Raw genomic sequence first — 54363 nt, 5'->3', positions numbered from 1 at the left:
TGTCTAATTGATGTTTTACCAATATATTCATTTATATATGATAAACAGATACTATTCCAATGCTGCTGTGTAAATGACGTTTTACCAATATATTCATTTGAATATGATAAACAGATACTATTCCAATGCTGCTGCAGACTCAGTATATCCATTGGTTTTCATAGCATGATGTTGTGTTTCATCTCCAACAATAACTCTCTGTAATCTCGAATTATAATCTTTAGTTAATTACAGCCAATTCAGTCGTGTGCAGTCTATGTTTAGATTGTTCAGTAGTTAATATCTACTCGTCTCAAAACAACAGCATAATTATGGCTGGAAAAGTAAACGAACAGCTGGCAGGGAAAATATCGAATTATCACTGCATTTAAAAAGGGAAATGTATTACTTTTTCCAGGTTTAGAATGTTCGGTTGATTGATTTTCAAATCAAAATGTTTAAAGACAAAAAACGTACTTCCTAGAGATTTTGCTGGCATTGTTATATTGTGTGGCTTCTGTTTCTTATATTTTTAGCGAATCAGTTTTACGTTATCAGTTTTAACAATTTATGTCATACTTTTGTTTTTTAATGAGTATTACAAAACGCCAAAATTATTGCTGATTTCTTTGTTTCGATAGCCATTTCATATAAATAAAAATTGAACTTTCACTATAAAAAGCATTTGATAGTTCATAAAAAATAATTAAGAAATAAAAAATGGTAAAGTTTATTTCAGTAAGTATATATTTTACACATTATGCCTTTCCTTAAAAAGCTTATATGCTACACCAGTGAACAAATTTCAAAAACTATAATTGTATGTGAACTTTTCCATTCTCAATTTTATTTTGTAAATTAAAATTTGGAGTCTTTCATAAAATGGTTCTTAGTGTAGTTTAATCATCATTTTAGTAGATTTGAGTGAATATCGAACTCCTCGCCATGTAGCCCAATTGATACCATCGGCAGTGGACAAGTGTTTCCCACCCAAATATTGTCCATTCAAATTAGAACGATGACACCAACTGTACCACCATGCCCCTTTATATTGAAGTTCGCAGCTTTTAGGACTTCTGTCATTATCCTTGTCGTAAGAAGAAAACATCATGCCGTTTTGAGTACGCTCGTCGTTGCTGACTAGGCTATCTCCTGTGCAAGTGAAATAAGAATGAATAAAATCTACTTAAAGAATACAACCTTTCTGGTAAATATCTTCTATAAATTCTGTACATATAGAAATTAATCTGCTGTTTGATTGCATAGCAATATAATATTTCCCACAAAATGTAACCAAAAGTTAGCGTGCAATAAATTCCAATATTGCAGTAGTGCAATAAATCTTCAAAATTCATGAAATCATCAAAGACAAAATCTTAGTTTTAACCAATTTTTACTTGCAAATAGTAAAACATAGGGTGAACGATGTTTGCACATAAGATAAACGCGGTTTGCACAAAACGTATTAGTTGTTTTGCACATAGTGTAAAAGGCATTTGCACATGACGTAATTAATGCTCACAGAGAGTATCAACTGTACGGCAGAACGCATATGAATTATACCATAATGTATTATGTTTTTCACTGGAGATACATATGTACAAACACAACATAACGCAAAAAGACTTAAATATCATGAGATTTACATAGAACAAAGGTGTATCAAAACAAAACGTTTATAACATTTGACGTAACAATAATACTTGAGACAGGACACATTTATTAACTGACTTACGTAAAAGAAAAATAGACACAACATAGATAAAATATGAGATAATGTAAAGGTGAAGTATTCACAGAATATATAGTAGTTACAGCATAATGTAATGCATATTTTACACAACAAAGTTTAGCAATGACATATTATACAATTGTTTGACCAAACCAATTTCTTATTTGACATAACACAAAGATGCCATGTCAGGATATAAAGACATATGCACATAACATAAAAAAGAAATGACAGGACGTAAAGGCAAAGCGACAAAACACATTACATATTTACACTATAAGACAGTCCCGGCGTTCCATATCTAGGGGATTGTATGTAACTATAATGTACAAACGAGAGCAAATAACGATGTTGATAAAAAAATATATATATATATGGTCAGAAATTAATAATATAACACTTATAGCCTATGAATGAGGTCAACACACTCAGGATACATCGACCCAAAGAAGTATATCGATCTCGGACTTCGTCCTAAGTCAATAATTTGGAAACAAAAGCCTTGCCTGAATAATTTACCAGTAGTATATATATTAGGTCTATTGAAATCCAAAACGTAACTACAAACACGTGTAAAGCGCACGAGTTGGGATATATAAACACTGTAAGATGGTGCCAAAGGTTCATTCCTGTCCAAAAAAGAAAAATAGCATCAGAGAACGAAAACCCGTCCTTTTTGTTGTTAATTTTTGTAAGATTTTACCGTTAAAATCTTAGAAATGTAAATATAGGAAAGGGCATGTAATGGTTTTATTTACGTCATTTACTGAGAGTAAGTTCCTTTCGGCAGTACATTTAGAGAATTCTTGATTTTTTGGCGAAAAAAATTAGTAAGTGTTGCTGATTTTATCAATAACAAGGAATTAAGACAGGTTTGCCAATACACTGTGGTATGTTACAGTGCAAGAACAAATCTGCTGGTATAGGGGCACTGTTGATATCTATTTGAATATCTAGAACCTGTCGATAAACTTTATTGCCGAAACGTTCAATCATATCACTGGTATTAAAGAGATAATAGTAACTGCAATTACGATTATCCCAATATGGCGACGGTAGATATAGGTAAAATCTTTACACTCATTTTTCTTAAATGTAGCATGCTTTTGTCAATAGTTACTCAGCTGCAAGGTTTATCTATACCATTACATCATATTTGAATCGTAACGGTGCACTGGAATCGTCTGAGCGCTTTGAAAATTGACGTTGAAAAATTCGGTATGATAATCGTAACTCTATGGTATTTTTCTTCTTTGATAATCGTAATTTTCTTTATCGGATAATAGTAACTGAAACATAATAAATGTGTCTTTCAGCATTTCAATGGTATTTTGTGTGTTAAAAATGCAAATGTCAAGTTTAACGATGACATAAACGCATATAAAATTAAATGAAGAAACTTACAAGTTAATATCTAGGACAAATTTACATATATATAATATATATATATATATATAGTCGTGGGACAAAAGTGAGTTCCCAGTAAAAAAAAGTCCTATCATTTCAACTTGTATATCTATTTATAACTGACAACAATATGCATAACCTTTTAGTTTAAACATATTTTATTTGCAAAAGTAGCAAAAGGGATTGGACACAAGTTAATATAACAACATTAGAGACGTCCTCTCCCAATATAAATATAAACACAAAGTACATTAGATAATGGCGAGAAAAAAACCACAACACTGTAGTACTGCATGTAATACATACTTCAAACAAAAGTTAGAAATAAAAAGAAAAAAAAATACAATATAATAAGGAATAATAATGAAAAACTAGACTGAAGTGAAAGGTTGTAAAGTAGAAATTTAGAATGTTAATTGATTGTTTTAAATCTTTGTGTTATTCTGATATAAGATTGTACGGACTCAAAAATGTCTTTGTTTTGCTGAAAAGAAAGGTCACCATCACCAGCTAATAGAAGCTCAATGGATATAGCATAACTTTCTAATTTTGAAAACAGTATTTCTCTGGCTTCGTTGCGAAGAGCGCAACCTAAAAAATAGTGTATACTATCCTCAACAGGGTGGCCACAGCTGCATGCAGGACTGGGTTTAATATTAACACGATGTAAATATGAATTTAAAGAACTGCACATATTTCTCAAACGTGTATGAATGATATTAAGTTTTCTATCCCCACAACTAAAATAGGAAGGTGGCTGTATCAATTTGGACTTCATCTTTCGTTTAAAAATATTTATGTTTTGGACGTACGTATGTCGGGGGAAGGCTATTCCATTCAATAGTAGTGGATGGGAAAAAGGATTTTCTAGTTATGTCTAGTCGATAACCGGGTACTACATAATTATTACTGTTTTGCAAATCGTAGTTAAATACTTGACCAACAAGCGGGGGCATTACATTACAGAGATAATCAGGGGCAGTCCCATTATGTAAAGAATATAACATATTGAGCTTTCTGGATTTTCTTCAGTCCACAAGCAATTGCCAGCCAGTTTCAAAATATATAGCTTCCTGACTAGCAAACACGGGCAACCCAGTTACTAACCTCCCTGCTTCTAACTGAACATGTTCTAAATTGTCGGCTTCTTGTTGAGTACAACCATCCCATAACTCACATGCATATTCCATAACGGGTCTTATAAAAGTGAAATATATACGAGCAAGATAATTTCTATTCAATACATATTTCATTTTTTTAAGAACATTTAATCTCGTGCTTGCACACTTTAAAATATTTTCTATATGTGCATGGAATTTACCATTGGAATCAAAAGTAATCCCTAAGTGTTTATGACAGGAGACAAATTCTACTAATTGGTTTTGAAATTCTATTTCAATATCATCTGGGGAAGTATGGCAGGAGAATATCATAGCCTTTGTCTTATTAGGGTTAAAGTTTATAAGCCAATCTTTAGATTATACTGAAATTTGTCCTAAATCGCTGTTTAAGACATCCTCTATAGTGTAAGGGTTATTGCTGGAATAAGAAAGAGATGTATCATCAGCAAACAATCGAGTTAGACTTGTCAAATTATCAGCTATGTCATTTACATAAATAAGAAATAGTAGGGGACCTAATACAGAGCCTTGCGGAACTCCTGCATTAGTATTATCAAAAGGCGAATAAGCATTTGAAACAAAAACGCTTTGTTTTCTATTTGAAATATAACTTTCAAACCATTTATACAGATTTCCATCAATACCATACGCTTTTAGTTTTATTAAGAGGCCACTATGCCATACCCTATCAAAAGCTTTCCAGGTATCACATAATATAAGAGATGTTATACAGCGATCATCAAGTGACATGCATATCCTATAATAAATTTCTATTAGCTGGTGAACCTTTTGATATATACATGTACCTGTTAAAGATACGGAAAATGAAGCAGCTGTCGAGTCAGCTATTGTGGTAAGTAGATATTTTGATTTTTTTCAAAGTTTCAATGTTGTGTGCGCGTTTAAGTCCGTTTTTGTTTGGGTTTTTTACGGGGAGGGGGAGGATGGATTAGCTATATCCCATATCCCAAAAGTGCAATCCTTTCAATTCATTGCTCAAAATGAAAGTCACGTATACCACATTTTCATATGTCATATATATGTTTTGCCTCCAATATCACGTTAATATTAAAATTCTGCGCGCAATGAACAAAAGTTTCCGTCAATAACTTTATAACTGCGTTATCGGATTTAACAGTTGATACTTTTATCGGTAGATATGAGTGTTCATATTTCCCCTTTCCTTATAATTCAATAAATATAGCCGTCCATTTTTTTCCCCTTTGATTCCCTTTTTTCTATTTTATACTGATATAATATATGATTTTAAAAATTTAATTCAAATGTTTTGATCAAATACCCATGTATTTTAGGACGTTTCTTTAAACAGTGTGGATGGTAAAGGATCTAAAATAGTTTTAGTTTATTGTTACTATTGTTTATTGTTACTTTTGTTTATTGTTACTTTTGTTTATATTTTTTTTTTTTTTTTTTTTTTTAGCCTTACCTATAGTCTTAATACGAAACACTTGACGGACTGAAAAAACCACACACAAATATGTATATTGATAAATTACATCAGAAGGCATAACATGTACATCATCACCGTCGGAACTTGTTTAATTACAAAGATTTATATAGATTTTACAACAAATATTTTGTGCTTTGAACAGAAAAATGCATGACAATTAGGTTAGGCTAATTTTTGTGTTCATTTAATATAAAATAACTTATTATATGGCAAGTATGCAAATACAGAAATGTTCCTGGTTTAGTACCTTCAATATTTGTCTCTACAATATCTTCCATGCATATGTATGCATCATACTTTTTTATAAACCGAGTATTTATGAATTTTTGAATTAGTTTGGTTCTAATATTGCGGAATATACGTTATTTTATTCTTCACTTTGCAGTCATTCTTTGAATAAGTATTTCTTGTAAGACAATTTAAAGCCACATCAACTTCATTTCTTCATTTTCGGGCTTTTGGCCAAACTATAAGAGAACACAAATCCATGCCGTTTGTCAAAGAACTCCGCGTTACTTAATTTCATAATACACAAAAAATCCCAACCTTTCTATATTCTTATATAGCATTAAATGTTTAAATGATGTCATATTGTTATAATTCAAAATTAAATTTGTGTTGTTTATAGTTATTTTCTGAGATATCGAAATTTCAGTGACAGTCATGAAGTAGCTAAAATGCCAAAAAAAATGTGGTATGATGAACAACGAGACAACTTTCCACAAGAGACCAACATGACTTAGATATTAACAAAAATAGGTCACCGTACGGCCTTCAACAATGAGCAAAGTCCATACCGCATAGACAGCTATAAAAGGCTCCGAATGACAATGTAAAACACTTTAGACGAGAAAACTAACGGCATTATTTATTAAAAAAACTAAATTTTATGATATACTAGTATATAGATATAGGAAGATGTGGTGTGAGTGCCATTGAGACATGCAACTCTCCATCCAAATAACAATTTATAAAAAGGTAAACCATTATAGGTCAATGTACGGCCTTCAACACGGAGCCTTGGCTCACACCGAACAACAAGCTATAAAGGGCCCCAAAATTACTAGTGTAAAAAACAATAGCATAAAATCACAACAAAGAAAAACACACGTTACAATATCAATTGGCAGACTTAACTCAATCAAAAAACATAAATTAATACACATATGTAGCTGTTTTCCTAAGAACTGTTAATAATATATGCATAAAAAGAAATGTCATAAGATGTTGGAACGTTTCGTATATAATTCATCGACATAACTTCATTATATGCTATCAGATATATGTTTTTAGTGTCAATATCAATAAAACACTTTCCAGTTACGATTATCTTTCCATTTTTAAATACCATAATTACGATTATCTTTTTTTCCGAGTTACGATTATCATCCCGAATTTTTCGACGGCAATTTTCAAAGCGCTTAGACAAATCCAGTGCACCTTTACGATTCAAATATGATGTAATGGTATAGATAAACCTTGCAGCTGAGTAACTATTGACAAAAGCATGCTATATTTAAGAAAAATGAGTGTAAAGATTTTACCTATATCTACCGTCGCCATATTGGAATAATCGTAATTGCAGTTACTATTATCTCTTTAATACCAGTGCATATACAACATGTTTATTAACATAAATAAATCAGGTTGTTAGTTTTCTCGTTTGCATTGTTTGACAATTGTCATTTCGGGGTTTTGATACTATTAACTGGTTATGCGGTATTTGTTTCGCTAATTGTTGAATGCCGTACAGTAAACAATTGTTGTTAATTTTTACATCATTTGGTCTTTGGTGGAGAGTTGTCTCATCGGCAAACTGTTTTCAAGGAGAAGATTTACAGCTTTCATCATTTCATCACACTTTCAGTGAGTATAACTAGCATATATGCTTTCTTATGAGAGCAGAAGACTATATTTATGATACTGTGAATTCAGTTGTTTTCGTGGGTACACATTTTCGTTGTTTGAGGAAAATTCTAATTTTAGTTGATATTTTATTTCGTGGCTTTGCCAAAGTCTGCATACTTTCAACATAAAAATTGGAATTCGTTAGATATTGAAACTCGTAGTTCCTAGGCAACCACGAAAATTGGTATCCAATGAATAATAATGAATCCACAGTACATCATATACATTTGCAATCATTTTTTTAAACAACCATTTTATGAAATAAGACAACCTTAATTTGATAATATTGTGTAAAAGTGTAGTATAAAGATTAATAATACAATTAAAAGGACAATCACTAGCACCAAGTTTATGTAAAAAAAAAAGCAAAATTGTAGTGGAATGTTGTGTCTACATTTATCGCGATTCATTACTTGCGTCCCGGAACTCCGAAAATATCCTACACATCTACTTTTGCATAGGTACTATATCTGTACCAAAAATCTGTAGTACTGGAAATCTACTTCTAATATTCAGTACTTTTTTTTTACTCTAAAATTATTGGTATTTTTAGTACCTGTATTTAACAGTACTTGATTTGTACTTGAAAATTTAAGTATTACACATTTTCTGCAATTTGATAGTATGTCTATTTCAACTCTCTTAAAATAATGATTTTCAAACATGTAATATTGTGATCGCTTTAGGTATTATTTCTGTACCAACATTTTAAGTACAAATCAAGTACTGTAAAGTACAGGTACGTAAATAGTACAATAATTTTAAAGTAAAGAAATACTACTTATTATCAAAAGTAAATTTTCAGTACTAATTATTTTAAGTACAAAAATAGTACCTATGCAAAATTGGCTCTGTAGCTGTGTTTGGGTGTTGAAATAACCACATTACTAATGAATTACAATTCTAGTGAGTCATTAAATCCGAAAACCTCGTATTAAATGAAAACCTTATTTCATACGAGAACTCTTGAATAAAATAATGAAGTTATGTCACGATAAAAAACCATTAAGTTTATCCCATACAATATTTTGTATATAAACATATTTAAATGTTGTACCTGCAGTCCCACAGTATCCTCCGACATTCAATGTATGATCAGTTGCAGTACCTCCAAGACTAAATCCGGAATATTCTGCATAAGCTGATTTCCCTTCAAAATCTTCAAGGTGGACATATAGCTTGTAATCTCCAGTAGAAGTAAGCAGATGTATGAATTTATTTCCTGTTTTAAGGTAAAGAATGACATTTGATAATCAAAAGAAGGTTAATAGCCTGAACATTTCTTACTTAATGATATGAATTATAACATAAAAGAGAAGTGAAATATACTATAAGGACATTCAAACTAATAAGTCAAGAAGAAATGGACAACGTCATGGCCAAAAAAGAAAAGACAAAAATGAAAAACAACCGTACACCAAAAAAACACATAATTGAGCAACACGAACCCCACCAAAAAGTGAAGGTAGTTTCAGGTGCTCGAGAAGAGTGGGCAGATTCTGTTACATATATTCTTTACATTGTGAAAAATGTTTAAGCATACGGTAGGAGTCTTTAAGAAAAATATGCTGTATGTTTGTTGTTTTTTTGTTTTTCTGGTTTAATTTATAACATTAGTATAATAAAAGCGGATGTGGTAAGTTTAATTAAAACTGAAAATCAATAAACACATTGTACATTTTAATTTTATCATGTTACATATCAAAATTTCTTATCTGACAAAACGGCTTCTGGTGTATTTTTGTAAAACTGCATAATCCTCTAGTTTTTTCAATGTAGTGGGAACAAAAATCAATACCCGCTTACCCTTACATTTTTAGATAGAATAACGATGCCAATGTTAAATGAATGAAAAATCTAGAGAAAATCATTACCCGATTGCCCTTACATTTTTAGATAGAATAACGATTCTAATGTTAAATATCTGAAAAATCTAGAGAAAACCATTTTCTTCCACATTTTCAACGTATTATTTATCAGACACAAGAACACGGACCTTTATATTTTTCTGTTTTTTTAGTTCTGTAATTCATAAACTATCAATTTATAACAGTTTGTTTGAAAGCTTGTTATTCTAAAAAGGATTATACTGCAATCAGCTATTTTACTATACAGATAAAGCTATACGTATAAACGTAAGCTTTATACGTCAATGACCCCAACTAACCTATAAGCCCCGTCTCTTTATTGTATTTCATCAACAACGTCACGTCACGACCATGACAACGTAAAGTAACAATGGTCAAACTTTTATGAATTTAAACTTTTATGTCTTCAAATTAGGAGATAACTGTATTGTATTTTAAGCTCCGACGGCATCAATTGGGGATTTGATGGTCGCAAATAAAGTTTACTGACGACGCGTTAGCGGAGACAGTAAACGGGTATTTGCGACCATCAAATCCCAAATTGATGCCGTCGGAGCTTAAAATACAATATTGTTATCTCCATTCTAATGAAACTGACAGAAAACAACGTTAAAAAATGTATTTAATATCTGTCATATGCTGTCTGCGCTTGCGCGTACGTCCCATAGCATCAATTGTCAATTGATGCCATGTAAGAAAGTGACGTTATCCAATCAAAATGACATTACAAACGTTGTTGCATTAGAATTGGTTATTTATATACCATGTTTATCAAATGTTATCAATTAAGTTCATTTTCCCTTTCTAATTCCTTAATATGTTAATGTTTTACCGCCTGGACTACGCTCTTAGGGAAATACCCCAAATTAAAATGGTACCCCAAGAGGGAAATTCCAAACATTTTTTTAAAAATATTTGTTACATAGTTTTTTCATTTTTAAATTTTTTTTTTTTATTTCAGTATAAAAACAATAAACGTATAGTGTCTTGAAATATGAAATTTATTTGTATTCGGCACGAAACGGGAAAATGCTCGGTAGAACCTCGCATTTTCCCGTTTCTAAGCCTCATACAGATAAATTTCATATTTCAAGACACTATACGTATATTGTCTAAATAGTTAATATCATTAAGAGACATCGGAAATATAGTATTAATGTCTACGTTACAGCGTTAAAGTGGTATAATGACGTTTTTTTTGACAATGTGTGAAAATATATATATTACTAAATTTAGGTATGATAGACTGTAGAGAGTAAACAATTTCAGAAATAAACAGAGAATTATCCAAAACTCGTATATAAAATTAGGCATAGTAAAAAGACAAAACTTACTCTGCAAAATTGAATAAAAAGTATAAACTGAAATAAATTGTACCCAACCAAAACTCAGATGTCAAACTTCCAAACCCATTTTCATAATCAATCCATCCTCTGTAAAAATCCGTAGATCCATTCATTCTGCTCTGGAAAACCTTTGAAAATATCAGATTCATAGCATCAGACAGTATCAAATACTGAGTGAATAGAATATAGTATTAATTCAACATGTCCAATGCAGTTTGAATGCCTCTTTCTACGTGCGATCCGTCTGTCTATAACTCATCATACAAAACAAGACAACAATGAGCAAACTTTTCATTTGCTTTTCATCTAATACAACAATAATGCTTTGTATTTGATAAATTTATCGTGAATTTTTATCAGTTTTTCAAAAGTGAACAAGAAGACACGTTCATGTCTTTATCAATTTTATTCAACAGTAAAAAAGTAGACACAAGTATGTAATGACTATATCGACGCAAAAATTTATACCTTTACAATATTAACTGTTCATTCAAATTCTGCTGTAATCATATCAACAATCCTCAAAAGAATAGGATAAAACAGTGAGACTAGCAAAAAATAAATGAAAAAGAAACTTTTCATTTTTACTCGCATTTAGCAAAACAATCATACTTTTGATTTGATCAAAGTGTGTAAAAAAGAGGAACGAAAGCTTCTAGAGAAGCAGTCAAACTTATAAATCGAAAAATAAACTGACAACGCCATGGCTTAAAATGCTCCGGTAGGGTAAAAAGATCCTGTTCAACATGTGGCACCCGTCGTCTTGCTCATGTTATAACAATTCCTGTAAATAGTCTTATTCGGTAGGTCAAATTCATGAAAGGTAAGGGGATTATAATTACAACGTAAGGACCATATTCGATATCATCTGTGAAACGGTTATTCCAAAACAGTCAACAAACTTGTGATGGCCTCCGTAGAAATTACGAAGGGATGATTTTAACTGCACCATTTTGAACTCTGGGTTTAAAAGCTTCCTTGTGCAGCAACCATTTATCAAGCAAATCATGATAGGAAATACAAGCACGGGAATTTCGTATTTATTGGGAGATATTCAACCCGTATGCAGGTGCTGCTGGAAGTTTGCTACTTAGAAATTGAAAGTTCACAATTGAAAAGTTGAAATCAACCGACCTTCATTGTCAATTTCTAGATGTAAGTAAAGATATGAGACCGACTGTATCTGTTGTATCCTTTTTCTCTAGTTCGATTGGATAGATACTTCGTAGCTTTCTTCCTAAGAAGTTCCTGTATGAAGTCAGCTTCATAATAATAAGAAACAAGTCTGAAAGAAGAGGGGTGGCACACTTGGTTCCCATTGGAATGCCGACAGTCTGTTGAAAACATGTCCCTTGAACGTAACAAACATGTTGTCAATCAAGAAATCAAGAATCCTGAAAATGTCAGATTCAGAGATTTTTTGGTTTGAATCAGAGTGATCTTTTACAAAGTAGAATTTGTCACTCCCTAAGACAAGATACTTTTATCTACGTTTGTGTCAATTTTTTTTTACACAAAGCAATACCAACTCCTTCAATTTGTCTTTTAGCTTAGAATGTGCCATATTTGTGTTAGTTGTAGAAAAGTCAACAAATGTTTAAATGTTAAATGTTTGCAAGATGAAAGAGAGTTAGATTATATAAACTCTAAAAGATCTTTGGAATGTTTAAGGATCAATATCTGAATCACGCCACCTCTAGAATAAGAAATTTCAAAAAACCTTAAAGCCCTGCTTTAATTGCTGATAAAATAGAGTTTAAGAATTAAGAAAGGGGTTTCGTGAAGCACTTGAAAGACCCAGCAATTTACCGTTGTTTGTTAGGATACTTATGCATCCGATACAGCGATGGAAGATCCAGTTATTCATCTTTGGTTGAAATTCCAAAGGAACATAGAACAGACCTATGATTATTCAGAATTTCCACTTTGGTTAGTGTCGTACGGGTGTATGTTGAGATTCCAAGTGAATTGGCAATACCTTATTCGTTTATCAAGCAACTAATATAATGAGTTTTACATACACCAAAGTTGTTGATTGGGGCTTTATCTGCAAGGACAACAACATATTTGCTATGAATAAGTGTGTGTACCATTTGGGTCTGTAAAGATTGACGTACAATAAGCATTGATAGACCATTTAAAATTGCAATTATTTTTTGACAATAGCAAGTTACATACATATCTGTGTCATATATTATGTATAACACTATCATCTACAAAATATAGATACATGTATGTGTTAACTATATCAAAATCTAGATCTTCACTATACTTACTGTCCAACCAAATCCTGCTGTGTCCATTTCACAGTAAACATCAAATATCGCATTTGTTGGATATATTGTATATACTCCAGAGGCACTTCCAACAGGGAGATCACTGCAGTCACGTGGGCGCAGTTCTGAAAGTTAGTTTAAAAAGTTAATTTGTGTTTGTTTGCTACAGTTTTATATTTTTCTCGAATGTCAGATATATTTTGTAGAGTGCATAGACAATTGATGAACAAAGACACTTAAGAGATGAAAATGCCTGTAGTGTATGCCCTTATATTTTTAGCGTTAGGGTACTGTACATCGCTGTCCCAGGTAATGAGGAGGGATTTGATCCTGCTAGCATGTTTAACCCCGCCACTTTCTCTATGCATGTGCCTGTTCCAAGACAGGAGTCTGTAATTCAGTGGTGGTCGTCTTTGTATGTGTTACATCTTAGTGTTTAGTTCATGTTTTGAACTAAATTAGGCCATTAGTTTTTAAATTTAAATTGTTTTACATCGTTATTTCTGGACCTTTTATAGCTGACTATGCGGTATGAGCATTGTTAATTGTAGAAGGCCGTACGAGTTGTTAATTTCTGTGACATTTTGGTCTATTGTTGAGAGTTGTCTCATTTGCAATCGTACCCCTTCTTTTTTTCTCCAATTTTTGATCTTTTGTTTACTGGTCCTTGGTGTTACATGTGTAAAAAGTAAAATCACAAAAATACTGAACTCAGAGGAAAATCAATAAGAAAGTCCATAATCACATGGCAAAATCAAATAACAAAACGCATAAAAAACGAATGGCAAGAACTGTCATATTCCTGACTTGGTACAGGCATTTTCAAATGTAGAAAATGGTGGATTAAACCTGGTTTTATAGCGCTAACCCTCTCACTTTAATAACAGTCTCATCAAATTCCGTTACATTTACATGATTCGTTAAATAAACAGTCACAATTAATAAGATAGTCAAAATATGTACCTTTCTTCCTCGATAGAGGACCATCGTTGTTTAGAGTGATGTGACTAATAGGCGAGTGACTTATTTCAAAAAGACGCTTAGTTAACGACTTTAATGCACCCACCTAACACACGGCTGTATTATATATCATTCGAAAGCTGATAATCTGTACTTTCTGTTTTGCCCGGTCGTAAAAAAAATCGTACGGTGCATTTTCTGTTAAATCAAGGTCAAAGGTCATGAAAAAAAATTCCAATTTTTACGATTATTAAATAAAACGCTATTTTCTTATTCTTGTATCCTAAATTTTTTCAAAAGATCATATGAACTTTATGGAACATGATACATTATTTCCAAATCAAACAAAAAATAAGAAATTCGATGCGCAAAATTTCCCGAAAATTGAAATTGATCATGAACTTTATGGAACATGATACATTATTTCCAAATCAAACAAAAAATAAGAAATTCGATGCGCAAAATTTCCCGAAAATTGAAATTGATCACAAATCCTAAAAAAATGATTTTTTTTTCAAAAAGTAAAATATAGCTTTTGGAATCGATATTTGTATGCTCAAAAATAGACAAATGTATATATTTTAGGTCAAGGAATATTTGTTTTGTAATTTTAAGATGTTATTATTTATTTTTATTTATGAAACAGCCTTTTATTGAAGTGTTTGCAGTTGCCCCAAAATCTACCATCTTCAAAAAGCGATCATTTTGTTAATTTATGTTAAAATAGCACATCGCTTATTGAGAATATCAGGGAGGAGAATGAGATTTCATAATAAAAGAAGGGATATTTAAAGTTAGAACATAATATATGCGAGGTAATTGAGGTTAAACTGTTTTTTACTGAGTCAAACTTTTTTACTTTTTGTAATTATGTTTAAATGCAAACATGACTTTGCTACTAAATCGTAGACAACATTGAAATAAGTAACCTTGGTTAGAAACACTTGGTTGTCTAGAGCGTGATGTAAACGAACTAAATAAAATGCGGTTGTTTCTTATTTAGTTTAAAATCGTGTTATATTGAATCATATGAAATATGTTTAGAAGTTTATTCGCTTTAATTATTTGAATAAAAGATGCTTTGAGAAATTTCTACATAAGCTTTTAAAATACATAAGCATGTCATTGTGGATGTAAAACACTATAAGCAGTGTATAATAACAAAATGACAAAGTTAAATACACTTCTTTACCTTACAAGATCATTCGCTGTTTTAGGAGTGATCGTTTTCATGGTATGTTGTGTTTTGTGGACTGTTGTTCGTCTCTTGGACTTTAACTTTATTTTGTTCATGGTTTTAATTAACTTTATTTGATTCTCATGGTTTTAGATGTTGATTGTCCCTTTGGTATTTTTTATACTTTAAAGACATTAAGTTGCAGTAATGAAAATCGGCCAAAAATCACCTCAGAGTAAAGTAAAGAAGATAAACGCAATAAGACAAATATCCGCGAAAATACTAAGTAACTTAATTTGCTCACGGTGATATATACATGTATATAGAACCAAATCGTTATCATGATATATTTAGCTACACTGATCTATCATTCTAAAACCTTTTACTACTTGAAAAAGGACAAAATATACTATAGGGACATCAAACTCATAATTAAAAACGAACTGACAAAGCCGGGCAACAAACGAACAAGACAAGCAACAGTATACCAACACAACATATAAAGCTACAGATTGAGTAACACAATCTCCCCAAAAAAATTTGAGTGAACTCAGGGCTCCGAAAGGGTAGGCAGATTATGTTCCACAAGTGAAAACCGTCTTAGTTTAAACATATTTATTTATAATGGATTGGGAAACAAGTTTTGCAACTTAAATTAATCTCTTTCCACTTTGCGTGAGCAAGTGCTACCTTGTAGCGGCATTAGTCTGCTCTTTTTCGAAATCTACAAACGTGTTTTTAACGTGCAAGAGATATGGCTCTCTCTTTACGCGGGTCAGCCATTTATCGTCCCCTTCCGATGGACTTTCATTGTTTCCTTAATACCATACTCACAAATGGTGTCTAGTAGAGCCGAAAATTCAGTCCCTGAAATTTTCATCACGGAACGGGAATCGAACCAGGAACCTTTGTGGTAGTAGTTCGATGCACTAACCATTACACCACTGCTCTCTTTTTCCCGTCTTGTGGCTCATGTATTTCCTAACTCGGTGCCAAGCCTTATTCGGTTGGTGTCATTCACGGCAGAGATGACGGCAATTTGGTTACGTCGATGGAACTTATCAGTCGTCACCTGGCGAAACAGATATCTCATAATTGTCAACCAACTCGCAGTGGCGTCCATGAAATTTTTAAAGGGCTGATTTCAACTTTGCATTTGAACTCTGGTTTAGAACCATGTTTAAAACACCGTTTTTCTTCAAATGTCCTGTACCAAGTCAGGCATATGACAGTTGGTATCGAATACTCTGTTTCTTTGTATGATGGCGTGTGTTTTTTTGTAGCAGTTCAGTGTTTCTGTTATATCGTTGTGTTCCTCTGATAGTTGAAGCGTTTCCCTAGTTTTGTGACCCAGATTTATTTCAGTTACTAGTAAATCGATTGATCACTATTGAATAGCGGTATACTATAGTTGCCTTTATTTCAGAGGAGATGCGGCTCAATAAAATCGGTCTCCTCCTTTAGTAAATGTAGTAAAGATATGCAGGCGTTGCTATAATGTTGTTAGATGGAAATGAGATGTTTATAGTTTTGTAGTAAGGGGTGGTTTTATGGGTTGTTTTAGGCACATTTCTCTTGTCGTAAAACTTTTTCTCAACCAACCCTCATCATCGATTTCAAGATACGTGATGGAGTAAACTATATCTGTTGAGTCTTTTATTTCCAATTTCAATGGAAAATACAAGTCCAACATTGTCAAAAATTTTGCGCTCTTTAGTGAGATGACATCACCTATAGAGTGGAAAGTGAAGTTTCAAGATAATGAAAGCTTCTTTTCAGTCGTCATCAGAAACTCTTGCATGAAGTCATCCTCGTATGAAAAATGAACTAGTCATTCAAGCTATTCAGGAAGTCTAGTTGTAACTAGAATCTTTGCGTATAACTGGATATTTTCTCTTCAAAATTATTATTATTTTATGAATTAATACATTGAAACAATGAACAACGCAATTCAAGCAATCAAGAAATCAAGTTTTATAATGTTTTCACTAGTTTTTTTAAATTCTTTGAAATTCAATTTTCATCAATTTATTTTTATTTATTTTGGTCGAAATTTTAAATTCACATAAAATTAATAAAATGGTCTTTTCACTACATTAATATTTGTAATGAAGCTACAAATCAAACAATAAGAAAAGTCAAAATATGTGTATTTCAGACTGGTAGTTACAATGCAGATTGCAATTATCTTAGTTTCACCCCCTTTATTTCAAGCAATAAGATGATTCGCGCACATATTTTTTTACTCTAATTTTTTCAGATTCTTCAGAATTTGTTTATTAAATCTTATATTGACCACATACAATGTTTAAATAGGAAAAAAAATCTTAAAAGCAGTGTTTTCGCAGATGGCGGTATTTTGGGCAACTGTATGAGTTGTTATGATTTGCTGTTTGATTAGAAGTAAGCATACTTTTAGGAAATTTTATGATGTCAAAAACTTCTTTGATAGTCATTACAGGGTATTACTTAGTTTAAAGTGATTAGCAGTTGCACCAGAAAGAAAAAAATGGGTTTTCACACATTTTGTTAACTTTTACTCGAATTTAAGGAAACATGTGCGCTCTGTCAAAAACACGCTTTAAATATTAAAAAATGCATTTGAATAATGACTGTTAATCGCTCTGCTAAAAGTTTAAATTGTTTGCATATGTGAATTAAGTATATAAAAGTCATATAATGCAATCGGGCTGAAATCTTCAAAAATATGCACTTATTCGTCCTTGGCCTTTGATCTCGATTTGACGGAAATTGCACCGTACGATTTTTTTACAACCGGGCAAAACAGATAGTACAGATGTGTAGCTTTAAAATGATATATAATTTAGCCGTGTGTTAGGTAGGTGCATTAAAAATTTAATTTTATGGTTAAAGTCACTCGCCTATAATAAAGATTGCAATTAAACGATTTTATACTTAAGAAAATCATTTTTAAGTTTTATCTTTTGTGTATCCTTGATCAAAGGTACTTTCTTAAGATTTATTTAATCTATTGTCCATTTCGCTTTTCATGTAATACAAAGTTGCAAATTTTCTTGATAAGGCTATTATTTATCATTTATGACATTGTATGAAACGACAAAATGGCAAGACGATTATTTCGTATCAAGCGTTGAGGAACTTCGTTTACCTAAAAAAGTTAAAAATATAAAAAAAATGTTTGAAATGTATGAAGCTATATCATTAAAAGACTGCTGATAAGATGCTGGAAGAACGTCGAAAATTTCGGTTTCACTCAAACGTTAAAGGTTCATAATGCGAACATTTTGTTGGTCACATTATTGTTTGTTAAAGTAATGATATATTGAAACTTACTTGTGCCACATTCAGGAAATATATTTGACAATGGAACACAATAGTAGTTCAGTCCCTTTGGCATACAAGCTTCATTGCGCTTACAATAATTTCCTTTGCATTGTCCAGATAATTGCTGAAAATTGACAGGAAAAACAATTACACTTTGTCAAAAATTTCTGCCGATGTTACAACATTTCAGCCTAGATGAATATATTTTATTTATAAAAAAAGGCATTTTTAGATTGTTTTGATTGAACTCGAAAATTATAATGTTTTACTTTGTTTCCCTAACATTTGAAATATATATAGGAACAAGTGAATAAACATAACGAATCCAGTTAGTTCATTTTTACAATCGTATGAGAGTTTGTCTTTTGTAGATTAAAGGATAGTCTGGATCTGAAAGTATGTTTCAACACAATTTCATAAGAAAACAATTTTTTAATGTATAATATCAGGATTAAAGTTCAAGAATGTGTAACTGAAGCAGCTGGATTCATAATATCGATTTCTGAATGCGATTCTATTCGCCTTTAATCGAGATGCATTATCATTGTAAGTAAGATCATTTCTTATGCGGAATTTATTGAGGTGCGATAACTTTCATTGTTGTTTAATATGATAATTCTACATGTTAGAACTGAACTAGAGGCTCTAAAGAGCCTGTGTCGCTCACCGTGGTCTATGTGAATATTAAACAAAGGACGCAGATGGATTCATGACAACTTTGTGTTTTGGTGATGCTAATGTGTTTGTACATCTTACTCTACTGTACATTCTTGCTGCAAACAACTATCTCTATCTATAATGAACTTGGCCCAGTAGTTTTAGTGGAAAGTGTTAGTACAAATTTACAAATTTTATGAAAATTGTTATAAGTTGACTATCAAGGACATAACTCCTTAGGGGATCCATTGACCATTTTGGTCATGTTGACTAATTTTAAGGTAGCACTTTGCTGTACATTATTGCTGTTTACATTTATCTCTATCTATAATAGTATTCAAAATAAAAACCAAAAACGGCAAACTTTCCTCAAAATTACCAATTCAGGGGCAGCAATCTAACAACAGAATGTTCGATCCATCTGAAAATTTCTTGGCAGATAGATCTTCACCTGATTAACAATTTCCCTAAGCCAGATTTGCTCTAAATGCTTTGGTTTTTGAGTTATAAGCCTAAAACTGCATTTTACCCCTATGTTTTATTTTTAGCCATGGCGGCCATCTTGAATGGTTGACCGGGTCACCGGACACATTTTTTAAACTAGATACCTCAATGATGATTGTGGCCAAGTTTGGTTCAATTTGACCCAGTAGTTTCAGAGGAGAAGATTTTTGTAAAAGATTACAAAGATTTACGAAAAATTGGGCCAGGTGAGCTAAAAAGGTCTTTAATTATGACTTTGATATTGGTGATATTGTTTGTCGTATTATTTTGTGTACGTACGTTGCTCAAACGTAATTACAATGCTTATGCAAATATTTATGAAAACAAAACAAGCAGCCTTTAGACTACAAGCATTTAAAAAAAGCTCCTATGACGGTTTTTTTTTCAGTAAAGCAAAATTCAAAAAAATGTGCTTTTTCCGTGACGTGGCTTGGATTAACTGTCAAAAATATATTTTTAAAAGATTGCATTTCATAGGAGAGGATAAATTTAATCCTACGTATAGATCTTGATCTGTAAGAAATATTTGAGGGAAAAAAATCACCATTTCAGCAATACTTTATGGAAACAATATTAGATTTGTATCCCACAAAAAATGCATCATTTAAATAATCAGCCATTTTGACTTCATAGATTTTGTTATTGAAGACTTTATATGAAAAACAAATTGTAAAAATTCATCCAATGTAAAATATAAATGAATCGCTTCAATAGTGACAATGGAAGTGTAGGACCTTGAAAGCCCTCCTTAGGGCGTATCTAGACACATATTGCAAACGACGACAAATAGATAAACCATTAAGCTTTTAAATCTAAAACAGAAGAGTCAAAAGCGTGTCATCTTAACATAAAGAAGGATTATTGAAACCTAAGATTGGATACCTAGTTTAGTTAAAATATGACATTGATTCATACAACGTTTGATTTTAATTCGGGTTTGGTTTTTTTGTCGGGAATAAAATAAGTTGTAATATAAAGGGTCCATTACTTCATCATGTTCATAAATAAAACAAGAACTATCTTTAAAAAAGATATCCGACGTCTTTGAATTTGTGTGTATGTTTAAAACTTAAAATCATTTCGATAACCTTCGGGAACACAATGAATTACTGATGCAAGACCTCTTTAATAAAATATATCTCCATCTGAATGTAACTACAAGAAATTCTTTACTAAGTCTGGTTATATTAAGGTAATTATATATAAGAATAATGATTGTGATGACACCTTAAAATTTATTTGTCAAAAAATCCAGTGCAAATCACAAGAAACAAATATACATTTACTACTGTTTACATTAAACTTAATTCATGGTTAACAAAGCTAGAAACTATTGTAAGTATAAGTAGTATCTTTCTGTTTAGATTCATCAAAACCCCGCGGACAACTAACATGTGTAGGTGCGATCTAAAAGGCATGTACGTTCTTACAACAAAGTTTACATTAAAATTTATATAATTTTCCAGAATAAACAGCTGTCATGGATGCAAAGAGCTATTGGAGAAACAATTATTTTAATAAAAATATAATTTTTTGTAACATCTAGTTCAAATATTTATAGTTTTTCACTTGAATTCCCTCACGATATAATTTTCGAGACGTTTTTTCGAACACAACGAAATCACCTCCCATGACAGCATTTTGTCCAATCACAGAAAGGATTTTCGAGCATGCGTATTCTGTCACCATAGTGAAGCGTCCTTAAGTTCAAAGTGCACAAACCGAAACTATACCGACTACGTCGGAAAAATATTGTGTTTAACCAGTCGTATTATAGTTATTTCTGTCGAAAAATAAACTATTTTGAATCTTCTCATTGTCTAGATCAATAGTGTAAAGAATTGTACTATATCACGTATGAATAAAGAAATAGGCCTCAAATTTAAGAAACAGACACAAACACTTGAGATGGATCAATAGATCAACATGAATATCGACATTATTGCATGCATTGTTTATAAAGAAAGATCTTTAGGTATACTATTACCAATGTTATTTCAACTGATCGGGCGGAGCTAAGTTTTTATTTGCATAAGGACAGTCTATTTGAAGATGTGTGTGATAAGGATGATTGCCGTTATAATTATTACGGATTTCTAATCACCTATCAGGGTCATCAAAGGAATTTACAAAAGAATTACTGGACACTTCATTGATGAGTTTATCATAATACACCTATCTATAGATGGACTGGTTTATTTTGAGCGAACCGGTTAAACTCCGCCCAGTCAAGTGAAATAAATCGAGTAATAGCACTCTAGATTTCAGTGGCAGTTGGTACTAATCCTGCGACACTAATTAATTGAAGTCAAACAATAACCCCTTTTGCAATATAATAACCTAATTTTTCTCGCAATGTCATTTATCTAATTTATCATGGTACTAACGTTTCCGGAAAAGAGGGACACATACCATTGTGTCGCATAAGCATTTACTATCTTAAAGTTCTTTTAGTTATTTTACAATTGCGTAATCAATTCAAAATTAAAAATTAAATTTTTAGATTTGTTTTCAAAGGAAACTTTCATCAGATATTCATCAATAGAAATACATTTTCGACTTTAGAAAAGGATCTTTTCAATTGTTGATTATAAATTTTGTACTATGAATTCAGATTCTTATTCGTGCAATTATTTTTGATGCATGCAAATCACTAATTACCGATGAAAAATCGAAATTTTACTATAATTCTGTTTAAACACATTAATGATGAATATTCATTACAAAAATATAAATGCGAGATTTCGTAATTGCAAAATACTGTCGATTTATCGGATTTATAAAAATAATAAAATAATTTTCAAAGTATTTTAAATCATTTCAAAACAGGCCTCTCCAAAGACTTAGATATGTTTACATTGAATACTAGATTTTCGAAGACTAGAACAAGTATAACTTTTATTCCCCAAAATAAGCATTATACGATATGGTATTTTATCTTAATGGTCTTGTTCATTTTGTTTATAATTGGTTTTGACATATTTTGATCGTAATTACCTTTGGAAAGGTTGACGCAGCAACAAAGCTATTTCCAGCGCTTTCAATTAGTCCGCATTTACAAGTTTTGTTCCATGCTATAAAGTTAATAGATTGGCATACTTGCACGCGCGAGCAAAACTGGGCGCACAATGACCACATCGGCATAGGTACCGATAACAGCACGTGACCACTAAATATTGTATCGTTTTGTTTTGTGAAAACAACTAACTCACATAATGTTCGAGTAAATAAGCAAACTAAGAGAAATGTCAATCGGTCCATGTTTTGCCTACTGAACAACCATTACAAGTTTTTTTCTGCTTTTTTTATGTGTTCAATTTAATGTCAATATAAAAAAAACTCGTAAGATTGAATAGTCAATGCGTCTCTATATATTTTGTTGTTAGGGAACTGAAACTAAATATTAACGTTTGTACTGAAAAAATCATTAAAAAGTAACATTTTTCAAATCAATTCAACTCCATTTCTTCAATGCAGCAATAAATAAGTTATGAACTTAGCTTATGAATGAGAAATAGGGAACATTCAACCCTCTCAATTTTTTTAGTTTTAATGTTTAATCTTTTTTTTTCTTTTAAAACATACAACTTTTTAAATCTTCCATTTGACCTTCAAATATTAACTTGTAAACAATTGTAAACATTCTCTTTGGATAATCCTTGACATGTAGTTTTATGTTCAAGTTCAAAAGTAAATAAAAATACAAAATATATATCATAGTCTATTCAGCTTTAATGTTATATTGAATTCATGATGATATCATGATTCAAATACAATTTCAAAAAGAGAAAAAAAATATTTCTTAAATGAATAAAATAAAAACAAGTAATTAAGGAACTATAAATTCAAGAGTCAGGGTAAAAAAAAGTATATATAATAGTCAATTCAGCGTTAATGTTAAATTGAATTCATGCTATTATCATGATTCAATTAAAATTTCAAAAAGAGGAAAAAATATTTCTTATATAAATGAAATAAAATCGTGTAAGGAACTTTAAATTCAAGTGTCAGGGTAAGAAAAGTAAGGGTATTGCCAGGATATGTTGTTTTCATAAATATTTTTTAATAAATTTGCTTGTGTTGTTCAGTATAAAAATACATTTGATATTATGCTGAATTCAGAACAAAAATATAAGTTCTTAATTTTCACCTCGCAAGTTTTCCTAATTACAACTGAAAGAACGTTTATTTTCTTTTTTACAGCAATCTCTACTCGATCTGTACTAGAATTTGATGAGACTGTCTTCCAAATGAACTCGCCAGCTATAAACCCATAATTGATCCACTATTTTCGAAATACGAAAATGCTTGTACCAGTGCAAATCAGGAATATGACAGTTGATATCCATTCGTTTGATGTGTTTTCAATTTGATTAGGACCTTTTCGTTTTGAATTTCCTCAGAGTCCAGTATTTTTTCTAAAAAAGTTTCGACTCCTGTTTTTTATTAAGATACATCTAGCTGTTTGCAATAAGTATGTAAAATGAAATAAGGATTAATCAATTACATGCTTATGTTATCATTTCACCAGGCAATCTTATTTTACCCTCAGGATGATTTTGTAATTTGCATTGTTGCACTAAGTTACTGTATTGTTGTAAAATTTCGCAGTTTTTACTGTTATTTTGTTATAAAAAAATACGGGATAATAATAAGAAGTCAGTAACAACAACTAAAATACAACAACTAAAAGATGCATTTTGTTTCTTGCATTTGCTAGTTCTCATTAGGTGAGACTAAAATTTTAAAAAAAATCATGTCAAAAAGGGTTGCTGTTTCGAAATATAACACTGAAATTATAATAACCGATATACAGCATCATTTATGCATGTCTTCTAGTGTTGGCAAGAAGAGAATTACAACAAACAAAAATGTTTTTTCCATTAAAAATGACAAATTAAAACATTTTCAAGTTGGGTCCCATTAAAATATCTTTTTTCTTTTGGAATGTTTTTTTTTCATTTGTCATCGATATTTTAAAGAATGAATAAGTTATAAGTAAAGTAAATTAATCAATACATCATTGACAAGCTTTCAACAATAAAATATATCTATAAAAAATATAGATATATAAAATATAGTATATTTTTTGAGAATATGGTTTATTGCAGAATGTCATAAAATATTTCATGGACACAGTTTATTGTGTATTTTCAATAACATGAATGAACCAGAAAGAAATTGTTTAATATATTATTGATAAATAAAACGTTAAAAAGACAATGGACATTCTTGTTTTATGAACAAATGGTTGAAAACAATGTATGTGTCCTTATATCTATAAATAAATAATAAGTTTTATAGTACGAATTATAAAAAAGTTATTTCAAGATTCAAAGATAATGCTTACAAAAGAAAACAGGATACAATACGAACACGACGAGGAAAAGTTATGGTAAAAAGTTCCATCTATATCATTTTTCGTCATTTGCATCCAACAAGATAGTTATCATGCATGAATCCATTTACTGGTCAACACAGGTAGATAAAAAGCGACCAACCGTAACATTGTTCACGTAGTACATGTAACTTTACCTGCCTATCATTTGATTTATGGTGTCTGTAAAATTTTCGAAGGGTTTGTTAAACTTCACCTCATGAAACTGTTGGTTTATAATCTTTTTTAGTGAATAAAATTGAGAATGGAAATGGGGAATGTGTCAAAGAGACAACAACCCGACCAAAATAAAAAAACACAAAAGAAACCCACAAATCTATCAAGAAATTCATGCTAGGAAGTGCAAGCTTTAGAATATCGTTTCACTGAGTCGATACCTTTGCTGGTGGACAACCAGTTCCCGAAGGTATCATGAGCTAAGTAGTCAGTACTTCGGTTTTGACCTGATTTATAAGAAAACATTTCTAAAATTGTGCGTTTATAAATTTTGGCATTACAAAGAAACTAAGGTTTCAACTCCCTCAGGTAAAGTTGACCTTAGGTTGATTTGGCTATTTCGTTCGTAGGTCAAATAGCTCTTCAACTTTTTTTGGCTTCTAAATATTTATCTTTGAGTGTCTTAAAGAAGGTTAATCCAAATACCGCTGTGAACGCATGAAGTTTTTAACGTGTTGTTTTCATTTTTATATATTTCACATGTCACAAATTTTTAAATAACAAAGAAACTAAGTTTTCAACCCCCTCAGGCAAAGTTGACCTCAGTGATTTTGATATTTTGTAGGTCCTATTGGTCATACAGCTCCTCAACTGTTTCGACTCTTATACATTCTTGGTTTCTATATATGTATCTTTAAGCGTCTAAAAGAAGGTAAATCCAGAATACAGCTGTTGACGCATGAAATTATTAACGTGTTGTTTTCATTTTTTTATTATATATTTGACATGTTTTAACTTTTTAAATTACAAAGAAACTAAGGTGTCAACTCCCTCAGGCAAAGTTGACCTTAAATCCAGACTCTGGAGCTTTCATGTCAGTAACTGCAAGTAGTACTTTGTTAATTTATGTATCATCGTCATTTTGTATACTAGTAGTTTCTTAAGTATTATTCTGACATCGGACTTGGACTTCTGTCAAACTGAGTTTTGCTGTGTGTATTTGCTGTGTGTTTTTTTTCTTGGACTAGAGGTATAGGGAAGGGTTGATATATCACAAAACAAGTTAAACCCCGCTGCAATTTTGCGCTTGCCCAAGTCAGGAGCGTCAGGCCTTTCTTAGGCTTGTATGATTTTTAATAATATTTCATGTATATTTTTGAGTTTAGTATAACGTGCATTATCACCGAAATAGTACACATTGTTTTCATTGTTTATAATGTATTCATATAGACAAAATATGTTTTATTGCAGAATGTCATGAAATATTATATGGACAACGTTTATTGTGTAATTTCCATAACATAAATGAATCAAAAAGAAATCGTTTATATTATTGATATATAAAACGTTAAAAAGACAATGTTCATTCTTGATTTTATGAACAAATGGTTGAAAACAATGTAGTTATATCTAGAAATAAATGACAAGTTTTTTAGTACGAATTGTAAAAAAGTTATTTCAAGATTCAAAGATAATGCTTTCAAAAGAAAACAGAATACAAAACGAACACGACGAGGAAAAGTTATGGTAAAAAGTTCCATCTATATCATTTTTCGTCATTTGCATCCAACAAGATATTTATCATGCATGAATCCATTTACTGGTCAACACATGTAGATAAAAAGCGTTCAACCGTAAGATGGTTCATGTCTTGTAATCATTAAATTTATGACTGTCGGACATATGTCCTAGATAAGATGTTGGTCATTTCAGATGTCCGACTAGGTCGTAGCAAGATTCCAAATTATTGTACAAAACACAACAAAGAAAACCTGATCAAAAAGCGAGTGTTATCTCGAATGGGTTTGAGGGGTAGGCAGATCCTGATCCCCGTGAAAGACATGTCGTATTGCTGAGATCAGATAAAACCCAGTGATTAGTTCCATTCGGTTTGTCATGTTCGAATAAAAAAGGTGTTGAATGTGGTATCTACAGTTGAAACATTTAATTTGTCCTCTGTGAAACATATAATAAAATTTTCGAAGGGTTGGGATTAAATATTTTGATAAATTTTGAAATTGCAAACAAACTAAGGTTTCACTTCCCTCAGGCATAGTTGACCTTAGATTGATTTTGATATTTTGTAGGTCCTATTGGTCATACAACTTCTCAACTGTTTCGACTCTTAAACATTCGTGGTTTCTAAATATTTATCTTTAAGCGTCTTAAAGAAGGTTATCCAGAATCTGGAGCTGGCATGTCAGTAACTGCTAGTAGTCCTTTGTTAATTTATGTAGCATCGCCATTTTGTACAGTTTCTTTAGTCATATTCTGACATCGGACTCAACCTTCTGTTAAACGGAGTTTCGCTGTGGGTATTGATGTTGTTTTTTTTTTCTACATTGGCTAGAGGTATAGTAGAGGGTTGAGATCTCACAAAACAGGTTAAATCCCGCCGCAATTTTGCGCCTGTCCCAAGTCAGGAGCCTCCGGCCTTTCTTAGTCCTGTTTTATTTTTAATATTATTTCATATTTATTTCGGAATTTTTGTATAGCGTGCATTATCACCGAATTAGTACACATTGTTTTCATTGTTTATTATGTATTCATACAGACACAATATGTGTTATTGCAGAATGTCATGAAATATGTTATGGACAAAGTGTATTGTGTAATTTCCTTATCATGAATAAACCACAAAAGAAATCGTTTATATTATTGATATATTAAACGTTAAAAAGATATTGTACATTCTAATGTTTATGAACAAATGGTTGAAAACAATGTAGTTATCCTTATATCTATAAATGAATGATAAGTTTTATAGTAAAAATTGTAAAAAAGTTATTTCAAGTTTCAAAGATAATGCTTACAAAAGAAAGAAAAAAAAACACGGACACGACGAGGAAAATAAAAGTTATGGTAAAACGTTCCATCTTTATCATTTTTCGTCATTTGCTCCAACAAGATATTTTCATGTATCAATCCATTTACTGGTCAACACAGGTAGATAAAAACGTTCAACCGTAACATGGTTCATGTAGTATCTGTACCTGCCTATCGTTTAATTTATGACTGTCGGACATAGGTCTCAGATAAGATGTTGGTCATTTTAGATGTACGACTAGGTCGTAGGAAGATTCCAAATTATTGTACAAAACACAACGAAGAAAACCTGATCAAAAACCGGTGTCATCTCGAATGCGTTTGAGGGGTAGGCAGATCCTGATCCACGTGAAAGACATGTCGTATTGCTGAGATCAGATAAAACCCAGTGATTTGTTCCATTCGGTTTGTCATGTTCGAATAAAGAAGGTGTTGAATGTGGTATCTACAGTTGAAACATTTAATTTGTCCTCTGTGAAACATATAATAAAATTTTCGAAGGGTTGGGATTAAATATTTTGATAAATTTTAAAATTGCAAACAAACTAAGGTTTCACTTCCCTCAGGCAAAGTTGACCCTAGATTGATTTTGATATTTTGTAGGTCCTATTGGTCATACAACTTCTCAACTGTTTTGACTCTTAAACATTCTTGGTTTTCTCAATATTTATATTTTAGCGTTATAAAGAAGGTAAAACCAAATTACTGCTGCGGACGCATGAAGATATAAACGTGTTGTTTTCAATTTTTATAAATTTGACATTTGGAGGAGCTGCTGAAATGTTGCTACATGGAAATGTAATATTAAAACTCAGGTAGCTAAAATCATCTCATTTTGGCTTGAAAATTGGTTCTGAACTGTCGATATCAACTGTTGTTGTTTGTTGTTGTGTGTTTTTGTTTGTTATGGCATAGTCAGTTTTGGGTTTTTTTTACTTACGAGTTTGAATGTCCTTTTTTTCTTTCGCCTCTTTTTTATATAACAAATTCATAAATTGAAAAACAAAAATAATTTCCGCATATCATCTAGGAAAATAATTATTTTGATATCAATTTCAAATCACATTTAATTTTATTTTAATGTATACATTGATCATTGGGTTTGTTATAGTATACTGCAGTCAAAACTTGGTTACAAAAACACATAACTTCTATTTGATTTCATTACTTTGTAAAACATGTTTATTTTATGATGGTATGATTCTGAACACCTATCGGTAGGGATTGTGCTTGATATTCATATGATGAAAACATAATAGTTCAATCAATTTAATTGCGTCTGGAGGTGGCATGTCAGTAACTGCTAGTAGTCCTTTGTTAATTTATGTAGCATCGTCATTTTGTATAGTTTCTTTTGTCATATTCTGACATCGGACTCGGCCTTCTGTTAACTGAGTTTTGTTGTGTGTACTGCTGTGTGTTTTTCTATATTGGCTAGAGGTATAGGGAAGGGTTAAGATCTCACAAAACAGGTTTGACCCCGCCGAAATTTCGCGCGTGTCCCAAGTCAGGAGCCTCTGGTCTGATTTTTAATAATATTTCATATATATTTCGGAGTTTAGTATAACGTGCATTATCATCGAACTAGTACACATTGTTTTCATTTTTTATAATGTATTCATACAGACACAGTATGTTTTATTGCAGAATGTCATGAAATATTTTATTGACAAAGTGTATTGTGTAATTTCCATATCATGAATAAACCAAAAAAGAAACGTTTATATTATTGATATATTAAACGTTAAAAAGATAATGTACTTTCTAATGTTTATGAACAAATGATTGAAAACAATATATTTATCCTTATATCTATGAATAAATGATAAGTTTTATAGTACGAATTGTCAAAAAGTTATTTCAAGTTTCAAAGATAATGCTTACAAATGAAAGAAAAAAAAACACGGACACGACGAGGAAAATAAAAGTTATGGTAAAATGTTCCATCTTTATCATTTTTCGTCATTTGCTCCAACAAGATATTTTCATGTATCAATCCATTTACTGGTCAACACAGGTAGATAAAAACGTTCAACCGTAACATGGTTCATGAAGTATCTGTACCTGCCTATCATTTAATTTATGACTGTCGGATATATGTCACAGATTAGATGTTGGTCATTTCAGATGTCCGACTAGGTCGTAGCAAGATTCCAAATTATTGTACAAAACACAACGCAGAAAACCTGATCAAAAACCGGTGTTATCTCGAATGCGTTTGAGGGGAAGGCAGATCCTGATCCACGTGTAAGATATGTCGTATTGCTGAGATCAGATAAAACCCAGTGATTAGTTCCATTCGGTTTGTCATGTACGATTTAAAAAGGTGTTGAGTGTGGTATCTACAGTTTAAAGATTTAATTCGTTCCCTGTGAAATATATATTACATAGCGGTCACCCAACTCGTGATGGTGTCCGTAAATTTTTCGAACGGTTGGTTAAAATTCATCTTATGAAATTGTTGGTTTATAATCTTTTATAGTAAGCACAACAAATCTATCAAGAAATTCATGCTAGCAAATGCAAGCTTGAGAAGAATATCGTTTCACAGGTTCGATACCTTTGCTGGTGGACAATCAGTACCCGAGAGTATCATCAGCTAAGTAGTCAGTACTTCGGTTTTGCCATGATTTATAAGAAAACATATCTGAATTGTGCGTTCATAATTTTTGAAATTACAAAGAAACTAAGGTTTCACTTCCCTCAGGCAAAGTTGACCTTGGATGGATTTTTTTTATTTTGTAGGTCTTTTTGGTCATACAGCTCCTCAACTGTTTCGACTCTTATATATTCTTGGTTTCTAAATATTTATCTTTAAGGTGGTACCCAACACTTTCTCGAAAATTGAGTTGACTCGTTTAGTTTCATAAAATTTTGACAAGGTATTTACTTTGACCATTTGACAAAAATATAAAAATTTCAAAGATATTGAACCAACCATTTTATCAAAAAAAATTACACTGGTTAAATAGCAGTTTGACAAACACCTAGTTTGATCACTGAGAAGCTTAATAATCCCCTTACAGCACAACGTAATTTAAACGTTTAGCTGACTTAACAGAGTTATCTCCCTGTACTGTTAGGTACCACCTTAAGCGTTTTAAAGAAGGTAAATCCAAAATACCGCTGCAAACGCATGAAGTTATAAATGTGAAGGAGCTTGCTGGAATGTGCTACATGGAAATGTTAAACTGAAAATCAGGAAGCTAAATTCGTCTCATTTTAGCTTGGAAATTGGTTTTTAACGTGTTGATATCAACTGTTGTGTGTTGTTTTGTGTTTTTGTTTGTTATTGCATAGTCAGTTGTTTTTGCCTTACGAGTTAGAATGTCCCTTTGTTATCTTGCTCCACTCTTTTATATAACAAATTCATAAATTGAAAAAAAAATGATTTCAGCACATTATCTAGGAAAATAATGATTTTAGTATCAATTTCAAAATTTTCTACATTGGCTAGATGTATAGGAGAGGGTTGAGATCTCACAAAACAGGTTTAATCTCAAGTCAGGAGCCTCTGGCCTTTGTAAGTCTTGTATGATTTTTAATTTTAGTTCATATATTTCGGAGTTTAGTATAACGTCCATTATCACTGAACTAGCACACATTTTTGTTTTGAGGCCAGCTGAAGCACGTCTCCGTGTGCCGAATTTTCTCGCTGTGTTGATGACCTATTGGTGGCCTTCGGCTGTTTTCTGCCCTGTGGTCTACTTGTTGTATTTTGACACATTCCCGATTTCCATTCTTAATTTTAAATATTTTAATAAAAACATAATAATTAAAATTCATTAATTGATAATGAAGAATATTTCTTAATTTGATTGCATCGAGACCTTTGTTATCTATCTAGGAAAAATAAGAAGGGATCATTTCTCGGAAATTGATTCTATCAACACCTTTACTGTTTAAACCATTTAAACCACAATCTCTCATGTGAAACTGAAAATCGTCCAAAATAAGAAATCCACAGTGCTCTTGAGTACACAAATGATAGCATAGTATTCAAACATATTGTTTTGTGATACCATATGGCATATTTTGTTTATGGTGAAAAAAAAAAGGATAAAATGACACACCGAGGAACAAGTGATCAGTATGCTGGAGTTTTTTATTGGCAACTAATGTGTCTAATTTGGAGATATACTGTTTCAAATCAAGTTGGCATTATCTTTGTAACAAACTGTGCACCTCTTTTTGCCGACCTCTTCGTATCAGTCATGTTTTCTTCAGATACTTGTCATAACAAGAAGATCAAGGAAATCGTATCATATAAATAAACTTATCATAGATACCAGGAGTCAAATTTGAATTTGCGCTAGACGCGCGTTTCGTGTACACAATACTCATCAGTGACGCCCGAATAGAAAAAATCGAGGACTAAATATTCCTAAAAGTTTTGCCAAATACAGATAAGGTAATTTGATCATGAGACAGAAAAGTCTTAGTATTTCATAAATTCAAAGTTGTATGAACAGTTAATTCATAATTATGACCATATCAATGATAATTCATGTAAAAAAAAAGTGCTGACTACTGTTCTGGTGATACCCTCGGGGAATGAAAGCTCCACCAGCAATGGCATCAACCAAGTGGTTGTAAATAAGCACATCATAGATACCAGGATGTACATTTGTTTTTGCGCCAGACGCGCGTTTCGTCTACAGAAGACTCACCAGTGATGCTCGAATCCAAAAAAGGTAATTTTACATTCATATATATTGATGATGTTTTTCCATTAAAAATACAAACCTTTCTGATTGGGTTCTATTAGTATATCTTCAAGAATAAGAAATTAAAAAACAACACTCACTGCTTGTTCTGCCTCATTTTAAGACTTATACCTCAAGTGTGATATAAGCGGTCATCTCAGTACCAGAATATATGACAAACGAGACGACTTTAGTTTCGATATTAATATCCCCACCTCACCAGTTTCACCTCCATATGGGATGTACATTTCCCAACTCATTCTGTTTTCAAGTGCTTGCAGCTGCTACTTTATACAACGTCAACAGTATCTGAGCAGAAAGTCGATGTCTCGTCCTTCTTCTTTAAAATTTCATCGAAAGATATACAAAGCAATGAATACAATTCCTTATCAACTTCACAAGTGATACATGATTCTAGATACTGGTTTAATAAAATTAATTACGTGTTATAGTTTTCTTTTTATATTTGTTTATTGTTAAACTTTACTGTGTAATTGATATGGTTATATTTCTAAATTTACTGTTAACAACATTTCGATTTTTTTAAATACTAAGGCTTTTCTACCTCAGGCATAGATTACCTTAGCTGTATTTGGCAAAACTTTTTGGAATTTTGGCCCTCAATGCTCTTCAACTTCGTACTTTATTTGGCATTTTTAAACTTTTTTGGATTAAAGCGTCACTGATGAGTCTTTTTTAGACGAAACGCGCGTCTGGCGTATATACTAAATTTAGTAAAGATGAGTTTATTTACTTCGGTTTTTTTGTAATATTGATCTGGCTTGGCTCTGTAATTATATTACCCGCCGTTGTGTTATTATGCTATAATCATTTTCTGTATTTTGGTCTTTAATCTTTGCGTATATGCTTAAATGCCATTTTGCCTGTCTTTATTGGCAAATATGTGTGTTTTCATTGTGATTATGATTGTGACATTGATGTGTCCCAAGTTTTGACGTGTCTAGTTACCTTTTAATATGTCCTTCTGCTTTGCTAACAACACATTGATGTCAGTATGATGAAATTCTATGTGAATGTCTTCGAAATGAGAGGTTTAGCTAGCCATATAACAAAGTTTAATTCACCATTTTCTACATAAGACAACTTCTGTACCAAGTCAGGAATATGACAGTTTATTTTCATCATTCGATGTGTTTGAGCTTTTGAATTTGCCATTTTAAAAATTAGGGATTTTTCATTTTTTTTTTAATTTTGGAGGTGTTTTTTTTTCATTTACTTTCAACATTACATCTTTTCCAATATCAACTGGTCTTAATGGTCCGTTTCATACAATTTATGAGATGACAACTAGACGTTTGTATTAGATTCATAGACATAGAGAATGAAGTTTCGAAAAGGTTAGTACATATAGCTTCGTCCTGTGGATCTGATGTAATGAATAAACAACATCTTCCGTTCTAATGGAAAAGTGGTATGTAGAGGCATCACGACGGACATTTGATTTACAATGTTGAAGATCATAGCCGTGGTAGTGTGGGTGATCACTGTTTTAGTTATTCGTTAAATTGTCCAAATTGCTAGAAGGATAAATAAAATATCTATACCATCAATTTTGTCATTTCACCAATTGGTATTGAACATCTCAGTTCTCACATCTAGTAGTCTTCATTTTATTATCTAGAGGTGATGAGGACATTAAAGTGCTACATGACACTACAGGGAGATAATTCTCTTAAAATCAGCTGATGGTTTTAATCACTATCTATTGTAAATGAAATATTAGGGTTCTTATTATGATTAAAATAAGTGTTTTTCAAACTACTTTATATCCAATAAAATTTGTCCAATAAAGTGTGTTTTTCAATTTTATTGAATTTTTTATAATTTTGTCAAAGGATCACAGTTTGTCCACATTTTATGAACATTAGACGAGCTAGAATAATTCTAGTCAATGTGTTCGGTACCATCTTAATCTTGTGGCGGATAATTTTTCGATGATATGCACTCAAATAAAAAGTAAAATCACAAAAATACTGAACTCAGAGGAAAATCAATACGGAAAGTCCATAATCACATGGCAAAATCAAATAACAAAACGCATCAAAAACGAATAGACAAGAACTGTCATATTCCTGACTTGGTACGGGCATTTTCAAATGTAGAAAATGGTGGATTAAACCTGGTTCTATATCGCTAACCCTCTCACTTTAATAACAGTCTCATCAAACATAAAACATACATTCGACGTATATCTTTCTTTTTGTTTCACTGGCATATTTCATCCCGTAAAATTTACATTCAATCTGTAAATAGGATGTGGTGCTTTACAATTCAAATAATCTTTGCTGCCGGTGTTCAGTTATTTGTAAATTGGGCATAAAATTGTTATAATTTTTCCAGTTTTAAATTTAACGTTTAGAAAGAAAACAGTTTTGTTCAGAGTTATTAAACGGTGTTAGTCCAAAATGTGCGATGATATGACTGTGTACCTGAGATGGTTGTTGTTATATCTGATGATAAAAGCACAAACGATACGTCAGACGACAGCGTTTCCATGGTGCCTTGTTTCGTAGTTTTTAATTCTTTGAGACTTCATAGCCATAATAATAAAAATAATAATAGCCAGTTTTCTTTTCATTTTTTTATCGTTATAAGAGACTATAGTTATATGCTGGACTTATAAAATTAAAAAAAACGGTCAATTTAGATGAATGTTTACGTTTACATGTAATACATTGTTTTCTGATTTAGAATCATCAATGTTGCCATGTTATGACGTTTATTTATGATGTCAAGAGACCCAAGTAAATCAGTGAAAATGTTACACAAAGTTGAAAAACGCCTAACACAAATACGAACAAAAAGATCAACCACAGTTTACAAAACATAACATCGAAAACTAAAGACTGAGAAACAAAAACCCCATCAGAAACAAGGGTTGATTGCAGCATCAAATCTTGCTCATTATCGTGCACTTGATGTGTTGTTTTATCTACTGCAAGAGTTTTTGGATATTTGGATAAACGTTTAATCAAAAGTTGTAATTGACATTATTGATGCTAATGTATATAATAAGTTATATGGTTCACTACTGACCCACTTCGGATCCAGGGGATTAGTAAAAAATCCATAGGGGTAAGCCGAAGTCCAAATTTTCAATGGATTTTATTTGCTCTCTATGGTCTGTACGGGGTCAGAAGTGAGCCGTAAAACGCACGCGGGACTTTTTCTGTTCTTTTTTGTAGAACAAATAAACAATGAAACCCAACAACATCGAAAAATGACGCCAAAATTAACGTGACGTAATTAACCCCTACGGATTTATAGGGGTCACCACGTGACGGCGTTAAACCAATCTCAATGTCATAATTTACCCGTACTGCGATAAAAGATAATGGGAGATCTTGACATTCTGATTTTTCTCGGAGGTCTTTTAATGTCATATTTACTTATATTTGAACGTCTGCTTATGCTTGGATTCTTTCATAAGGTCGTATATAAATATTTGTGTTTACTTGTATTCAAAAGTTAACTGAAGCAGAATTTAAGATTTCTTGAATAACTAAGAACATAATCAGTTGCATATTAATTCTCAATTAAATATTTATTTTTCACCCTTTACATAAATCACTTTTATTTGGGAATTAGAAGATTAAGCCTTGTCCCAGGTAAAACTTAAAAAAACAAAGTGGTATAACAACTAGAATGTCCAAATTGCAATTCTTAATGAATAACACAACACAGTATACCAGATTGAAGTTTTTTTTTATTTAATTTTATACATCTTCCTGCATAAACAGATATTTTAATAGAATTACTATAAAAGCGTTACATTGCTGTCAAAAGATTAATGGATACCTTGTTATAATTATAATAAAAGACGATTGAACATTATCACAAAACACTAATTAGTTTGTTTTACAATTAATCTGTACACATTTTGACTATTGTTCATAAACTAAGCTCTACATGTATGTTTATTATATAATAAGACAAATTTAGGAAAGAAATGCTGAGTTAAAATTTTGATTGAAATTAAAACAAATAAATGAATATATTTATAAAAGTAAAGTTAGCATTCAGAAATAATTAGTATTAAACTGCATCTCTGTAATTTGTTTTTAAGAGATACACAGATAGTTTACCTTGAAATATCAAAACCAAAGCAGTCGGATAGTCAGAAATATCATTCATGATGAAACCTTTTAAATCCTTATGATATTAAAATGCAATCGTGGTACTGAATAAACTTTGTACATGATTACTTACATTCAATACATGGAACAGTTACTGCATATGTTATAATCTTTAGGGTATTCATGTTGTTTTTTCGAAACAATGCGATGTTTCTTTTAACTTGATAATAAAATTTACAAATGTAATATGTAGTTAAATGCAATTATTTTACAAAATTAACTGTAATTAATGCATTACTTTGCTAAATCCATGTAATTGTAATTGTAAATTAATGCATGGATTTGTCAAATCAATTGTAATATTATGCATTACATTGCAATGTAATTTGCCCCATGACTGGTTAAATGTCGTTAGGGACTTTAAAAGGAAAGATGAAACACCGTCAATTTTAGTGTCATTTAAACATCATTTTAGTAGACTTCAGCGAATATCGATATCCTTTCCATGTATACCATTCGATACCATCGGCAAAAGTCAAATGCGGGCCACCTAAATATGCTCCATTCAAATTTGCCCAATGACACGCATTGAACCACCACGCCCCCTTATACTTTTGTGCGCAGTCGTAGTCAGTGTATCTGTCGTTATCTCTATCTTTAGTCGAAAACATCATGCCGTTGTGGTCTCTAGTACCATTGATCGTAAGACTATCTCCTGCGAATGTAAAGGCAAAGGAATACAAATGAAAATTCACCAATACAAAACATTAATCGTTAGACTATCTCCTGCGAATGTAAACACAAAAGAATTCAAATGAAAATTCACCAATACAAAAAAAAAATAAAGACAATTGTAATGTATTTAGTAGTATCAATTATCCCTTTTTTCTATTATCTGATAAAATAGCGAGCAATTCTAAAAAAAAGACCCGATTCATGAGGGAAAAATACGTTAAAGCTTTCCATACAGGTTCCAATTTTACGTCACAGTTAATACCTTTTTATCGAACAGTGTATTACACTTAAGATCAATGCATTGCAAAATACTTTTGTTTGAAATAAAATATGCTGTACCCAACTAGTTGGTTTTATTCAAACAGAGTACAAAAGGGAACTAGTATCATTAAGGAGTCAGAGGTTATCAATTTTCAAATCTCTCAAATCGACCAAGAAGAAAAAAACAATAAAGCAAACAAAATCTGAGATTGTCCCATGAAATCCAAAAGAAGCGAGACTGGGTTCGACGTCAGGATAAACATTTTATAACCTACATACATCACCCCTGTGCAAATACATACTTAAAATTCCCAACACGTATAATTTAATGTTCACCTGCAGTTCCATTGTATCCGTCAACATTCAAAGTGTAATTTGTTGTGGCATCTCCTATACTGAAGTCACTATACTCTGCATATCTCGAATTTCCTTCAAAATCTTCAAGACAGATGTAAAGTGTTTTCTTTCCAATAGAGGTAAGAAGGTGCACATATTTATTTCCTGTTCGACAACGAAATAAAATGCAATTATTGAATTCTGTGGATTCATTAATTTTCGGGGGTATCTATTTTTGTGGATTATGGAAAACTTGCATATTCGGGATTTTACTGAAGTCTGTATTTAAAACCTTAGGAAATTGGTCATTCGTTGAACATTGAATTTCGTGGTTTACCTATACCCACGAAATTCACGAAAATTAGTATCTAACGAATAATTGTGAATCCACAGTAATAATCACGCAGCTTAACATATTCCTACCAAGTAATATGAATTCTAGACCATACGCTGAATATAGTTATCAAAGGTACCAGGATTATAATTTAGTACGCCAGACGCGCGTTTCGTCTACATAAGACTCATCAGTGACGCTCATATCAAAATATTGATGAAGCCAATCAAGTACAAAGTTGAAGTGCATTGAGGATCCAAAGTCCCAAACAGTTTTCCTAAATACGGCTAAATAAGTTCAAGGAAACACATTTAGTTGTTTTATACAGAAAACGCGGTTTTATGCAGAAAATGTTATCAGTTTCAACTAACTGCATGATTTATGCTTTACACGATTAAAGAATAAAAAACTATAAAAGTACGTGCTCATAACTTGGGACAGTCTCATACAAATGTGGCGGAGTGAAATATATGAGTGAGCACTCATACCTGTTCTAACTTTGGACAGTGGTGTATTAACATACCGGAAGAACAAGATGTAAACATTATTTGAATATAGGGTAAGCTAACGAGATCGACAAGAAGCAAAGCAAAACACGCACCCCATGTTCATTACCAAGCGAATTTGTGGAGGCCCAAAATTAGAAAAAATACAAGCACATATAAGGGATATAGTTACGATACTGTTGTCAGGTCATTAAAGATTGCTTATTTTGGCGTTAATATTGATTCACTTATAGGGTCTTTGCATCGTAACTAAACACATTTATTCAAAAACCAGTTGTTGGCATGACACGGGTTGTGTTCTTCTCATATATGTTATGCTAGTATGATACTAAACACCTAAAGGGAAGGATTCTGCCTGATATTTATATGATTAAATCATGATCTTTCAATCAGTTTAATTGAATTCTGGAGCTGGCATGTCAGTTAACTGCTAGTAGTCAGTTGTTGTTTACGTATTATTGTCATTTTGTTTATTTTCTATGATTACATTTTCTGACGTCAGACTTGTACCTATCCTGAATTGAATTTTAAATGTGCGTATTGTTATGCATTTACTTTTCTACACCGGCTTGAGGTAAAGGGGGAGGGTTTAGATCTGATAAACATGTTTAACCCCGTCGCATTTTTGCCAGTCCCAAGTCAGGAGCCTCTGGCCGTTGTTTGTCTTGTATTATTTTGATTTTAGTTTCTTGTGGAAAACCTGCTGGTGACCTTCCGCCTGGTTTTTTTCTATGGTCCGGTTGTTGTCTCTTTGACACATTCCTCATTTCAAATTCTCAATTTTACATACAATATACAATAGATCTTTAAGTGAAGGATTTAATTTAAAATACATTTTGAAACTTAATTTGTCCAGTATTGAGGTATGTTGATTTGTACAGGGTGTAGCTTGTGGATAAAAACACATAATAGAGGGTCTGAATGGGGAGTTCTTCATTTCTGTATCCTTTAATTTTTATAGTTTATTGTTCTCTATTCATCATTAGGTGTGCCTATTTTTTTCTATTCTTTGTATATTTGCACCTCATTTTTTTTCGGGCTTTTATTTTTTTGGGTAAAATTTTCTTTTTCTCTGTTTTTTAATCCTTTTTCCGCACTTTTTGTTCATTATTTTCTATTCCGTAAAACCTGTCAAGATCCTCATATTAACGTGATTAATTGGGCCAAAAACTTTGTCAATCCAAACTTTATACAAACATATGTTCCTTGTCGGCAGTCTGCGTTAGGCTCTTAAACATCACCTGTTAGAATATGCCAATAGAAATTTTCATAACAAAATAAAGAATAATAAGGATATATTTTTGAATCTCAGCATAAATGGAATAAATCTGGTCGCGCATCATAACTCTTATCAAAGAACAATATAGTGTACAGAACATGTTTGCCATTATACGGTGAAATATTATTGAGCAATGAGTTACTCTGCAATTATCTCTCAGTCTGGTACACCTGAAATAACCTACAAATTATATTATTATTGTCGGGTTGTTGTCTCTTTGACACACTCCCCATTTCCATCCTCATTTCTAATAATATACATATATACTTCCTTAGATAGTATTCAAAATTTTTGTAAGGTCCTTTGCATTGAATCAAATAACGTCATATTGACAGAAATGACATCAATTGCGTAGTTTGACAGGGTTTTCTTGTATTCATTGGACAACGTGTTTAAAATAGACCACGTAATTCACTACCGTAACGTTTATTCTTAAAAGGGTTTACCCAAAATATAGTTGTAAGATAGATTATCAGCTTAATAAGAAGCAATTGAAATTTTCACCATTTGAATCAACTTTAATCGTCTCCAACTTGAGTAACATTTGAAAGAAATGTTATATCGGGTTACCTATCTAGCTATTTTATAACATAAAAGGTACATATTTGTCTGCCTCAGGATACGTATTACGACAAACAATGATTTTCGAGGCAGATAATTTTGCATTAGGTACTATTTCTATACTAAAAATATGTAGTACTGGAAATTTACTTAATAATCAGTACTATTTTGTGACTTTAAAATTATTGTAATATTTAGGTACCTGTATTTTACAGTACTTAACTTGTACTTGAAATTTATGTATTACAGATTTTTGGTTACTTCTGTTACATTTTCAGCATTTTGAAAGTTTTTCTATTTCAAATGTCTTAAAATTATCATTTTCAAACATGGAATATTGTATTATTTCTGTACCAAAATATTTAGTACAAATCAAGTACTGTAATAAACAAGTACCTTACTATTACAATAATTTTTAAGTAAAAAATTAATCCAAAATATTAAAAGTAAATTTTTAATACAACAATTTTTAGGACAGAAAATCAAAGGCTTATCTAATATATACTATTTCTGATTTTGTTCAGACAAGTAACAATCAAAGTATATAAATTCTAAGAATACTGTATTTTGGAAAGTTTATAAAGACTGAGATGAAATTGCTATCACAAACAATGATGAAAGAAAAGTTAAAACAAAAACTTTTAAGGTGGTACCTAACACTACAGGGAGATAACTCTGTAATATCAGCTTAACGATTTAATTACGTTGTTTTGTGAAGGCAATATAAAGCTTCACAATGATCAAAATTAGTGTATGTCTAACTGCTATATAACCAGTTTATTTTTTGTGATAAAACGCTTGGTTCAAATTTTTTGATTTTTTTTATATTTTTGTAAAAGGGTCAAAGTAAATAATTTGTCAAAATTTTATGAACATTAAACGAGCCAAATTAATTTTAGTGAAAGTGTTGGGTACCATCTTAAGCAGATATTCAAAAAGAAATTTACCCAACCAAAATTCTGTTTCCAAATTTCCGAATCCTATCTCAAACTCAAACCATCCCTGATAAAAGTCGATCGTTCCATCTGTTCTCCTTTGGAAAACCTGTTAATATGAAGAAGTAGTAAATACATTAAAGCAACATAATTTAAATATCTTATTTTTTTCGATTTAGCAGACAAATTATGGTAGCACTCGGTAAAAGTGTCGCTATCGGTAATAGCACAAAGATGATAACTAAAAGTGTAAAATATAATTTTTAGTGGTTATTCAACATGTCAACTCTGTTGGTACACTTTTGGTGTAAAGAAGTTTTTTTATTTAATGAAATGTACGTGTATTTTTGTTTGTTATTGATGTAGGATGTATTTAATATTCATATGAATGGAATGATTGTAACTGGCAATCATAGAACAAACATTTTACAAAATATCGAAAAAAAGTATGAACGAATAAAAAGAGACACTAAGTGACACATGCTATTTTTTGACATACCAAACGTTTTGTTCAGACGAACATGATAGAAATTATAAGTCTTTTCGTCGGGTTTCTTTTTTGTGTTTATAATGTATTTGTTAGTTAATTTTATATTTAAGAGTTTTGAATGTCCGAATGGTATCTTCCGTCTTTTTCTTGTTTACTTCAGAATAGTTGTAATTTATACTTACAGTCCATCCTGGTCCAGCTGTATCCATGTCACAATAAACATCAAACTGTTCATCTGTTGGGTATATGGTATATACCCCTGATAAACTTCCAGGGTGGATGTCATTGCAGTCACGTGGGCGTAGATCTATTAAACAATATATCATAAGATCAATTATCTCATTATAGGGTAGTTTTATATTCTCATAAAAAAGATGACCATATGTTAAATATTTGAACAACATCAATATATTGTTTTGACAAAACAAAAACTGAATCAAACGTTGTTGAGTTATAACTTTTCACGTGCTCTTAATTGCTCTTTTTGAAAATATGACATTTACTCTGCATTTGCAATAACCATTCTCATTTTCAGCATCAGATTAAGAGTAATCATACACAAATTGCAGTTTTGCACTTGATCCAAGACAGAAAATCTTTTCAGGTAACTAATCATTATTGCCGCCCCTGTTTATCGTTGTTTTAATGTATGCTTTTGTTTTTTTTACCATTGATGGCATAAGATATTAATTTGCGTTTTGACGAGAACAGGGTGAAAATTTATTCCATTGCGATATTTATTTACCGAAATATGCAATCGTTATGGGCAGGCAAAAAAGAAGGTAACTAAGGAGTGGAGATTTATTTCCCCGAGGGTATCACAAGCCAATCAGTAAGCACTTTTTGTGCTTTTTGTGCTGACATGAATTGTCATTGATATGGTTATATTAAAATATTTACAGTACTGTTGACACATTTTTAATTATTTGAAATACTAAGGGTTTTCTACCTTAGAAATAGATAACCTCAGCTGTATTTGGCAAAACTTTTAGAAATTTTGGTCCTCAATGCTCTTCAACTCCGTACTTTATTTGGCCTTTTTTTACTTTTTTTGGATTCGAGCGTCAATCACTGGTGAGTCTTTTGTAGACGAAACGCGCGTCTGTTGTATACACTAAATTTTGTCCTGGTATCTATGGTGAGTTTATGCGCAAAGTGATGGGTTTGGCTATGGAAAGTTTTTTTATTGTTTTCATTAAATAATTTCACCTGAGAAAATCAAGGTTCTATGTATATCCTACAGCAAACTATATCGAACTGCTAATGAAAATATAAGTAGACAACGTGTCCATTTGACACATATGATGCACTCGATTGCATATAAGAATACGAAAGGACATGACTCAAGAACGGCTTAATCTTGAACATGCTGCACTTGACAGTTTTTACGAGATCATTTAAAGCTTTTTTGATACTTTTTGTCGTTGGCTAATCCGAAGAACCAGCAATGCAAAGTATATAAGAAAACACAGAACAATAATTTAAAACAAAAGTATGTGTTTCAATATATATGTTTAATATTAATGCTGGTGGAAGTTAAGTAAATTCGTGAGATATATCTTGGCAGATTGCTAATTTTTCCTCAACATATTTGTTAGCAAGAACAATAAGAGAACATAAAACAATCATGTCACCGTTAGTGAATATTACCTAGAAAGACATATGAATTAATTCTACTGTTCTAATGTGTTGTTTTAAAATACGTTCAGATAACAAAATATTCGAAAAGAGAAAATATGGTAAATAAAAACATGAGATTACATTTAAATTAACAAATCGAAGTATTGATATCATTCATGTACTTGTAACTTTCCTTTGCGTTTTCTTTAGTAAACATACCTGATAAGTCTCTGTGAATAAGAGTGGTTTCTGTATTTGAAACATCGATTAAAAGAGAGAAACAAGACGTATACAGCATACACATATCCGTTACTGTATCATAACTTGCGACACAAATTTCATCGTTATTAAGAAGCCGTAGACTACATTCTATGAGAGATATTTCTTCTTTGTATACTTTAGTAGGACTTCCAGCTAATGATATATTGATGTTCTTGTCCATCAGGAACTTTCCCTTTTGAATCTCAGCATAAATGGAATATATCTGGTCGCAAATCATAACTCTCATCAAAGAATAATATAGTGTACAGAACATGTTTGCCATTATACGGTGAAATATTATTTAGCGATGAGTTACTCTTGATAAAAGATCTACAAGTTTCTCTTACTCTGGTACACCTGAAATAACCTAAGAATTATATTATCCAATTATGTTAAAAAATGCTTGGAATTGTAAACGGTTCATTAACTAGGATAATAATTATTATATAGACCTCAGAATGTTCATTGTACATGTCCATTCATAAGTTGTTCCATAACATAGTGTATAAAATGTCATGTATCTACTCTAAGCTTAAAAAACAAAAATATTTCATAAGTTCCAGTAGACAACAGAGAACAAGTATTATTTTACCTTACATGCTCGCTTATATATATTATTAGAAGTGGGAGTAGCAAAGTTAGCCAATCAGCCAATAAAAGACAAATTATTAGAAGCGGGTGGAGCAAAGTTAGTCAATCAGTCAATAAAACACAAATTATCAGAAGCGGGAGGAGCAGAGTTAGTCAATGAGTCAATAAAACACAAATTATTAGAAGTGGGAGGAGAAAAGATAGTCAATCTGTCAATAAAACACAAATTATAACAAGTGGGAGGAGCAAAATTAGTCATAACACGTTTTTGACTATCATAGTAAGTGCATTCTTTATATTCATTTAATCGTGATTTGAAAAAATCAAACTAAGCTGATGCCTAAGGGGGGGGGGGGCGACAGGTACCAAAGGGACATACACATTCATCAGTCGAAAATAAACTGACAAGGTCACGGATAGAAAAGAAAATAGACCAAAAGACAAGCGATAGTAAACAAAACACGACATAGAAAACTAAAGACTGAGCAACAAGAACCACATCAAAAACTAGAGTGATCTCAGTAAGTATTACCTCGGGCTCCACTGGCACATGTAATGCACTAAAGCGTTGGTCAAAGCATGCCATTTTCAAATTACATGCCTCCAGTTATACGTCTATCTTAAACACACGTTAATTCACCGTTTCAGAATCTAATGCATCCTGGGTAAACTTTTCAAAAGCGTACACCAAAGCGTTTTGATTGGTTTAAAACGTTATAAACAATGGAAATTCAACCAATGACGTAACGTTATTTTCACTTTTTGGTACGAACAATGAAATTACCCATGATGCTTTAGATTCTGAAACGGCCAATTGTTGTACAGTGCTTAAGTATTGACATTGGCTATAATGAAATTACGGAATAAAAGACTTTATGAAGTGTTTGAATGGTTCTTTAAACTGATTGGAAAATTACAATTGTGTTCTGTTCTCTCCCTCTTAAACACTAATTGCGACTAAATCCATAATATCAACACATGTATATATCTGCATAAGAAGGACTGTCTTTTGCACATACACCAGCGTGTGAGATAATATTGAACAATTTACACTAAAGCACCCAAGCGATAGATAAACCAATCATTAGGTCAAGGAAAGTAAAAAGAAAAGAAATGAAACAAACAAGCAAAGAAGAAAAGAAAAAAAATCATCAAAGAAAACCTACAACAAAACATAACAAAACAAAATCTAACATTATAAATTTAATCAATTGAAACTTTTCAGAACTTATTTCAAGAACAAAATTCCGAAGAGAAACCTTATAAATACAGGAAGATGTGATGTGAGTGACAATGAGACAACTCTCCATCCAGTTCACAATTTGAAAAAGTAAACCATTATAGGTCAAAGTTGGGTCTGCAACAAGGAGTCTTGGCTTACACAAACACCGACAAGTTTGAGCTTTCAAAAAGCTGTGGACTGCTTCGCTCTATCCCCATTTAAGATTATGTTTGTCGATGTGGATTGTTTATTTAGTATCGGAAAACGTATGTTTTAGATATTGATTGATATCAGATATATTTTACTTTAAGAGTGTGCGTTTTACACCCATGCTTTTAACATTTTGTTCACTTTACTGGTTGAAAATTAAAACATATACAAATAGACACGATTCTGGAGGTGTGCCTCTCTCGGGTGAGCCTAGATTGGCGTAAGTTATAAAATACAGATAATGCATTGTTATAAAACATTATTTTGCAAAACAAATCGTGCATATTGCAGATTAACAAAGCAAACGAGTATCAATAATTTATATTTCAAAATTGAATTTCAGTATGCAATATATGCGCAACATAAATAAATGACCGTCGGAATTATCCAGAGACGAGAAGAGTCTGAAATTCTTTTTCTCATTTAAGCCAATAGCTATAATAATTGCTGTTTATCAGCCGGTTCATAAAGCCACCATTCAGAATCTATATGTAAATAAGTAATTATTTCAAGATGGCGTGTATTTCGACTGAAACTAATATCTCCGCACCGTGATGCGAAGTAAAAATCATCCCAGAACAACGGTTTATACTTTCAAACTCTATCACAAATCAAGAATATCTTTTATCCTAAGCCTAAGCAGAAAGGTGTTTAATTCAGTTTAAACTTATTTTCAACTAATTGATCAAGAGTATACAATAATAAAACTGCAAACCAATAATATTGACATCTAACCAGGTATTTTAATAATGTATTTTAAAACTATTTCACATCAGAACCAATATCCAAAAAACAACAGTTTTTTAAATTTTGATATGTCTGACATGAATACAGTGGGATTTCCCAGTGGGATTTCCAGTGACACTAGAACAATAGAAAAGTCACTCTTCTTATGAAAGAGATAGAAAAGGTCTAAAAACAGGAGAGACAATTTACGCATAAAACTCGATATGCATAGGGATGAATATCTCTTAAAACACAAAACCATTATATAACTTTTATACAACCACTATAAATAAAGTATATGTTAAAGCTAAATGTGTTAATATATGATTTTTTAATTGCCAAACATGCTGTTAATTGAACAACCTATTGTTCAACATAGGGGTGTGTAAAAAACTGCCACATTTGACTGCATATTTTTCTTTTTTTTTGAAAAAAATATGTATCAAACCTTAATAATTTAGCTTTCTGGGTATCCAATTTTTAACGTGTTCCGAAATGTAGTTTCGTCACAAGAATTTTTCAAAGTTGTGTCATTTTGTCTATATGAAAGTCGGTAAATTCGTATGATCGAGCACACCGACAAGTATATCGTTGGGACAACTCGATATAATGTAATCAATATACGTGAAAGATTACCTAATGTGAAGTTTATCAAAATCATCATAACATAATTGATCAACACATTATGTTTGAACAACATGAGTCCTACAATATAAGATTTAAAGGTGCATATCATTTACATTCAACGTTTTTATTGGATTTTTTTTTACTACAATGTAACCTCGAGGTTGAAACGTTGATAGTAAAAAAAATCCCAGAAATTTTTTGAATGATATTGTAAATGATATGAACCTTCGAATTCTTATAAAATCGGAATAGAAAATATGTGATCCGAATTAACCATGCACGTGTGTTACAGAAGATTATGAACTTTTATGATGTACAGGGGGTAAGGGTTTTTCTTAAACAATATTATGATCCCAAATTTGATGAATTTTGTTGGCAATACTTTAATATACACACTACATATAACAAAGTATATATTAAATCTCAATGTATTATTATTAGGAAATATGTTTGACTCGGTAAAAAAAAAATCTTCCCCCTCCCCCGTATTGCATGTAATGGTTTAAACCTAAAGGATTCGCACTAACTGCCTAAAAGAGGTCCGCTCCAGTCTTGAATCAGTGATTTTGTTTATCATAAACAAAATATTGTCTCACACTGAAAGGGGCAGCCGGGCAACATGCACAGCCAGGATTGTCAAAACAACTAAGATTTACAAAAATGATTACAAACAAAAACCATCAGTTGGACAATCTTACTGGAATCTGATTATCTCTATTGATAAATAATGCAACACTAATGACACATTTAAGTTTTGGAATGATTTTATTCACAAAGAATGTTTCTCATTGGTATACATTTCTATGCTCTTGTCTTTTCAGAGTTTATATTGGAAATTAAAAATTGCTGCATGAAAGACACTAGCTCCACATTCCTATGCATATGATTTTATATGTATGAGAATCATTCCATAAAATATCCGTTTGCATGATATCCTTTCAATGCATGACACTGTCTAGTGGTTTTTCTGCCACAATTACAAGGAAAACCTGGCTAAACTTGTGCTAAATCAAACACTTGAATCTTACATCGCTATTGATGTTAAGCAATTATTTAAAGGGCCATCCGGAACTGTTGGGTTTTATGACAGTCTTCCTTCCATACACACCATCGCTGCAAAATAATTTGAACATTCAATTAGATGATTATAATATTATTTGGCAATCCAAAGAGAACCTGAAAACATCAGACCACAATAAACAGAGACCCCAAAAAAAGCCAATTTTACTTTACAATGAAATTGAAAAAGTAGTTAGTTACATGTCAAATCATCTTTTGGCTGTCGACAAAAAATAAATAAAATCTAAATTTCGTAGCATTTTACCCCCCCCCCCCCCCTCTTTTTAACTGAATTTGTTCAAGGTATGGTGGTTTTACCCCTTTTCAGATTTCAGTATGTCATGTTGTATATCTTTTATAAATTAGATGAATTTCTAGCAAGTTTCTACGATATTCTTTATCATTTGACAAAATAGTATGCATCTGAATTAAATTGTTTACTATTTGAAAAGGGCGCCTTCTTTTACTTTAATTTACTTCCCTTTATTTCACATAGCAACAAATATTAAAAACTGCCACATTTGACTGCATATCAATTTTTTTCCCCAAAAAAAATATATGTCAAGCAGCATAATTAACTTTACAAATTGGGAGAAAATCAAGATGTTCCGACTATAGGTTAGTATTAAAAAAAAATAATGAAAGGTTGGCATGATTCCAGGTTTGAACCCTGACGACCCTTAAAATCGAAAATTCACTTATTTACCTATCATATGAAGATACGATGATGTGATAAACTTAACAATTAATAATTTACCTGGTGCATTATCATATTCACATTGCGTTGACACGTCTCAGTTCGTCTGTGTTAGCTCATTTCACGCTCGTAAACAATGTACACCATTTTCCGCTATTCTTTACCGATTACCTCTAGTCAGAAGAGCCCACTGTTTACAGGGGCGATAATATTTTGTCACCAGTTCACGCACTGAATATGATACCATAAACTTGAAAATGAAGACAGAAATCTCCATTTCTAAATAATATTCTACAAATGTTTTAGTATACAAAATGTATATACATACTGTCCAGATATGATGTCTATAATAATTGTTATGTTTGGTGGTTTAAACTCATCGAGATCATTTTTCATTTTTTAAATAATAAATAACACCAATAAAAACTGTCCGCCATAAAAAAAAAAAAAAAAGACCAAAAGCGGTGCTTAAAAGTGGCGTTTAAACACCAAAAATCAAAAATCAAATTTATTTTTTAGATACATTATTTGTTAAAGACACTTCTTCAATCCTTGTTAGATATTGAATGATGACAAGCAAAATAACCTTAATGACAGATAATGCATATTCAGTCCAAATTTAAAGTATTATTTTACTGTTGTGTTGAAAAGTAAAACAAATATGACAAATACACTAACATTTTCGTTAAACCTATTAAAAACAGTTCTTAAGTCTTAATTGATAAAAAAAAATGTCTACCTTTATCTTGACCGAAGGTAATGAACACGCACCAAACGTCACAACTCGGAGAAGCGGAGTCACCCGAGGATTGCCGAGTGGAACAAGTACGGTACTTTCATGTATGCTTCCTTTTTCTCATTTCACAGACAATTGTATTTTTAACTGGCTTATATATTGATGTCTGAAACAGTTAATTGTTTTATAATCAAAGACATTTTAAACAGATGACGTTAGCATCTCATAAAATTATTTCTTTGGGTAATAAATTTCACGATAAGGCCTCATTAAGTGTTTTTCAATCGTCTATAACAAAAAGTTATTGCCCATAGAACAAGCTGCAATGAGTTTTGATGGGATTTACGCGGTAGGGGGTAATTGGGAAAAAGTGAAGAATAAAGGACAAACAGTATAAAATATGGAGAATAATATAATACGGACATATAAAGAATATAGAATGATTGAAGAGAGAGAAACATGACCTCAGAATGCAGAAATGAAGGACCCCCGACCCTCTACCATCCAAATACCGGCATTAATATTTCATAATTTTCTTTAGGATTTAGAACATTGTACATCCATATTGCTTTAGGAGATCCGTTGTTAAGGAAATCAACAAACTAGTTTAACCCCGCCAATTCTTCGTCAATGTCCCAAGTCAGGTTATCGTTTCACAAAAGATCGTAAATCGTACGATTTCCGACTTCTCGTAGGATATGTTACCGACCAAGTTTACGAAGACTGTAACTCCGTTGTAAAAATGTCGTTTGTTTCTGTACACTAGTAAAAAATGTATCATGTGTGTTTTTCTTTCACTGTTTTTCACATAAATCAGGTCGTTAGTAATAGGGTATAGAAATATGGTCACCTCTGGACTTCTTATAATCGACAGTAAACCTCATTTTAAGAGGTCCGTTTTGGTAGCTGGATGTATAAATACGCAGTCCGTCAGTTAGGAATGGAGAATAGGGCGAGTTCCGCGCACGCTTTACATTAAAGAATCATTACAAAAGTTTGAGCTTCTCAAAAAGCTGTGGCCTGCTTCGCTCTATCATAATTTTAGGTAATATGCTAAAAAGGCAGGATGACAATTTATGTAAAAAAAGTCAGGATAAATTTAAAAAAAAGGCAGGATAGAATGAAGTGAAAAATATAAAGGCAGAACAGAGATTTCAACTAAAAAAATGCAGAACAATTTTCTTTATCCTAGCCCTCCCTCTCCCCAAAATCAAAGAGTTATGTTTAAACCCAATCTAATTAAAAACCGATCTCTTATCGCTCCCGTTTCCTGATATGTCGCGTGGGAGATCTAACGAAATCCGCTTTGAGGTCACTTGTGAGTGACCTCGAATGTATTTCTTTTTCGACCAGTGCAAATGAGTCTTGGACGATCTTGAAAGTTTATCGTGAGGTAAAGGGATGTAATTCATTTTATTTACGTAAGTCCAAATAATTCATAAACTTTTTTGATTGGCTTATTAATAGGTCGTCAATTCATTTGTATATCATTATAAATTCATAACTTCCAGTTCACTCACATGTGACCTCAAAGCGGGTTTTGTTAGATCTCCCACGCGACATTTCAGAAAATGGGAGCGATGAGAGATCGGTTTTTAAGTTATAGATAATGCATATTTTAAGGTTTTTCTTGTCGTAGAACACCCCGAGGGGTGTCAGGATTGATCAAATGAAAGACCGACCGGAGGGAGGTCTTTCTTTGAACAATCCTGACACCCCGAGGTGTGTTCTACGACAAGAAAAACCTTAAATTATGCATTATCTGACTTATATACCGTCAAAAAATATTTATTTTATAAAGATTTGTAAAATTTAGTATCCTTTTTTACCGGCAACACTAGAGTGGGATATTCCTTTCTAATGCGTTCAGGTTTTAATACGCCCTGCGGCTCATTTAAAATGTGAAATAAAACTCACTAAATAATTTAGATATAAACCTTTAAAAAATTGTTATCCCTACACAATAAAAATATTACTGTAACTGCATGAAGTAAGACACAAATGTATTGTTACCATCCGATAACGGTGTATGACAAATACAAGACACATTGTAAGTTATTTATTGTATCACTTAGCTTATGGAAAAGGGGGAGGGGGTATGTTTTTTTTCTCTTTTTGTTATGTTATTTCTATCGTGGAAAAGTTGTTATTTATTTTACCATTTTACTTGAATCGAATGAAAAATTCAGAAAGATTGTCTTTCGAAAAGCAATACGTTTTATGAAAAGATAATCAGGATAAAATTATATACCCTCCCTACCGACCCTTTCGTGAGTTACGTTAATGTTATTCAATTATTCAATCGAATATAAGATTATTTTATTAGTTAGTCATTTGATAGAGTAAAAGATATACATAAATTTTAAAAACTTACGAACTGACAAGAAGACGTATATAAATACATGTAGGTGACAGTATGAATTCCTATTCAGTGTGTATCGTTCTGAATTTGCATGAAATATTTGCCACTGGACGTTAAGCAATTAAACTATTCAGTTTGACTCAATAAGATTTTCAAAATCTTACACACGAATATGTTAAATCTGGATTTATGTTATGAAAGTCTACATTAAAATTCATCTGACCTATATGATAATGTTTCTTTATTATAGCGATTAATCAACAAAACTTCATGTTATTTGTTTCTAAAATTAAATTGCGGGTCTACAATGACGGTTTCTTTTACATCTATCATCGGTTGAACTTTAGAAAATAAGTTTCCAAATCGGCAACAAAAAACTATCAGACGAATAAAATTTTGAAGTAAATCATAGATTGCATGTTTATCAAGGAAAATAATGACCTTACACAGGTCATTATTTTATGCCTTGGAGCATATACCATTGAAACATGGTATCGTCCGGGTTGATTCTGAAAAAGAATGACCTGACGTTCTGAAAGAAAATAAATCCATATAGGTATATAATTAGACTGATTTAAACCATTTATACAATTTTCAAAATGTTTCCTTCCTACACGTTTTCCTCCCTCAGCTCATTACTGAGGAACTTTGTTCAGCGCCACTTGACCCAAACAGGAAGTTGTCTTCATTACTTTTTTTCAGGAATGGACTAAATAACGGTGTATTGGTGTATGACCTCGTCTATTTTTGCTCATTTCTATGTTATACTATAAAATAATGAAATAAAAATGTAAAAAAAGTTCAACCTTTGACATTTTATGCAGAGTTGTGCCTAAATAAAATATTCAAATCGATTAAGAGTTCGGTTTAATGAGCGGCCGAGATTGATATAAACCAATTAAAAACCGATCTCTCATCGCTCCCGTTTTCTGATATGTCGCGTGGGAGATATCAGAAAATGGGAGTGATGAGAGATCGGTTTTTAATTAGATTAGACATGAACATAACTCCTACATATGCCTGCCTATATAAACTAGAGGCTCTCTAGAGCCTGTATCGCTCACCTGATTCTACTTGGGTTTTTGAAATCATATAAAAAAATATAAAATTTGGCTAAAAGTAACAACACAACCTCATTAGGAAAGGATTATTCAGGCTATGTTTGATTTAATTCAATTCAGTGGTTCTCTATTAGAAGACTTTTGTATGCATTTCCCATAGGGTCCTATGTTAAACTAAGTCCCCCCACTGGCGGCCATCTTGGATGATGGATCAGCTACAAAGTAACAACACTTGGTCAGCACCTCATAAGGAACATTCATGCCATGTTTAGTTTCATTCCACTCAGTGGTTCACTAAAAGAAGACATTTGTATGCATTTCCCATAGGGTCCTATGTTAAACTAAGTCCCCCACTGGTGGCCATATTGGATATGGATCGGCTACAAAGTAACAACACTTGGTCAGCACCTCATAAGGGACATTCATGTAATGTTTGGTTTCATTCCATTCAGTGGTTCCCTCAAAGAAGTCATTTGCATGCATTTCCCATATGGTCCTATGTTAAACTAAGTCCCCCGCTGGCGGCCATCTTGGATGATGGATCGGCTACAAAGTAACAACCCTTGGTAAGCACCTCATAAAGAACATTCATGCTATGTTTGGTTTCATTCCATTCAGTGATTCTCTAACAGAAGTCATTCGTATGCATTTCCCGTAAGGTCCTATGTTAAAATAATTCCTCCGCTGGCGGCCATCTTGGGTGATGGATCTGCTACAAAGTAACAACACTTGGTCAGTACCTCATAAGGAACATTCTTGCCATGTTTGGTTTCATTCCATTCAGTGGTTCTCTAAAAGAAGTCATTTGTATGCATTTCCCTTAGGTTCCTATGTTAAACTTAGTTCCCCGCTGGCGGCC

At 31.8% G+C, this 54363-nt stretch overlaps 2 protein-coding genes and 1 long non-coding RNA gene across 4 annotated transcripts; all 3 read right to left on the bottom strand.

The window, feature by feature from the left end:
* Positions 1–868: 868 nt before the first annotated feature.
* LOC134717891 (fibrinogen C domain-containing protein 1-like) lies at positions 869–19319 on the bottom strand. The gene is made up of 6 exons (XM_063580389.1): positions 19308–19319; positions 18561–18675; positions 13109–13233; positions 10864–10960; positions 8676–8840; positions 869–1131 (listed from the first exon to the last, which is right to left on the bottom strand). The coding sequence occupies exons 1-6, from the start codon at positions 19317–19319 to the stop codon at positions 869–871; spliced, it is 777 nt and encodes a 258-aa protein (XP_063436459.1).
* Positions 19320–36626: 17307 nt separating this feature from the next.
* On the bottom strand, positions 36627–45186 carry LOC134718792 (microfibril-associated glycoprotein 4-like). 2 transcript variants are annotated; one of them, XM_063581519.1, is made up of 5 exons: positions 44172–45185; positions 42515–42639; positions 41855–41951; positions 38228–38392; positions 36627–37610 (listed from the first exon to the last, which is right to left on the bottom strand). In XM_063581519.1, exons 1-5 carry the CDS (start codon positions 44494–44496, stop codon positions 37351–37353), a joined length of 972 nt encoding a protein of 323 aa, XP_063437589.1. In that variant the 5' UTR covers positions 44497–45185; the 3' UTR covers positions 36627–37350. The 2 variants fall into 2 exon arrangements, with proteins under 2 accessions (XP_063437589.1, XP_063437590.1); XM_063581520.1 differs by lacking the exon at positions 38228–38392 and having other exon boundaries at positions 44172–45186.
* A 3149-nt stretch (positions 45187–48335) lies between these two features.
* Positions 48336–49782, bottom strand: LOC134719608 (uncharacterized). Its single transcript, XR_010107630.1, has 2 exons — positions 49406–49782; positions 48336–48702 (listed from the first exon to the last, which is right to left on the bottom strand). It is a non-coding gene; the product is annotated as an uncharacterized LOC134719608 (long non-coding RNA).
* Positions 49783–54363: the final 4581 nt, after the last annotated feature.

Source organism: Mytilus trossulus, chromosome 5 (assembly GCF_036588685.1).
Source record: "Mytilus trossulus isolate FHL-02 chromosome 5, PNRI_Mtr1.1.1.hap1, whole genome shotgun sequence".
NCBI classification, from domain to species: domain Eukaryota; kingdom Metazoa; phylum Mollusca; class Bivalvia; order Mytilida; family Mytilidae; genus Mytilus; species Mytilus trossulus.
This window is presented reverse-complemented; position numbering and strand designations above follow the sequence as displayed.

Bases quoted from the DNA above. Each gene is read 5' to 3' on its own strand.
- LOC134717891 (XM_063580389.1), bottom strand. The intron at 13,234-18,560 runs GTAAGTTTCAAT...ACTAACTTTCAG, and splicing joins ATTTCCTGAATGTGGCACAA to AACTGCGCCCACGTGACTGC. The intron at 1,132-8,675 runs GTACAACATTTA...TCACTTGCACAG, and splicing joins AGGATACTGTGGGACTGCAG to GAGATAGCCTAGTCAGCAAC.
- LOC134718792 (XM_063581519.1), bottom strand. From the start codon at position 44,496: ATGGCAAACATGTTCTGTACACTATATTATTCTTTGATGAGAGTTATG. The intron at 38,393-41,854 runs GTAAATTTCTTT...GTTGTCGAACAG, and splicing joins GGAAACAGAATTTTGGTTGG to GAAATAAATATGTGCACCTT. The intron at 37,611-38,227 runs GTGAACATTAAA...TTACATTCGCAG, and splicing joins CGGATACAATGGAACTGCAG to GAGATAGTCTTACGATCAAT.